We start from the raw sequence: 51,452 nt of genomic DNA on the forward strand, positions 1-51,452 counted from the left end.
ACAGCACTCCATACCTCTTCCACTTATATACCACATCCTTACACACCTATGCTAAATTAATTATATTTTTCTAGCAAAATATTCTCTAGAAATAATTTATACGACAAAACAACGTTTGTCGGGTCAGCTAGTATTGTTATAATTTTTCATTTGTTTGATATAAAAAAGAAAATAATAATAATATAAGTCAGTGGCGTACATTCAATCTTGCTCTGGGGGATTTAATAAAAATAATCGTTATCTTTTTTTTTTTGTTATACAGTTAAATAACTGCTATAAATATATATTATTTTATACAATTTTTTTTACCAATTTACAATTTATTTTTATATTACATTTAATTAATAGCTATTGGAATATAAAAACAGCATAGTTAACAAAACTTTTCAAACAATTATCAATATAATTATTTAATTATTATAATATTTGTATAGTTGTATATTTTAAGTTTAAAGTATAATAATGAAACTACAAATATATTACACGTCATCAATAATTTTCTTTTTCTTTTTTTGACCCGGGTGGGGGAGTTGAACCCGGAAACCACCTTCGTATGTACGCCACTGATTTAAGTGCTGTATAACTTTGCGGGCTCAACAGTGTTAAATTTACTGTTTTGCTTCCATAATAGATACGTAATAGATAAGTATGTGAAATATCGGATAAAATAAATTTACACCGATACATCAAAATAAATGCAATGTAACAAACGCAATTAAATAACATAAATGAAAATATAAAACTATCCAAGACGTGTTCTTACTTCATATCGTATAAATCACGGACTAGAAATAACTACTGTGATCTTGGTCCATGGTGCGTCCTGAGTTCGCAATAATAGAATTGCGTCATTCACTTAAATTTAATTTATTTCTATCATTCAATTACGAAGGAATTATATTTATATGGTATTATTATATAATATACCTATTTCATACCATACACATATTTTCTGAAAATCAAAAAATATCGAATCAATAATATTGTATCACTGCATTATTATACTTTAAAATTGTGTTATACTTTTCTTAAAATACTTGTCGAGACATAAAAAAATATCTAAAAGTTATTATACTTTAGAATTTTCTTATAGTAGTTTCAAAAACATACTCGATTTAAACATACTTAAGAATAAGTCGAAAATTATTATATTTTAAATTTAATCCGTGGTTTTAAAATTTAAAATAATTACAATGCAACAATTATAACTTGGGTCGATGTGAAAAAGTTACCCTGTACTGCAACACAGTCATTATTTATTCTATCTGTATATATTTATACTTAAAACTATATATTTTAGTTTTTATTCATATCCGTGTAAAAATAACCGAATCCAAAGCATTACTTAACTAATAATACCCACTGGTAGTTGTTGATTTGTGATTGTTTTCTTAAAAATAATCAATACTTCTCAATCGAGGAAATCACTATCGTTGCAGGAATGGTTCGAATATTATCAAGGCCGTGTTTGAGTTGAGGCCATGAGAGGGAGGGGGGCAAACTAATTTTTCTTCAATACAAACTTAAAAATAATTTACAGTTTATTACCTACAGCTCATGTTCCTGTTGTAATGAATAACATATTATAATGATAGACTAGTAATTTATATTCTTAATTATTTATGCATTAAATTTTTTAAATAAATTAATGTATTATAGTAGTATGATTTGGACAGGTAGGATAATATGTTGGTATAATAAAAATTTTAGCGATGTATGAATTAGTCGTATGGAATTATTTATTTAAAAAATTAGATTATTCTATGTTGGCCCGGTTTTTCAATCATTAAGTTAATCCCTAGATACTAAACCGTCGGAAAACTTATCTGATGAATAATCTTTCGAATAGGTTTATCGGTTTAATTTTGTTTTCTACATAGCTATCTGACGAATAAAGTTGTCGGCGGAAAAAATTATACTAATAGAAGGTAGTAGCCATTCATTATAGTATAAATTACACAGATCTATTTGATTATGATTGGTCAGTGATAAAATCAATCGGTGATTATATATAATAATTTTGTAATTATTTGTGTTGTGTGTTATCACCTCTCTTACTGTTACAATTTTATTTAAATTACTCTTTTTTATTATTTTTTACTATTCCATTTCAAAAAAATGTATATAAAAAACCTAAGTCAACGAATTCCACATTTAATGAAAAAAAACTAATAAAATCCATAATGAAATAAGATTGTATTATAAAATTATAGAATGAACAGTTGACGATGGAACAATAATTATGAATTATTAACGATTACGCTTTGTAAATAAATATATAAAATAATACGATAATAATACGTGTGATGAATTATGATAACGAACCATACTTCTATAATCAGCTGTAAATTATCCTTAAGTAAAAAAAATTAAGACAACAGATAATATAAAAGTATAATACCATTTGGACCTTATTTTTTTAAAAAAAAATGAGTCCCCTCCTGGACCCTCGATAGTATTATATTAATTATCCGTATACAAAATGTGATATTAAAATATAATGGCAAAACACCAATCATTTACTTTAAGAATATCCGAATTTGAATGGATTGAGCACAATTAACTAAAAATATTTATTGATTAAAATATAATAATAATAAATTCAGTAGACCCCCGCCCCTCCTCCGGGCCTCTTGATACCCAGTTTGTCCCTGCCGATACTATAATAATATAGGATTGAGTAATGTAAGTGAAAAAAAAAGTTATAAAACAATGCAGTTACGTTCTATGTATGTACACACATAAATAAAATGTTCTGAATATTTTTGAATACGATTAATTAGCAATGTGTATTAATTAAAGTTCACGTCAGCTATAACGTGCAGTAGTTGGAACAAAACAATAAAGTGGCCTATTTCAATATGTATATATAATGGATTTCTTGCATGCGATACGAATACGTCTAAAATTCACAAGCAAAATATTCAGTAGATTCGAATTTTTATTTCAGGAACTTTACATTTTTCAAATGTTTTTCATTAAAATATTAATTTCCTTGACACCATTTCACATATTTTACTAAAAAAAAGTTATTATTTCCGGATAATTATTTCATGATAAATAAGAGTTGTACTGTGTATTTGTATACCGAGGTGCCAGCGAACAATAACCGACCAGTATGATGGCGAGCACCCGCTGAGCAACCGACCGACTAATGTTGTTTGTCGGCAGTAAACGTTCGATCGTTAATAATTATCATACATCTAACCTAATTTCAAATGTTGTTGCAATGTTCCTAAATATAGTTGTAACGTGTGAAACATTTACACTTAAGTGCTAAGTCATAAGTCATAACTAAGGCTTTGCACCCGAATAATTTTTTCGGGTTTCGGGTGTTAAATATATTCGGGTGTTCAAACACCGCAATACAATATTTAAACAAACGTTTGGGTGTTAATAACCGTTATTATTTGGGTTAATATTGGTTAATACGGGTGTTAAGTAGTTAGGAAAAATATTATTTTTCATTGGTGGAGGTGGAGGGTGGTGAGCCCCACTCTACTAATGAAATATTTATATTTTTTGTTACTTGCCTATGTAATAAAATAGCAATTTCTTATACAACTGTGTAACAGTTTTTTAGACAAAACTATCATGTTAATTTCAAGCAATCGTGTAACTACGATTTATTTTCGGGGAAGAGGGGGTTATTTTATATGTGTATGAAGCTTATAAATTATAATATCTATTAAGATTAAAAATACTAACACTATGTCCTACTCCTAGTTAATGCGGGCATATTGCATGTGAAAAAAAACAAACTATTTTGTATTTGTGGCATAGGCGGAAATCGGGGAGGGGGTTTGAGGGGACTAAGTCTCCCAAGCATATAAAGTACAGGTCTTAGTCCCCCTAGCCCTAAAAAATTATTAAGTGACAAAAATACAATAACTATTATAATTGTAGAATGCATTTTTTTTAATAACTGAATTAAAAAAAAATATTTTGTGATAAAAATTAAATCAAATTTGTAAGATTTTACAAACTTCTTGTCATGACTTGGAACGATCGCAATTAATGTAATATTAATAATATGTAATAATACCCGTATAGGTTGTTTAATTTAATTAATTAATAATATCTGTTTAGAATACCTACTCCAAAAATATTTAAGATAAGGCACCTAATTGTTTTTTTGTTTAAATTGTTGATTAAAAATGTCAAACTGTTAAACTTCGTAAATTGCTTTGTTGAAATAAATAATTGCGCACAGTGGTATCTATAGATATAAAAAGAAAATAATGTTCAGCCCCCACAAATTTCACCAAATTTCCGTTTATGGTTTTTGGTGCGTGCACAGTGTGCACTGAACACACTAAAAACGCACTAGCTAGGACATAGCGTAATACAAAAATAATAATAATTTGTACTTATGAATGATACGATGAAATTATTACACCAACAAAAATTGACAATTCACATCACAACATAGGCATGTGTACTACACGCCATACACTGAACAAATACGAATACCGCGAACAACAATTTAGGTAATCGTAATCATACGGGAGACATCAGTTCTATTTCAGATTTACAGCATTGCAATAAATAACGACTCGGTGATTCGTAGAAGACCTATTACCTATTAAATTATAATAATACGACGTATTCGCTTGGGATAATTTTAAAAATAGTATTCCAGTTATTTACACTTGAACATTCAATATACCATGCACAACTGTCAATATAATGTATTGCTATTGTCTTTATTTAGATAAATTTAGATTAATTAAAAATGTATATTATTTGTGAAATTATTCCTGTGAATAATAATTTTACTATTAAACAACTAATGACAAAACTGAAATAACCACAAAAATACTTACAAAATGATATATAACATAAAGATTGTAAAATAAAAAATTATTCGGGTTTTGGTTAATTCGGGTGTTTAAAAAAAAAATCATTCGGGTTATATGGATTTTGGGTATTTGATTTTTTAAGGGTTTTTAGGGGTGTTACGGGTTCGGGTTAATTCGCATGCAAAGCCCTGGTCATAACCGTTGACAGTTGACCGCAGTATAATATTATACTAAATTCAATTAATTCTATTTAATTACCTACAGGCTACAAGTTACAATTATTTGAAGTTTCTAAACGTTAGTTACTGTTTCTTTTTACTATGGGTCGACCTAATAATGTTTAATATTATTGATCTTACATTCTTATTACATTCAAGCAATTATATATTTAACAATTATGTAAACACCATAACTTTTTTGTAAAATACTGTATTATACACATATAATACTCGTATTATACAATTATAAAATAAAATACGGTATTTTTACATCACTGCTATTAAGTTAAGACGGTGGTCGACCGCAACTTATAGTTTCTAGAATTCATGTTTTTATTGTAAGTATCCATTTCTGTATGTTATTTTTTTATTTTTTTTTATATTGTTATTTTGTTTGCATTTTATACAGAAATAAGAATGAAAATCGCAAAGCTGTAATATAAATTAATATAAACAAAAATAGTTCACGATTATTGTGGTAGTTGTGTATAATCGGTTGTACAAAATATTACGAGTATCTACTAGTGATGGGAATTATTCGACTATTAAATTATTCAAATATATGTTACATCCCTATTATCTATTTTACTTTGTTCACTGTTATGTTAATGGTTACTTGATGTCGTTGATGTATCCTGTGCAGTAGTGCACCCAGGGGAGGAGTTTTGGTGATGAAGCTCCTCCCAAAAAAAATATCTTCTACATTAGATTACATATTACTATAGTATATTTTTTTTGTCACTAATAATTATTATTACTATGATGAATGATTATTTTTTTTCAAATTTGATAATTATATTAGAAATAAGTTCAGTATAAAAGTACATGATAACTCGTTTGTGTTTGTGGCGATCGACGATCAATTATTTCGTTGAAAATTATTTGTAGCTTTGTGGATACTAGCGTATATTACGTATTAGCGATTACTTTGTATAGTAGTAATATCATTGATTATAAATAGTAACTATTTATAATCAATGGCAATATTAATAAAAAAAATTAATGTTAATTGTTTACTTGTATATAGGGGAAATATGAAAAATGTGTGCGTCTCCTCCCAATGATAAACAAAAATTCTTGGTGCGCGCCTGATCCTATGTTTACGTATAGTTAAAGTATAGAAAAATGTCAATGGGGCCCTCTCCTATATGTAAAACACATATTCAAAGCCTTGTAGAATATAACGCGTTATCACGTGCGTGAAGGCGGTATTTTGAACGTTCAGATAATGGCGAAGGCAAAAGAGTACATATAATAAAATTATGAATATAAATAACTATAAAATAATCGAAAAATATACGGACTTGTGTTTGGATTATATTATATGGTAGTCATAGGCGTGCGCAGACTTTATTCGCAGGTTATGCAATAAGAAATATAGGGCCTCTCACAAATAAATTTTCTAATTTGCCCTTAATTTATTTGCATTTTATTTTAACGCATATAAGATTCAAGTCACAATCTAAGTTTTTACATATATACTACTTAGCTTCTTTACTTCCTTAGAATCTAAAATCACACATAGTTTTACAGTAGAATATTAAACAATGCACTGTAGAAATAAGTAGTTTGAAATTTGATTTATATTTATTAAAAAAAAATTTATTATTTATTTAAGATCAAGTATGTACTATAATGAATGCTTTTGAATAATTTTAACATATTTATAATGTTGTTATTTTATGGAGAGTACTTAAAATCTAAAGTTCAAGTCTTCTTTTTATCGGCACACATGCTTTGAATTCATCTATTACATCTTCAATATTGATTTCTGATGCCATCTTTTGTTCGATAAATATTAACATCTGTGAATCAAGATGTTCTTGTAACATAGTGTTTCTAAGTTTAGACTTCACAATAGACAATTTGGAAAAGTCCCTCTCACATGAGCAGCTTGTCACAGGTATTGTTGCAAATTGTGTTAAAGTTTTATTGAAGTTTGAAAATATTGTTTTCCGGTCGTTTTCTGATAACCAATTCAGCCATACTAAAATTGTTTTAGTTGATGACCCTCTAATAGAAGTTCTATCAGACATATTTGTAATGAGCTTAATTTCAGACTCAAATGTAGTATTCAAATTAAATTTTTCCTTCAACATTGAAATATCATTACTATCAAGCTTTAATTGATTTAAATTTCCTGTGGCGGTAATTAAATTTAAAGTTTTTTAACTTAATAATAAATATGGGCCCCTCGCATGAAGCCGCAGACTATGCAGCGGCATACCCTGCATACCCCATGCGCACGCCTATGATGGTGGTACTTACCAAAATTGTCTACTTTTTAAATTTTTTTATGAACAAATTTTTTTTTATTTTTTATTGACTTTCGGTTGTTGCATAAAAAAAGTTCTTCTTTCTCTGAACTACTGGACATGTTTTTAATATAATACCTTATAAACGTACGAATAATACTACTATATCAATTACAACGTACCTTTTATCATATGTCATAGTATGAAGCAACGCTTTCTGTGTGACGTATATAACGTCTGCGATAAAGTTAAGAACATGACGGTAATCATTTTGATTTATCAAATGAAATTACTTTAAAAAAATAAAATTTACCTTACTGGAACATATGTGTGGCCATACGTATATTTTGTACTTTACCAGTTTCAGTTGCTAGTGCTGAACGTTCCTTCATCGTACTTACAATAATAAAAAACTTTCATCGGTCCTCTTTTACACAAACAAGAGTTACAAAATGATTAACTTTTTGCTTAGAAATGGCGTTAATAAGGCACATTGATTTTAAGATAACTATTGATTCGTTTGCATTATAAAATTATAAAAAGCAAGGAAATTAAATTTTTTAATGACTTAATAATATATTACATAAATGTGTATTAAACGTAAAATTAATAAAATTAATTTAAGATAATAAAGTATTTAATTACTGTAAATATTTGTTTTAAACGTTTTTTTTTTTTTTTTGTAATGGTTATTTTTAAGTTATCTATTGTACACCATTTTTATATACCATGATTTTCTACTTTAAACAATTAATTGACAAAATGTATGATTGACAGTAAAAAATAGTGGGGCCCCCAAGGTATTAGTTCCCCAGGTCTGGCCTTCTCTGTCAACTGTCCTGGTTACATCAATTCTTTATATTGAATATAGTGTATAGATAATTGTAAAATAAAGCTTTTAAAATTTTATGTTTCATTACATTTGCGCGACTGCTTTATTTGCCGACGAATTAAATAATAGAACAATACCAATTTGTTTTTAATCATTTTTATCTTTCAGTCTTTTGCATTTTTGTGTATTTGTAATTGCTAGGACAAAATATTTTTCAACCTCTAAAAGAGATGCATTTTGTTCATAAATTGATGAATGAAATAGTGACAAGTATCAGTTTTATAATCTTTAAACAATTTCAAAAATACAAAACTCCAATTTCTAATTACCTATTATCTTTACATCTTATAAATATAAACGAATTTTAGTTTTTTATTTCAAAATGTATTTTTCGATCGTCGAGGAAAATTCTGCGTTGTTGCATATTAGTTATAGTATTTTAACACATCTATAATTAGGTGCGTATATTGTATTAGTCATTATCACTACACTGTTAGTGTAAAATCGTAGAGAGTAACTAATTTTTATGAAACTTTCTTTATTTTTATCGTAAACCAGTTATATGTAGGTAATTGGAGAGTATAATTGTGATTACTTAAACATAAAATTTATCTAAAATATTGACTACCGATGTTTCCGTATAATGGCATAGCACAAATAAATAATATTATTATTATTTTACATTACTTCTATAATCATTTTTAATTTATACATATTAAAAAAAGTAATTTTGATTACTTTTTGAAATAAATATTAATTTATTAGAATATATCGCTTGTTGGTAAAATACGTTCTACGGAATATACATACCCATTGCAATATTTCTGAGATAATTAAGATAATAAAATGTTGATTTTTTTTTTTATAAATTATAATTTATACAATTTAATTGTATATAAGGATAAAGACTACAAATATTCATAATTTAACTCAATTTTTTATTCTACTATAAAATTAAGTAAAAATAACAACATTTTAATTAAATTATAAATATTCATGCTCCTCACCCCCAAGAAAAAAAAGTTTGTTTATCTTCATTATGATCTCAGCTTTCAGGAGATATCACAATGAGTACATATTTATGGGACACTTTATAGATGGGCGGATGCTGGCCATTATACTAAATGTGTAACAGTGAGACCTAATCATTTTATGTCATAATGCAGTAAACTATTACATACGATAAAAGATAATTATAAACATGAAATATCACAAATGATGATGTTATAGTATAAATAACAAAAATATTTCTTGATAATTATTATAACTTCTGAGCTTTTATCATATATTTATTCACATTGGTGTTAGAGAAAATAGTTATAAAAATATAAACTGTTCATAATAATTTGAAAAATAGTTGGTTGCTGTGAAAACTGTAAATATTCATTAAAAACAAAGAAAAACCTTAAATCATCAAAATTGTGTTTACCAAATGTATTAAATATGTTGAAATGATTCTTACTACCGCCAACTACGAAAATGGGATACCATGATAAACGTTTTAAAAATACAAAAAAATTGAGTACATGCATTTATTTCTTACTCAATTAGAGTATATAATCTTCAATAATTATTTTAGAAATAAATAGAACAATATATTTCAACAATAACATGAAAATAAACACAAACTTGATCATACTAAAGTAAGACGTGAGGAACTTATAATAGCACATAAATACGATTATTAATACACAGTTGGCATTGTTAGAGGTATTGCAATGTTATAATTGATACATTTTATAAAAATAGACAAATAACAAGTACCGTTAACATTTAAACAGTAATTAAAACAAATAAAATACTTTAATTAACTATAATAATTATAACTAAGGACATTTTACGCGGAGATTTGGTGTAACTATCCATCACAGGCATGGAAATTTAGTTGTAATTCATTTCCTATTAAAGTGCCAATCGATTTGTTGATGCGATAATGATTTAAAAGTGTTTACGGTTTTATTAAATCATGAAGCTTTCTTCGGAACAACTTTCAAACGTTTTAAATTTTTTCCTCAGTCGCGACTTACCTTTCGTCGTTAACGGTTGCTTATCGCCCGTTAACCAATACGGAGTCTCGTTTATTATTCATATAATTAAATTAATCTAATTTTGTAGTTGAAGGTTAGCGGCAACGGCCGCCTTCTCGGGCAAAAACCTGCGCAAAACAAAATACGTTCTACACTTGCTTCATCTCACCACTTAGACACCGAATACCAAGAAGTCAAACACAGGAAGAGCCGTAAGTCTACCTCTGATACTTCAAATTTACATAATTTTCAAATCTCTACAAACTTACAACACATGATAATAAATCATCCTGTTCTTAATACGGACATCGATATTAAATTCACGTACGATAACGCCATGATTTCGGACGTTATAGCCCTATTGATAACAACGCAATTAACCTTTGACGAATACCCGCGAGCGATACTACGAACACTATCTCGTTCAACACGATTGTTCCCGATGTCACATATACGAAATATAACAATGATCAATACCTCAAACAACTCTATACCAATTTCATCGGTACGCCAGTAATTATCATCGAATTGACTGATTCAAATTTTTCTACCTGGCACCCGGCTAAACTCCTTAGCTCTAACTTTTTTGGCATTTCACTATCATACTAGTATTAATATCCCTAGAAACCCTTCTCCTAATGTTAGCTCTACATCAATGCCAATCTTGGAATTAAACCTAAACAAAGCGGATTGGAATTTATTCTCCGATCTTATAAACCGTAATTACGTCAATAGATAACATGTCTTGTCCGCTTGAAGCTTACAACCAGCTTACCCTAATTATCTCAGACTCCGCAAACTATTCATTCCAATTTAACACAAAATAAGCAAATTATATCCTCCCTTACCTCCTTGGTGGGACTACACTTGCACCGAAGCTGTTTAAAGTTGGAAAAAGTTATTCCAAACATATCGCCGCTCTGGTTCCATTCATAATTTTTATTGATACAATAACGCTTGTTCCTTTACGACTCGTCTAATCAAATAAAAAAAATTATATGCCTGGAAAAATTCTATAATTACCTCAACCCTTTCTCTTCCATCATTTCACTTTGACAATCCACCAAACGTTTTCATAATTGCATTCTTCCTCCTACTCGCCTTCATAATGATGAGTGGTTTAACGATTTTTGCCTAAAAGTCGTACCCTGTTATACTTCTTCGGAAGCAGAAACTTACCCCAACCCCTCAACCACATACTCACAATTATCTCCTGCCCACTATTTAAGTCTACCTTTAACTCTGGGTGAACTAAATAACAGTATTTCCTCGCGTAAATCCGCTGCCTCCGGCATTGATTGTATACCTCTTTTAATGCTAAAACACCTACCCACCATCACCCTAGATCTTTTATTCAAAATACTTAATAATTTAATCAATTCTAATCTCATCCCCATTTCCTGGACCACATACAAAGTCATCTCGATACCTAAAGCCCATTCAAACAACTCTTTTCGTCCAATAGTTTTAGCTTCGCTCTGAAAAGTAGTCGAATACATTTTCAAGAATGACTTGATGGGTGGTTAGAGTCTAACTTGATCCAACCCGACAATCATTATGCTTTCAGACGTGAAAGGGGTACCACTGATTGTCTGGCCAACTTTATTAGCGATATTTATCAGTCCTTCAATAATAAAGAATATCTTATTGCCACCTTTATAGATATTCGGGGGGGCCTTTGATTTCGTGAACATCCCGTTTTTAATCTCTCATCTAAATGCATTAAATCTTTCATCATCTTTCATAAATTTTACTTCTCGACTCCTCTCTCACAGAATTATATATTTTATCTCCCCCTTTGGCTCTACCTAAATACGCTCTACAATAACCGGTCTGCCTCAAGGCAGTTGCTTGAGCTTAATTCTTTTCAACATTTAGATGTGTTTTATAGTCAAACGTTTGAACTCTTTTAATTTCAGATGCCTTGTATATGCAGATGATATGGTTATTTATTCTCACAACAATCAAATCGACTCTGTAATTACCTCTCAAAATGATGCACTGTGTTCGTTGCATTATGTTCTATCATCTTCATATTTTTCATTAGCTCCTGAAAAATGTAAATCCTTAATATTTATTGGACGACGCTACTTATTGGAATATACTATTGGAATACCCTCAGTGTATTTCTACTACAATCAATGATTATTCAATTCCTTACGTCTCTAACTACACATATTTAGGTCTAAACATAAACTCCTCACCTTCATGACCTAACCATTTTCGTCACCCGCTGGTCTAACTTTCTTAGATCCATCTCCAATTCATGGTGGGGATCTAACCCTCCTACTCTTTTACTTACTTATAAATCTGTCATACGCGCCAAATTTGATTATTGTTGTTTCTTCTCAGGCTCTTCTGCCCTCTCACACCTTAATAAAATCAATAAACTACAAAATTCTTGTCTAAAGTCTATAATTGGAGCCTTGAAATCCAGCCCGTCTACTGCCATTGAGGTCGAAACGTCATGTCAACCACTTCACATAAGAGTTAAATGGCTCACCAGTAAATTCTTACTAAAACATTTATCCAAAAAAGACTCCTACATTTTTAATTCTTTCCTTGAGGTTTACTATTCTTGGCGTTATGTTCAAAAGTCTCTGCCAGTCCTCGCTCTAACAGCACATTATCTTACAGTTATGCATAATTACATTATCCAAACTAACAAACTTCCATTATACCTAACCAATTTTCAATCTTTACTGCTTACTTCTATCACTCACACCAATAAAAATTCCCTACAATTTTCACGAACTTCTTTAAATTCCTTACCTTCCAACTTTGTGAACAACATCTTTCTTGACTTTAACCATATTAATTTCCCGCTTTTCATTCTTATCTTCACTGATGGCTCTGTGTCTCCCCTGCGGCTGACTACTCATTTTACATCCCTGAGATTGATATTTCTTTCTCCAATAACCTCCCATCCATAGCATCTTCATTCACAGCAGAATGTTTTGCTATAATTGAAGCACTCAATATAATCTCAACTTTACCAATGAATAAATTCCTTATCGTCACTGATTCACTTTCATGTCTTCAAGCTCTCTCTTCTATTGCTTTCAAATCCCAAATTTCTCCCCTCATAATCACTATCAGACGAATTTTATATTGTTTAACTGAATCTGATATTGATATTCAGTTCCTATGGGTACACTGGTATCGCCGGTAACGAATTCGCCAACAAATTAGCCAAGCCCTCGGCATTTCTCAGATGCCACCCAAGCGCACAAATTCCATGGTCAGATTTTACCCCCATGCTTAGGTCTTGTACATCCGTCCTTTGGCTTACACACTGGGGATTACTCCCACTCCATTTCGCCACTTGGTATAGAAATATATCTTCATCAATCTTACCACTACTCTGGTTTCACAACCTTAATCTCTCCAGGAAAAGTATATCTTCATTCTCCCATCTTCGTTTTGGTCACACACTACTCCTTTCCCATTCTTTCAAACTAGCTCTGAATGATTCTTCTCTTTGCACGCTCCACAATGACCCTATGGTTTGTGATATTAGCCACCTAATCTTCTCCTGTCCCAGTCTATCAACTCAACGGGTCCAACTTATTTCCCGTTTAAACCTTTCCAACATTCCTTTCGTTACCAAAAATATTTTTTCGGTTCAACAAAAATATATTGTACTGTACATTTTATCCTTTTTAAACCATACAGGATTTTTAATCTAATCAAATATTATATTGTCTTTCTTATTTATAAGTAATTTAATTATTATCTTGTATTTCATCACTTAACTTTTGAAACTAATAGTAACACAAAGTTTTAATAAAAAATAAAAAAATAAAAATTTTTCCTAACAAAATTATTTCAAAGTTATTTTATTAATTTTTTGGAAATTTAAAGGAAAAAAATGAAAATGCGCAAAAGTAAATCTTGGACAGATTTGGCTTTAAGTAGAATTAAATTAAATTTTTAAAATATTTTAACCACAATACTATAATACATATACATTTTATACTCATTAGTTATACCATTGATTATAAATACTATAATTTTATAATCAATGGTAATACTCAATGAGTACATTGAAAATAAAATAGATCTAAATTACTACATGTTATCCGTGATTAGACAGAGGCACCAAATCAGTAACCATAGATTCCGATGATAATATGTTTTAAAACAATATAATTTATAAACATATACGTATAAATATAATCATATATACCATTTATTATGATATTACGGTAGGTAAAGTAAATAAAATATCTTAAATAATTGAGTAATATCATTGATAATATAATAGTTTATTCTATAATCAGTGGTAATAGTATACGAATTTTTTATATTACCATCATAGTGAAACTTATTTTGTATTAAAGCTGAAATCAATTCCAGCCTGGCTGTTATACGTTGTTTGATCTTAGTCCACTGGAAGATATTTTGGTTTCTGGAACCACTTTCCTATGTATAGATTTTATGTAATTAATTTCAGTGCTTAATATTTATTAGTACCTTTGCTATTATTATTATTTTATTTCTATTAATTTCTTTTAATAATTAATATTTTTCAATTTTCAACTAAATATTTATTGGCTTTAAATAAAAATATTTAATACTAACCAAATAAATACAATTAAAAGTATGGTGAACATCACGAACGGAGAAAAAGAATATTCTTTGATCATGTTGTTTATGAAAGGAAATGTTAGTCCAACCAAAAAATTTCCAGTCCAATTAGAAACAGCCATAGCAGACATTATAATAGGTCTCGGTCCAACATCTGTTAATTCTGAAACATATAAATAACGAAGTTGGTGTTGTGTTCATAAGTGTTAAATATAATTGTCGTTATGACTAACCTGATCCAATAAAGAATGGTATGGGTCCTAATCCAAATCCGTAAAACAAAACGTAACCAAAAATGAATATTATCAACAAATAGGATACCCAAGTTATCGAATTCTAAATTGAATAATGTCAACACATTAATATCTATCGTAATATTCTATCATATGATAAATCGTATGATGTGTCAAAATTCTTACATGAGTCAGTACAACTATTGAAGTCAATATCGCCGATAGCATGACCACAGAAACAGTGACACTGAATAACAATAATGATTTACGTCCAAACCTATCGATAAACAGAGCCGACATCACTGTGACAATGAAACCTACAGATCCTGCGCCTAAGTTTGCATACTGCGCCCAGTACACACTTAATCCAGATTTTATTAATATTTCCGTGGAATAATAAAACACCTAGAAATATTTTTATTCACAATAAACAAATATATAACTGGAAAAAATGAACTGTAACATTTTTATAATAATAAAACATTACAACGTTAATTCCAGATAGTTGTTGTCCCAACATTAACGTGCACGTAATAATTAGGGCTTTAAAGCTTGCAGGCTCAAGTAATATTCTTTTTAATGTCCATACTTCAGGGGAAGCGAATAAATCTTCTAATTCCCAACTTACGTCAGATATTGGCTTACCTCTCAACCGACTTAATTCTGAAAATAAAATTTGACTCATTAAAACAAATATTTAAAAAATTACTTAGGGGCATTGTCATGAAAATTTTTTTTTAATTCCATGTCCGAATAACTGATTAACCATAAATCAATGTATATACAAATCAATATGTAAAGAAACTTTTGTATATATAACCAGGGCCGTCCTTAGGATTAAAATTATGGGGCCCCTCGATCATCACAATAGTATACTAGCGTGAAAAAAATACTCACCGAGTTTGCAAAATGTCGGTAAATATATTTTTCCAAACTTTAACCTATCAAAGTCATTTAAATGCATCGATACAATGAATTACATTTATAATAACTTCTCCACAATGCATTATCAATTATCACATTTAATTAAAAATCGAATTTATTCCCAGATAATTTATAAACAGCTATAAAAAATAAGAACTTGGATGCTGTCGCGTCAGTACTTGTGATAAAGAATTTCTATGTAAATTTGAATAAAATTATATCATTCTTCATACTCCAGAAATAAGTATAATAAATTACAGTGATAATTATTTAGAAATTAGAATAACTGAAAATGTATAACTTGTTATAACGCTTAAATATAAATTAAAAATTAATATATTAAATATAATAAATAAATTAAATTTTAATTTAATTAATTAGATTAAATTAAAATTAATTTAATTAATTAATTAAAATTAAGATAATTTTATTTAATTCGATTTATTAATATTTTATAAACAAAAATAGTATGGAAATAACATATCAGTATAAATAGTTACTAATGGGAAACGCGAAGTATTTTTAATTAATCTCTTTTTTTTTTTTTTTTAAATAATTTAGCTTTATTTGAAAAATTACGATCTATACAGTAAGTACAATAAGTAATATAAATAATTTACAACAGTTGACCATGAATAGAAACATGAGGAGGAAATCACACATTTGTGACACTTCTTACATTTATAAGCTTTAACTTAAGTTATCAAATCACGGCACCATTTCAATCAGTCTTTTTTCTAGATTTTTTTTAGACTGTGGCCTTGGGGAAAATGGTTCCGTTCCCCCCTTCCCCAGATGACGGCCCTGTTTATAGCCCAATAATTTGACGACAAATTATTTTTATATACGATTAAATATTTGTACCAGATAATGCTTTGCTGCGTTCATTGCGTATAGTATACAAGTACTTAGGGCTTTCAGGAATAAACGACAAGGTAGGAAATACCAACAATACTAGACTAGCATAAAAACTGAATAAGAATGGCCACAATGATTCACTTCCTAAATAAATAACACACACGTATTTCAATTAAAATTTTCAGTAATATATTTGAATAATTTGATAATAAAGAAGTAGCTGAATTGGTTCCTATTTGTGTTAAGATTAAATAGTTTCAATTTTCATTTCTAAGCATTATTTTGCGATATGAAATCTTATGTATATATAATTGGTACAAAATATAAATCAGGTAGATAGTATAAAATAGAAAGGTACCTATACTCTATAACTAATAATGTAGTAATACATTTTTATATCACTGAAATTTTTTACTCACTCACACATTTTATATCCCCGATCGATAAAGATAACGATTGTATAACTGAATACGTTAATGGGAAACTTACACTTAGAATATTTGAAAAAAGATCGTTTCAAATTAACAAGGTTTGTTTAAGCTTAACAATCTTAAATTTTAAATTATTTTATTTTATATACTAAATGATAACGGGTTAACTTCCAATTCAACGATCGCTAACGTACATTTTTAACCAAACCTACTTTAAAGTTGATAGCCCTAAGCCTATAAAATTGGGAAGGATAATCTGCATAAATAAAAAGTGAAAACTAACTAAATAAATTTAAACGGGAACCAGTTCTATAGAAATATACTTAATAAAATACTTTTGTTTAGTTTGGGACTCGGGAACCAATTCAGTACCAGCCGATAATAATTTATTATCGATAAATATTATAATATTTTATTATTATTGAATTTGTCGTAAAAACATTTAACGAACCCAAAATACTTTCCAAGCCTAAGAGCTGTGAAAATAACAAACCAAAGTTCAGACCAACTGTAAACATGACACCAAAAATACCTTTCTTATCTGAAGGAGACAACTCTAATAAATACATTGGTACCGTTGTCATCGTGAGTCCTAAAATAAATATTATAATAAGTTAAATTTAAAATTAGAAATAATTTTAAAAATGTATATTTCTAGAGATAAGGGTAAATGTAACAAATGGAACTCACCAGCCGATAGACCAGATAATAAACGAGCAATAAAAAATAATTCTACCATGGCTAATGTTTTACAACTAATAAATAGGACGCCAGACACTAAGTAAATCAGGTATATAAGTTTCAAAGTCCCTTTCCTGAAAAAAATAAAATGAAATCATATTTATAACATAGATCTTACATATTTGATTGTACGTTGTGAAATTATACAAAAATTTTAATGAATAAAATTGTTATTTGTTATATTATTTTAACACAAGTTGTAGAAGAGGCATTAAAAATGCGATGGAAAAAAAATATTTGTTTACAATAAAAATAATGGTACATACCATCTTAATTTATAATTTATATATTGTATGTTGTAACTAAAGCAACGTTAAAAAAGTTAAACAATTTTCAATTTTAATGAATCACACGTATCTTGAATTATGGTAGTATTATGGAACTTTATTTTGGTTTATTTATAACGTGTTATGCCAATATTTATGTTTTCTCTCAAAATACTGTGTGCAATTCATCGGACATCTGCAGGTTGTATGAATTAAACGGGCATTACATTCAATGGCCGAATAAAAAAGTGGAAGCAGACTATACATACAATAAACATTTTATACCGAAAAATATCGTTTTTACCCGGGCTCAAATTTGCGGCAATCAAGTGTTCTTCGTTTCACCACGTTACAAGTAAATCCATTTATTGTATATTATACTCATATTGTAATATACGAAGTACCTAAATCGAATATGTCATAATTCAAAATGAAGCCAACGGAATGCGAACATCAATATTATTGATATAGAGATATGTTTCAGAGAAGGCGTCCCGTTCACGTTGGGCCATATGTTACTCAACGGTAAAGATAAGAGTCACAATTATGTTCGACCGTTTCCTACGCTGGAGAAGAACGTCGTAGACGACCACAAAGCAATTGTAAACGCAGTAGATATATACATGGGCCAGAACGGTATACTTTGGGTGTTGGACATAGGAGTGGTGAATACCTTAGAAGAGAAACCAAAAAAAGAGTGCGAAGCAAAAGTATTAGGAATCGATTATGGCAATGGACGCGTAAGTATCAACAACATATTATCTACGTTTAAAACAACATGGGTTTCTTTTATCTTTTATCGAATATAATGTATGTATAATATAATCTTCTGTTGCATTTATCGAAGGAATTCATCGATGCATTTTCTTATTATTTAATTGAATAAGATGCATAATGTTGTTCATTTAAATTTCTACAACTGTTAGAGTATAGTCGTCATTAAAATGCGCTAACGTTAGAACTTGTTACTGCATTGATTATCCGAATATTTATGGCTCAAAACGATTGTTATTATTTCAGATAATACACACGATAACACTTAGGTCGTTGATATGTCGCGTACGTAGTCGATTACAATTCTTAGTAGTCGAATACATCACCGATGACAAACCCATTATTTACATCGGAGACGGAGGCACTCGGTCGATAATCGTATGGAACGTCCAAGGTAAAGAAGGGCATAAAGTGAAATTGCCAAGTACTTCGGCAATCACTTGTACAGATTCTACTGCGGAGGACGTGTTCTATCTAGTCTTGGTTGAAAAGTCGAATTCGAGTTACATATATTTTACTTATTTGTCAAGTGCGGAATTGTTCAAGGTGCGCACTAAAGACTTGCGGAAACGAATCAATCCCAGATGCATAGTGAGTGTCGGTCGGAAACCCTGCAAAATGGTTATTCTAGGATCGGCTTACGGGTCGGTGATATATTTCCGCATCAAAGGGTTGAAACATTTGTACAGCTGGGACGCGAGGGACGGATTTCTGGAAGAAAACATGATGTTGGTAAATTCACGTTTAGCGTATGATTATCATCAATGGTATCTATTGTACGATAGGTTTCAGTAAAAACATACGTTCTAGGTGAAAAAGAGTATTGACTGTCGTACAATTACGCACATAGACGTAGATAATGATGGCGTGTTATGGGAGTTGGAAAGCAACATTGAAGACTTTGTAGCCAACGCAGTAGGATGCTTTGGCGCCAGCGTATTACTATCACCTATCTTCGAACAACCGGTACCTTTAGAGCTGGACCAAGAATAATGATTCGTGATCGTAAGACACAATATCACGTCTAAAATTTGTGACGAGTCACGAATTTCAAATCAGTTCAACATACCTTCCCAATATATCAGCCAGTTTCCCACCAGCTATACCACCAGCAATACCTCCCAACAAAAATATGGAAACCAGTATCGACCATAGGCCATCGAGCTGAGTAGGAGTAAAGTGTACACCATAACGGTTCACGATCGTTTCATTACACCATTGTTTCATAACCTAAAGGTTAATTATTATTGTCAATATTTTGTTGTTTTTTTTTTCAATATTTATATAATTTCAAATTAAAATTATCGAATAAAGATCATTAATTAAGGTAACTGGAATATACTTACCAACGCAGGTGCATTGACTACTCCGGTGTTATAACCGGTAGGAATTGAACATCCTAAGCTAATAGTTATCGTTGTAAAGATAAGAATCCGTGATACTTTAGATTCCTAAAAAAAAAAAACTTTTACTTAATAATATGATTCATTCACAATCAATATAAATTTATTACTTTGATTTGGCATTCACTTTTATCGAGTAAATAATTTGAATCTGGTGTTTTTATTTCATTTTCAGTATTTTTAAATTCCATTTCATCATCCAAATCAGACGCTTCTGAAAAATACCATATTGAAGTTCATATTGTTTTAACAGTACACATTTTAATCGATTTTAAATTTGCATACAATTATCAACACAATTGAACACTCGTATTTGATTCTTTTTAATTAATAATTTACATTCGGAGTCTACGATTTACACATTTGCTTTAATGCTTTTTAAATAATTAAAATGTCAAAATGTTTTCGGTTCAAATACAAATTTTATATACTATTAAATTATTGATATTTATACTTACTATTTTCAAAACGATTTTTTTGAATTTTGATGGAGGACATGGTTTAAAAAATAATATCAAGACCAATAATAATGCAATCCTACCAATAAAACGAAATTATATTAAAACTGATTTACAAATAATTATATTATATTTATTACGCTTTATGACTATATAAGCGAATGTAGATGTAGTGTATATTTTTTGAATTCTATTTCAACTTCGGCTGAAATACCATTGAAAAAAGAAGACTTGTAATAATACCAAAATCAAGTATTATGAACAAATTCCGTTTACACATGCATCACTATTTTAAATAGAGAACACCACTCATCAATAATTTTATTATGCAGTATATGTTTGCTTGTTTATAAAATACTCGTTTATCTTATCGTTTTTGTATTACTATATATCTTAAGTTAAGACCGTTGCCGATTCAGGTATTAATTGTTCAATATTTATGTTTTTACTAAATATTTATGAATTGTCAATAATTACAATAAACAAATAATTGCTTCACCGAAATAGCCGTTATGAATACAAACTAGGTGTACAGCAAATCATTAAATATTTAAATTCATTTGACGTCCAACACAGAAAAATTTATGAACGAAAAAAAACACCGGATTTTATAAATTATCATTGAAATTAAATATATCTATTTGATATGGAACACTACAGAATGGCAAAGTTTATAAAATTAACGTTTTCGTAGAACCATAAATGTAAAGTTATGCATTTTGTTGGTGGGTGTACACAATCACATACGAACGCATCGAGTATCTATTAATTTTGTTATTTATTGGATATTTATTGCTGTACATTGTACAACCATAGGCGTACACAGAGGGTTTGCAAGGTATGCAACTGCATACCTTTAACATAGAGCCTCCTTTCTAAAATTACAAAAAATAAATAAAAACTATGACATATTTGGTCTTGTGTATATTATGTGATTTTGTATTACATTATGATTTTTATTATATTTTTATATTCAGTCCCAGATAGTTTAATTTATTTTTGAATCACAAATCATATACTATAATAACGATTTAATGTGTTAATGAAATTAAGAAGTAAAATAATTCAAGCGAGATTAAATAGTTATCAACTACAGAACAAGAAATAGCTATAAATTAAAATCCCGAAAACATTATCGGTGATTTAATAACTTAATTGTACGCAGAATCGTTTTATGATTAATTTTGATTATTTATCAAATTTAGTTTGTTTTTCATTTAAGTATATAATTACGTTTTTATTAATTTACTCTATTTAAACGTATTACTCAAACCATTTCAAGTGTTATGTATTTAGATTTTTTTTTTTGTAATTTATTTTAAGTTTTAATTATGAAGATATTTATAACGATTAAGAAATGGTTATTCAGTCACTTTTTTCGGGGAAAAAAAAATTAAAATTTTAAATTAAATAGTTATTAAGACCAGAATTTCGAACGCTTAAATTAACTTTCAGTTTAAGGGGGGGGGGGAGGTAGGCAGTGGCAGCCTTTGGCATATCCTGAAAAAGAGGTCTGCGCACGCCTATGTATACAACTGTCATAATAATCAATTAAATAGTTAACCGCCCTTGTGTATAGAATATAATAATACAATAAATTATAGTATTAAAATGCATCACGCAACTATGAAAACTTAAAAATACGGTTAAATGTATTTATAAAACCACGAATGACATTATGACCAGAATTTATTAGTTTATAAGTATTGACACTACAATAATATGTATTAATTTATACTTATTATGACATAATAAGACTGTTAAAATGTGCTTAGAGTATTTTTCTATAATTGTGTTGAACGTTAAAAGTTTAATATATCTAAGTGTCACTTAACATAAACATCGACTATTAGGTAGTTATGCAGCTATTTACCTAATTATCGTCAAAGATGTTTTCAACCGTTGAAATTATTCAAAGTCGATCGCGATACTTATTCCTGTGGAAACATGTTGATCTCAACTCTTTTTATACTGTGGTCAGAGTTAAGAGTAAAATAAAGGAACCTAAATGTTGCTATTAAGATGAAACGGTAATGGAAACAAATCAGTGAAGCCAATTATAAAAAATAATTTACTGTAGATGACATGTCATACAATAATTATTGTGCTTGATTTATTTCATATGTTTTCAAAAATATTACTGTGAGTACTTTTATAATTATAATAATAATTATAATGAAATGATAATAATAGTAATGTGATAAATATGAAAATCATTATTTGAAAGAAAACATGTATATTCAAATTATTGAGTAACATTAGCATCTTATAGTTTTTTTTGTTAAAAAAAGTCACAAAAAATAAATTGTTATTTTTTTTTGTTATTGTTACTCTCGTTTATTTTGTCAAAATGGTAATGGGCCACACTAAACACATATAAACACAAAATTCATAATTAGAGGTCAGTTATGGGAAATATGTTTTTCTTTATTTTATTTCTATTACACTATAATATGATTGAACTTTTCTATAAACTTTATGGATCAGACCAATCATAATACAAAAATAATTTTAAGCCAGTTAAACATAAAACTATCTTTATTATGTCAATCATAGTTTAGCTTAAAAAAATAAAAATAAATAACTGCAAGACTAATGCATTGAAAATACTTCATTCCTAAAATATAACAAATTTTGAGAAAACTTAATAAAAACTAAAAATTCACAAATTTTAAAGTTTTTCGACAATTATAAAAAACACAAATTAAAAATTCGTAGATGTCTCCTACAAATACAGAATACATAACGTTCAGAGATAAATTTACATGCAGTGCCTATACCAACGGTACTGAAAAATTCTAAATAAAACACTTTGTGTCATTTTATTTAAAGTTTGCAATTTTCTCATGCATCGTCTTAAATTGCAAAATTATAATTTATAGTATTTTTTTATTTTTTTTTTTATAAAATTACAAAGTATTAATTTTTGCATTCAAATTCTTTTTTAACAATATAGTTCAAACATCAGTGTAAACAATTATTTAAAAAGCGATCTACGTATAGCAACAGTTCCCAATCTATGCGCTGCAAGAGAGGAGTGAACATTAACCGGGAACCTCGGTTAGCGGTGTGGAGTAAAAATTCTAAAAATTTATTTTTATACAACCTTCTCGTATCAGTATAAATATTTTAATATTTAAATAATAAATAGTTAAATGATTATTGTAAACTTATAACATAGGTCATATTTTGTTTATTTATTCGTGGGTGGTGCGATAATTTATTTTTAACTGTACGTAGGCTTAAATCAAAAAAGTTTGGCAACCACTGATCTTTAGTATATTTTTAATAACTTATTTGAAATTAAAGCAATAAACAATTATTAAACTTTAAAGAATTAATAATCATTACTAACCTCTATTGCAGCTAACAAAAACGAATTTTCTTATAGGTTTATTTTAAATTATCAGACTTTTACTTATTATCTAGGCTGGGGATTAACGAGTTATAAGTTAAAATTAAGTTAAAACGTTAAGTTAATTTTAATTAAGTTAATTAACTCGTCACTGTTTTTACAAATTATAATATTATAATAACTTAATAAGTTACTTTTTGTTAAGATTAACGTGTTAACTTTAAGTTAATTTTATTTAAAAGTATCTAAATTAAGTTAATTTTAGTGCAAAGAATAATGAAAATTATTAAATAAGTTTTTAGAATATTTATAATTTACTATTTTAATATGAATTTCCTGTAGACGAAAATAATATGAAAAATAACTTAAATAGTCATTATATGGACTATATTTTATTATTATATTTTTATAACATTATTATTGTATAAACGCTATAAACCCATGGAAATCCTAAAAATATTCTGTGAAAATAGTAAGTACCATAAGATCGAGTGTTGATGGGGATTAATAAAACAACTGTGGTATAATTTCCAATTTAATTTCATTATTAAAATTGTAAATTGATTTGAGTATGAGTTCAGGACTAAGATTTATTTTAGTACAGTAGGTTTTTTTGATAGCTAGTTAATACTTTTATGTATCATTTTAAATTTTCCCAGTAATTTTCTTGAGCGTTAAAAAATTAATATTATGTGTGCAATTTTTTATTTTTGCAAATTAGGAAATTTTAACTTTAAACTAAGTTAAGTTACTTTTTTTTCAAAGCTAACTTTTAACTTAACGAGTTAACGAAAAATATATAAGTAACTTTTAATTTAATTTAACTTAATTATTTTAAAATAAAAAAATTAAAAAATAAAAAAATAAAAACTTAAAGAGTTAAAAAAAACTAGCCCAGCCTTGCATATAATATATATATATATATATATGCGTATTGTCAATTATATTCACCATTAGCGTTCTCAAAGAAGAGGAAGAGGTTAACTAATCGGACCAAGAAAATGTTATTATCATTAATATTTTACATTATTATTTGTAATAGTTATGATTTATTAAATCGCATTCACACTCTTGTCACACCACGACTATCAACGTACTATATAACCTACTGTATGTCTGTATCAGCATAATAGTGTGGTATAATAGCTGTTAATGTCTAGATAGAATATTATGTAAATGTTTCAATCACAGCCGTCTGTATATTGCATAGAAATAGAAAAGGTAGATTGATAGTGCTTATACTTTTCTTAGATAGTCTTTTAACACAACTTAATGACAAATTTTTACAACACAAAAATATATAAAAAAAACTGTAGTGTGTCTTCTACCAAAGACACTAAGTTCAAAGGTTTTAAATTATAAAGAAAATTAAATAATAAACTTAGGACATATAATGTTGATTTTAACATTACTGAATTTGAAGTTGAGTTAAAGTTATGAATAAAATATTTTATAAATCTCAAAACAGAAAATTCAAATGAAACATTTCTTCAGTGTGATGAAAAAGTTTTCCTGATAGTTCATTAACTATTAAAATACCTTATTACCGTCCCTGTAACTACAGTATCAGCATAAAGATCGTTTTCTACTTTAAAATGTTTAAAAAATTACTATAAGAATACAATAATAAAGGAATAAAAATATTGGAGAGTAAATTAAATAGTTAGGCTCTTCTGATAAACATCAAGAAATTTAAGTTATGCCTGACAACTTGTTATCATCTAAAACCAGAAAATTGAATTTGAGACCCGATTGTTTTTCTTTATTTTATATATAATATAATATAATATTATAATAACCGAGTCTAAATTTTTCGTAATCATCATATAATCATAATATAACTCTGTGATGTATAATCAAAATGGTCACATTTTTTTTATATCAATATCAATTAAATTTATAATGCATATTGTTTTCACAACTTCACTATTATACTTGTGTAGTGATTTATTAGTAACTTATTAGTGTCTAATACCTACTCGCACTGCTTCTTAATGCTCTTTTTTGCTAATTAATTATTAGGGCCCTATAGTTATCCGTTTCTCATACTTTTTGACCCCCCCCCCCCTTCATTTCATAATTCTGAAAACGCCACTGGTGCCCACGAATATGCGACTAAAAAGTCAGCAGTAAAAATACTGATATAAAATCAACATAAAATACCAGCAATTTTTATTCTCGTTGAATAACGAATCATTTGAGAATGTTAAGTAATGCAAATTAAATAATATCACAAATAATAGTATAGTTTTAACATCATTTAATGTCGCTACATTATATTTTTTGGCCGAGGACTTAATGTATTAAATGTACTACCCATCCATTATTGATGTATTGGTATTTTATTTATTTATTCATAATAGATTTATGTTATTTTGCACTTCTTAAATGTGAACCTATATTGAATTATACGCTTTTTGTCATCAACTAACGAAAATACTAATTGTTGTCATGGGTGATTATATTATGATATAGGAATTGGAAAATAATTGATTTATTTGATTTGTGGTACGATTACCTAAGTATTTTACATGTTTTTAAGGTTATGTAATTACGCATGCATATTCATTTTATGTAGAACCGTTGATCTTTTATGTCATCAAATTGTATGAATCTTTTCTTCGGATCAAACTGTTTAGTTACGAGTATATCAAACTGTTTAGTTATACTCGTATATAAAAGAAATGAATACAAAGTCTATACTTAATGTAAATACGTGTTAAATAAGTCTGGTTATTTATAAACATCCGTAAATTAATTTGATACAAAACCACTATTTTACTAAGTAATAATACATAGTATTATAAAACACATATATTAAACTAAATATGTGTAGTTTATTAGTCAGTGGCGTAGGAAGACTTGCTAGTACCCTTGGTGAACTTTGAAGAAACCGACTTTTAACCGATAAAAAATTTGGTGTGACGATATTTTTTTTTAACCTTTAATTTCACTAATTTTTATTTTAAATGCAATTTATATTTTTACGTTATGATTACAGTGTAAATTTTAAGCTTTGAAAATTTTCTGTTCTCGCTTTAAGACTGGCGTGTTCGTCGATAATTTCTTCATATAAAGTTTTTTATATGAATTCCCTTGTGCTATTTCCATGATTTCATCATTCGATTCACACGTAGTATGTTCAATTAGACAAAATCAACATTTATCAAAAAATGTACCTAATGCAAAATTGTAATTTTGGAGGGTAACATGAAAATACGACTTAAGCACAATTTTGCGCCCCATAACAATTCGTGCCTCTGGCGTAGGTGCGGTTCGCCATACTCTTGCTACGCCACTGCTTATAGTTTTAAAATATCTCATAGGTTTCGAAATTGGTTTTTTGTTTCACAATCATCTCCTTCTCACTTCATCTGGCCCATAAATTTCTTCCCTTCCCATCCATTTAACCTTTCACTAAATTCCTTTCTCTTCCGATAATTTCACCTCTGTAACATCCATCACATAAAATTCACCTGCTCCATCAGTTATGATTTTTGTACAATCCTTACACCTAAATTATCTTCTTTACATTATCATTTTAATATCCTTTTCAATTACCGTTATTTCACTCATAACTATTTGATTAGCTTGCCAATTGAGTTTACAGCAATGTAATAACAACTTTTTAATATTGTAATCTCTTAGTTAAATATCGTAAACATAAAAAAAACAACAAAAACAAGTTCTTAATAATTTAGATAATAAAACGTACGGTGAAAGGATGATGTAAATAAAATGGTGTAGTTATTTCCTATCTTTGATAAAGACATTTTGAGTAATTATTTTATGGCATTTAGTTCGGAAATTTTGCGTCACGAGCACTAAGAAGGTCTATTTTGTTTTTGTTATTATAACCATAGATAATAGTATTATGAATTATAAATTACCATACAAATATACGATATTTCATGTAAAATAATAAATTATTTTCGTTTGTCTATGAATTAAATAGTTAACAAATTACTAAATTCAGCCAACATTTTATTGTCGGTTGTTCAATTATAAATCCTAAAGGTAATATTAATTTTATATAAATTAACATACAGTTGAAGTAAGTATACTTGACAGAAGTTACTTAAATGTTTAATGTCAGTTTTATTTATTGAAAACCAATAAATAATATATTTTAGTTATACTATTTTCATTTCTGAAGTTTTATGGATAGTCTTAATTAATAGCACAAACAGGATTTTTTTTTTTTTTGCAGGATTGTGCATATAATATTTTCCCAGAGAGGGAAATTTTGTAAAATTATATGCAGAAGCTAAACATTTCAGGGGGAAGGATTGAGATTCCTTAAACTCCTCTATATGCCTTAATGGCCTTAAGCTTTTAGATAAACATATGAATCAATTTATACAAAAAATTTACCACAAAAGAAATGTATTTACCTAAATTTGAATTTCATTTTATTTCAATAATTTTAGCTATATTTTAAAAATGTCATTATAGTTTGAATCGTTATGCCATGAAACAAATGTTGTGCTTACTTAGCATATCATAACAATCAGAATAAATAGACAAATGCATACAAATCCGCGCTCTATAATAACTAATTACATAGTATTACTATATGATATCACAATATATTATTATGATTAATCATTTTTTTTTTTTTTTTACACTTTTCTATAGTAACTGAGCAAAAATATTAAATAATAAATATATTTAAACATTTATAATTTAATAGAGGCCAATATAATGTAAGTAATAATAGACTTTTTTAGCGCTTCAGGTGGACAATAGCGCTAACTAAACGCCGTCAAATTTCGTTTAGCTTTTCAGCGCGAGTGACTACACCATTTTATTTACGATTACATCGTAAATACGTAAATACGTGGGTGGAAGACATAAGCACCGAAATGAAATAAAAAAAAAAAAAAAAAAATGCCAAAATCCTTGGTACCTTTGTGCCAAGGTTAATAGATATTAAATGTAGAACTATATCGTTCAAAAACTCCCAACGTTTAATCTTAATCGACAAATCGATAATCAATTGTCACATGGACAGTGTGTGGGCACACTTTTGTTTTATAACAAATTGTTAATATCTACTTCGTAACCATTCATAAGTGTCAATTGTTTATTTGTACGCATATTTTAATTTTGGCGCAAATTATACGTCACTTTCGCACCTTTAAAGCTTATGTCATATATTGGGTATAAAAATTATATAATATCAGATTGGCGCTTATGTTCTACAAATGTTGACGCAATTGATATGTAATTGTTGTACCTTTAACGCTTATATCATATGGCCAAAACGTACAATCACATAACATAAAAATAATTCAAAACCAGGAGCGTACCCAGGAATTTTTTATGAGTGTGGTCCAAAATTTTTATTTTATCTGTTCTCTAATTATAATTATAGTTTAACTCAATACCAACAAATTACTGTTGATATACTATAGTATGGTTTAAACATTATAGGTATATTATATAATCTATAAACTTTGTATATTGAAAATAATGGGAAATTAAAATATACTATTTACTATTATTATACTCTTTCCTATTAAATCGTTGAGTATGTAGAAATTTCAATGGGGGGGTCCGGATCCGAACCCCCTCCTAGGATACGCCCTTGATTTAAACAAAATATAAACTATTTTATTCCGATTAATTATTGCTGTTTAATGAGTATTGATATAGTTATACATAATTCGTTTTAATTCACTGATTTATTTAATAAAAATCTCAAATTTAAAATGAAAATTATAGATGTTATGTTATTTATATAATGGAGATTGATAATCATAGTAACAAAGAGGTACACAATATTATAAGACTTTGGTATGTAAAATATATTAATTTTATTTCTTGTAAGCTAGTTAGTACATATTATAATATTTATTTAAGTAATTAATTTTAATTTCCGAGATTCTCCGGGATGCACATAAATATCGTAGGTATCTAAATATTTATTTACGTAAAATTTTTCGTGAAATCTTGATATTTATTGCAGTAAATAAAGTTTATTACACAATTTAAATGATGATACTCGTGAATTAATATACATAAAAATACAATGCATCTTATTTATTTACCTTATAAATTAATAATTAGTCAATTAGTCATATTATATTAATAAATCTTAGCCAGAATATTTACCATATAATATTTATTTGCAACATAAATAAAAAGTATTGAATGCACAAAATTATGTAAAAACATATGTATAATATTATTTTTTCATAATAAAAGAATAGCTAATCATTATTAGTTCAAAAGAACATGGCAATATGCTACACAAAAAAAACACAGACCAAAACATTTCACAACTCCACAAATCTTGAAGGAAATAAAACAGCATCATGGTAGCTACACCGTGGCAAATCATAGCTGCAATGGTATAAGTTAGGAAAAATGAAATAAAATACTTCCATAATTTTTCATACAATTATGCATTCGTGGTTGATAAATATATATTATTTTACATTTTATAAAAACAAAAGGATACATATAAACCCGTTCGTTGGGGAAAACATCGTTATACCGCTCATAAATCCAAACATTTCGATACCAATAAAACCAATTGAAAGAGTATAACCGATCATCAATCTACAATATTAAAGCGAAACCAAGAACAAATATATAGAATATTGTTTATTAATGTGTAGGTTTTTTTTAATTACATTTTAAATACTGCATTGGTGACTTGTCTAAACGTGCGGATTTTAATAAGACTCGTGAGCTATTGCAAAATGAATTATATTTTTGTGGATTTTAGTCCGCTGCTGTGCAGTTTTTTAAGTATTCGTGAACCTATTTAAAATGTTTAAAAGCAGCACTTAATCCTTTCAGACCCAGTGTCCTCTTTAGAGGACACAACAATATTTAATATTTAATTAATAAATATTAAACAATTATTAATAATAATTATTAATTAATTATTTATTAATTATTATATTTAATATTTAAGAAATTAATTTGGGTCTCAAAGGAAAATAAAAAATAAAATATTAATATTATTATTTGTTTTGTTTAAAATCAAAATTAATAAATATAAATCAAATAATTAGATTTGCGAAATTAGCTTTTTTATGCAGTAATTATTGGAGATTTGTACTGTAGTGTGTATTAGAAGATATAAATACTTTTCTTTGCTATCAAATGATTTTAAATTAATATAACTACCTACTTAGCTATTAATAGGATATCATATATATCATATAATTGTATAGGATTCAAGGATTGACAAGTAATTTTTATTGAAATTAAGAAAATTAAAATAATAAATAATCGAAATTACAAAAAAAAAAAAAAAAAAAATATTAAATTAAAAGAGAATAATAATTTAAGTAAAATTAAACAAAAATAAAAATGATTTAAAAAATTAAATTGATGAATTTAAGTGATTCATATATTGATGGTCCACTTATCTGTATTCTGTGATCCGCTAGTTTTTTAAATTTTTACTTTAGATATTTTTACGCCTAACAGCAATTTACAAAGAAAAATACGTTTACAATAGTTTTTGACTGTTGGTAAATATATATTATAAATAAATTTAATTTTAATTTTAATGAGTGTCGAAACTATTTGGAATTACTATAAAACTCGATATAGTAATATATTTTTCATTTCAATATTTGAATTAATTATTTAAATAAGCACAAGTTATTTACGTGCATAAAATTAAAAATTGAATTATTTTATCTTATATTAACTCTTATGTTATCTTTGATGTTATAATCATTTTTTATTATGTATAGTACTATATATACTCAGAATTAAAAGGAAAATATATCGAATGGTCAGTTCTAATTATTTAGGACTTAATGAACTGTTATCATGAAAATAATACTACTCACATTGTACAGTAAGTTTTACTCATGTTTAGTTAACTTAATCAGAATTTATTACATAAAAAGTAATTTTTTTTCAATTTATCAACTATACAATCAATGTTGAACTAGTTGACCGTTCAAATAAGTTAAATGATTTTTTTATTACGCACCTATTTTTATCACTGGATTAACTTGCAAGTGTTGTGTGCAGTTTGGGTTTAATACGCTTCACGGAAAAATTATTTCTACTAATTATGTAAAATAGTTTAGTACTTAGAATAAAATAATTGCCAAGCGTACTAATCTACGTATATAACTACTCGGATATAAAAATATAGTAACTAATAAGTAAAATAACAATCTTCTACGTTTAACTATATTTTTATTGATATAAATGGTTTGAATAGTTTACCTTTTGTCTTGTTCCAGATAAAGATCTTTGTCATAATCGTTTGGAAGACAAGCTTTTACGTTTTGTTCCTAAGTATATAAAATTGTTGATAAGATTTTATTAAATATTAAAAATTAGTTTTGTGTAGTCATCATCAAATTTCACATAAATAACGTTGTTAGAGTAATTGAATAGGTAACACGATCTAGGTTATATTATATAAGGGATACTTATAGAGTAATACTGAAATAAGGAAAATGGACGATTTTCAAAGTTTTTAATTATAAATAAAATAAAAAGATCTCCAGAAATGTGACATATAATATAGGGATATACATATTGCAGTATTTAACAGCGACTATGCGTCCGGTATGCTTACATAACGTATTAACATCAGTATATATATATTTCAAATATATACTGTTATAATGATTAGAATTATTAGTAAACACAATAATCGAATAACTTTGAGTTTTCAAAAAAATGTTGAAGGCAATTTTCATATCGAACTAATAGTACGTTTATACGACGTCATAGATAGGATTTTTTGTAGAGGACAAAGACAATTATTGATTCATATATCAATACGCATTGATGTAGCATTGAGTAGCACTCATGATTAAATTATTAATTATTACTCTTTTTAGTTACTTTTTAAAGTTAGACCATTTTTACCCTCTTAGCAAACCTCTCATAGACCTATAATATTATAGCTTAATAAAATTGTATTCAACATGAAATTTAACCATATAATAGCTTATTATATGATTATTATTTACTAATTACTAAATTTGTATGTATAAATACATAGGTATATACAACAGCCGACGACACGAATGACATAAATTATATAATTTATCGAATCAGAATCCAAAGGTCACATCGAAAAACCTACAGTTTTATTTAAAATTTATATCGAAAAGGTAGGTAAGTAGAACTCCGTGTAACTGTTAATCAAATTGAATTTGGCGGAATTCTAAAATCTAAATGATATTCCAATAACGCTACCAAACTTAGAAGAATGAACCTTGACAAACGGTCAACCTGCAAAAATCTCATTATTTGATTCACATATACTTGAGTACTAAATTATTTGTACTATCTAAATCACCGATGTTCAAAAGTTTTTACGTCCTATTGAAATTATAAGTAATTGTATTGCGTTGGGGTAGGGTTGCTGTATGTCACGAAATTATCAAGACACTACCGGGTTTGTGACTTAAGTTCTAGTTTATAAAGGTTAATTTCATACTCCACTAAAGTATAAAATAAAATTAAAAGTAATTTCAACATTTCCCGATAATTGAGAATTTTCAAAATCAGGAAAACTACCTTAGGAGGGAAATTATGTCAAAATTGCATTAGTTTATTATTTAAGAGTAATAAAACTTCTCTATATTTTAGCTAATATAGACAAGCTTTTTCCAGTAACTTATAAAAAACAATTTTTCAAACTCTTACCCGGTAATTTAATGCCATGACAAGCATGATAAAATGAGCAATGAGACATAAAAATCTTGCTGGAATTAGGCTATCGGCACAAAACGTTGACATTTCGTTTTAATATTTTATTGTTCAATTTTGTCCAAAATATTTTGCCCTAAAATGAAATGGTCAACAATTCAACATGTTAATAAACAGAGTTTATAGCGTATCTAATAAATATATTAGTAATGCAATAACTACAAAATACTAACTATAGCAGTGACTACTAAGTAATACATTTGCATACAAATTCATAATTAAAATAAATAGGTACAATGGCAATAATTAATATAAAGTAAATGTTCAATATAAAGATATTCGGCTTATTTGTTTCCTAAGAGTCTATGTACAGTAACGTTTAAATAGGTATTTAAAAACCGGTCTAGGTATACATACGAAACTAAAACGTGTAGTGTTTGTTAAACTGTCAAATTAAAAAACCGCACGGTAATAATCATGAAGTGACTATCTTCTTTTCGATGTTCGGCTTTAAGATGAACGGCAAATACAAGGAATAATATTTTAGTCAAGGCTACCATCAAAAATATGAAATAACGATATCCTATGTTTCGTATATTATATGACTTTATTACTTTTATTAAATTCTTATCCTAAGCTTTTATATAGTAGAAACCAGTTATTAGAAACACTTTTGGACCAAGGTAAAATGTGTCAATTAACCGATTGTTTCTAATAAGCGATTGGTTTTATTTATAATGAAAAAAATGTATAATTTGAAAAAAATATTTACTGTGAAAAAAAATGTATATGCTAAGAAAAATACATGTTTATCGTTGTCTATTGTTTTGCGTCGAATAACTTGATGATCATGGTTTCGTAAAAAAAATGTTGCCCAAAGCCTTTTTCATCCATACGGTGCGTGACTGTTCTTCTGAGGACACTTAGAACTTCTATAATATCTTTACTTCATGGGGATTCCTTGCTGTTTTCTTCTTCTTCATCTATGACAGCATGTAATAAATTGTTCGAGTATTTATAACCCCATACAGATATCTTCTTCTGTTGGAACCTCTGAAAAATCGAGGTGAGAGTCTACATCAATCCAATCTTCGTAAACTTTTTCCGAGAGTTCGACTGATTTCGATAGTAACGACATCAGATAAAATACATTGTAATTACAATACATAGGTTATCGCCAAATAACCGGGATTTTTCGACGACCTTATTGTTTCAAATGACCGATATGTTATTTCAATAACGCGATTGTATCAATTATCCGTGTTCTTAATAAGCGGCTTCTACTATGATATATTATGAAAACTCATTAAAAGTGAATTCATAGTCGTTAATTAATAATCACTATTTAAGTTATGATAACCTTGTTATAAGAACTATTTAGATATACTCTCAATACAAGATATTCGAAAAATGCTTGGTAATTGTTTGAATAGATTAAAACGTATTATTGTTGGTCACAATCAGTGTTTATTTTAGAGGAGTGATTATGAGGGAGGTATTATCCCCGAAGAAAAATGTATTCTCGTCCTCCATAAAATGTTCAATTATTTATTAATTGTTAACTCCTATGATGGCATACCACATACCCTCGAAAATGTACGATACCTTCCTCCGGAAAGAAGGTCCGAAATGTTGATCTCAAAAATATTTTTTATTGACATAATAACAACAAAATAACATTTAAGAAAACTAATTGATATATTGGGTATTAAATGTAAATCTTATTTTTTAATATTTCTTTAAATTTAGAACGTATAATATTATGTAATGTATAAATTGGATACATACAAAAATTTGATATTGGACTTTTTTTGATGTATAAAGAGTAGGTAATTGAATGGAAATTTTTTTTTTGAATATATATTTTTTTATCGTTCATCAAGAGTGAGTTACTAGAGTGTTTGATTAATTTTACTAGAAGAATTGAATAGTTTGTTATTTGTAAATTAGCAAATTGGATGGACGCAGTATTAAAACTAAAAACATTTTGCGTAACGTAGTTTTGATAAAACTACTCGTCCATCGTTCTAAACTGTAAAATATTGTAAAGGCGAACTATATATTATTTATGTCTTTTAACAAAATATTTTTCGCATTTATAATATTTTGGAATTTTGAATGACGGATTAAGTAGAGTTCTACCGAAACTACGTTCGTAAACATGTTGTAAGTTTTAATGCTGTGACTAGTATTATCTAGTTAAAAGTAGATACGATAACCGATAAAAGAGTACGCATACATATAATGTGTGATTATAGTAGTGACGACCACCGATCGGACAACGACTAATAATAATTATTATTCGGGTTATGAACAATTTACATTTTTTTGAATTCAAATAAAATAAAACTCAATTTCAGTAATATCTGTACATTTACACCGTTAACATTGACCTTGTACTGAGCTTAGATATTAAGTGGTACCTTGAAAAACATGAATTACCTATGACATTGTAAAATTCTTCATAACTAGTTTCTGTAAGCAATACATTTTTTAGATTTCTTGATTAGAGACTTAATTATATTTAAAGAATTTACGAGATGTTTACGTCTACCACTACTGGCTGAAGGGTAATTTTTATTGGAAGACTACACGGACAGTAAATGATAATGCAAGTGTCGTTTTTAATGAATATGTTATAACACACGAAGTTTAATTTACGGTAAATTTAGTATATCAATACACGGACAAAATAATAATAATAGTAGTTAAATCGTACACGTATTCTACAGAATTAAAAGTATATTTATTTTCAAAAATTAAATTTGAATAATGTCAATAAGCAGGGGTGGACGCAGAAAAAAATTTCGGGGGAGGGGGTTGAAAAATAAGAATAATTACCGTCAGGCCACTATTTAAAAATTTGGCACTCCCGGGCATATTATTTTATTAGTCCCCCCCCCAAAAAAAATAAATAATAATAATATAACACATATTATTTCATCTATAATAGAAATTCTTTAATATTAAAATATAACTTATAAATGAAAATCATTTAATACTTTTTTTCATTAGGTACATCATTGTTAAAATTAATTTTGCTAAAATATTTTGCCGCCTCCGGACATATGCCTACCCGTGCCCCCACTAAATACGGGCCTGATTATCTTTATTTTGAAATAATTGACTATTGACTATAGATTGACTACTGTCGATCGTTATCACATGACCTTACCTGTACTATTGTAAATAATATTATATCCATTTTGTATTTTTACTTACTGATAATAAGCGACTTACAAACACGCATTATTTTTATGAAGTATTGCCATCATAGAATTTCAAAAATTTGAGTTCTAAGTACCAATACCTTTTAGAACGTTTGGAAAATTACAAATGATTACAAATTACTTTTTTTAACAAAACATTTTTTTCTAGCTTATTTTAATCCTATTTTGAACAATTCATTTTTTTAAGGTACATAAGGTAGGATATCTACGTTTGAAATTAATCATCCATTAATTTCAGGGGGGGGGGTTGAAACCCCAAAACCTCTCCCTGCGTCCGCCACTGGCAATTAGTATCGTATTATAGTACCATTAAACCCGAATTTAAAGCTATTATCTTAAATACCAAAGTAGGATCAAGAACTTAGTTTAATAAATCGCTATGTTAAATGTACCTATGTAATGATAAAGGATGTTTATTACATTAATAGTTTTAATTCATTTTTTTTTGCAGGATTCTCTGTTCTATGTCTAAAAGCTAAAGCTATTTGTTACAAAATTAATTCAAATAAATTATCAATATATTTATATTTTAATTTAATGTTGAACTATTTAAATAAAAAATTAACAAACAGGTCAAATTTTAATTATATTTTGTGAAACTCAATTTTGAAAATTTAATATACATTGTATTTGTTCATGATATTTTAGAGTAATAAATGATAAAATATGGCAGTTTCTATTCAATAATAACTGGACAACATATTGAAATCAAAAAATTTATTTAATATTTATGAAAAAATTTGTATTTTAAATTATTTTATGTTAATGTTAATAACTATAATAAAAACCTGAAGAATAAATTATTATCACCTTTTAATTAGACTCATAATTTAATTCATATATATATATATATATAATAAAACATATTGAAATATTTACATATATCATACTTAAACTTATATTCCTATATATATATATATATTTATATCAAGTGTACATTGAAAAAAAACAATATCCATTTATATATAATATATATAAATGGATATTGTTATATATATTATATATTTTATTATTATATATTATTATATTATTGTTGTATATATTATATATATATAGGCCTTAATAGCATATATTTTTTTGTTTTACATATGAAAACTTCATTCTCATACTTATAAATACATATATATATATATATGCTGAGCAGTTCTTTTACAAATTATAAAATATAGAAATAATTCTAAACTCAGTCTTTCTTGTCTGTTTTAGTAATTTGTTTTTATATATAAGCTATCTTTGTATTAGTAGTATTTGTATGGCCAAAGACCATGGACAGCAAGCCTTGCAAGTGCCCAAATTTTATGGAGCCTTATTTAGTAAAAGTATATTGGTCATTGATTAAATGTTATGTTCAAATTGTGTCTACCATCAGTTTAACATATTTTAAAATCTATACACCTTATATTAAACGATAGCTAAATATTAAATATTTTTAGATTTTTGGTTTTAATAAAATCATTGTTAACATTTTAAGTACCAAACTAGAAGTGCACTGCTGTGTAATCAGCAACTGTGACTATGAGGTTAGCTTTGATGCAGTACAAAACCAAGACCACAGAAGAAACAACAGTCAAAGCAACAAAACTACAAATAGCCAGTGTAAGCAGGAAATAAGAAAAAACTAAAGAAGCAACAACAGCAGTATGATATAAACATAATCTAAATGAGAGATAGAGATTGCATGGACTACAACAATAATTGGGAAAAATGATTAGGACATTAAGAATACAGGTAGTCCCCTGACATAAATGTAATACAAAAATCAGAACTATAAATTTGACAATATTACCCAATGGTAGAGAAGGTTTACATCGATAAGTAATAAAACAAATTGATTACAATAGAAGTGAAAATGATTCAAATTTATTTGTGAAAAAGTTTACTAATATTTATTACACTAAAATTATACCACGTTCTATGGGATGTGATGGACATATACTTGAAGAAAAAATTATAATATATATTAATTAAACATATAATTATTAAAATAATATACTCATCCTCTATTCAAATAAAACTCATATTATTTTTAAAAAATATACAGAAAAAATTCATATAAAATTATAAATATATGAAGAGCTTTATCGAAATAATGAATTGTTACATTACCTAATAAGATTATCCGTTGGTCGTCAGTGTTCATGGTATGGGTTGCCAATGTTGTCATGGTAACTCATTAAATATTAGTAAGAAAATTATGTTAGCTATTACAATAATACAATGTTACAATGAAATTCATGCGATAGTGCACCCGATCAACACTTGAATAAGCGAACAAAGTTCAATAAATTTGTACAATTTTTTATTTTATTTAAAATTACAATTATTAGTTTATTGTTTATACTCTCTCTCTCATACACATTTTTCTCGATTTTAGTTAGTCGGTTGCTACGAACGAGAGTAGGTATTAGAATAATGTACCGTGTGGATAATTAACATTGGTCGAACATTAACGACCGGATTGGCGGAATATTATTTACTAAAAAATATTTAAATCTGTTGGTTGTCGGGTCTCGTTCGCACACCGATAATTAAATGTCTTCAATGTGACGTAGATAAGCCACTAGCCGTCACAGAGCTTCAGACAACAAAATTAATTTTAGTATGTAATAATGATAATAATGGTAATAATAAATCCAGTCAGATACAATTTTTAAAATAAAAACATTTTATTTAATCTATGATAAAAGATAGTAATGTCACAGATTATATAAATAATACTACAATATTATATTCATATAGTCTGTGGTAATGTCAACAATGTACAGTTGTTGGAGATAACGAAGTGTTTACCGATGACAGCGCTCGGAAGTAAACGCGGACGAACCGCGAACTGCTGGAAACATTTGAAATTTGAGGTTAACAAAAAAAAAAAATTGCATTGAAAAGGAAAAGAAAAATAACAAAACAAAACAAAACGAAAAAAAAATCATAACGATTACGTACTGTAGTTCATTCTTACGGATTTATGACTTTCTATCCACCACTACGAATACATTGATACTTTTACGGTCATCTGTACGGTGTTAAAAACTGTCCCAGTTTCGTTGCTCTGCCCTAGTATTTTGCTGTTTGTTCCCTTTCCCTTAAAAACAAGTTTTGACGATCATGAACGCCGCTCAGTCACCAGGTAAGATATCTAGTTGTTACTAGTTTTCTTGCTGGCCACATCAGTGTCCCATTCGCCCGTTTTTTGTGCGTTTGTATTATGAAGTAATTATTAAACTGTGTTACTTGTTTTCATGTCGGCTGCAGTTCTGTTGCACAATGGCCTGTCAGAGGATAAATCGAGAAAACTTCAAATGCAGTTGATGATGGAGAAGTTGCGCAGCAAAGCACTTCAATCCCAGTACAAACCCCTAACAGACTCTATAAAAAATGTCAAATTGGCTTTACTGGTGAATGAATTACAGTCAAATAATAGACTATATGATTTTTACATTTATGGGCTACATAATGGTATTTTTTTGATTATATTTTTTAACCCAATTCATTTAATCTATATTTCGCAATACATTTGTAAAACTTAAGTATACTAAATAGTCTTGGGTTGTTATTTGTGTATCTAAAGGAGCAATAAAAAAAATTATTGTGATCTTGGCCTATACATGTAGATTATAATATAGTAATGTTTAAAAATTATCCATAGTTAACAATTTCATTACAGAATTTATGATTGTGAAATGTTTCGACTAAGATCGTTTCATAAAGACCATATAGTTCTGAATAATTTATAACACCGATTGAAAACAAGTATTAGTTCCTTATTGAATTTATATTTCCGGTACAATTCATTAAACAGTACTGAATTTCAAGATAACATATTTAATTTTCAAAATAGTATAATCCAATGATTTTGTCTATCATTATGTGATTCGGTTGCTATTATTTATGGAAAGATTTTAATGTCTCAGGGTAATTACTGGATTTTAATTCTCAAATTTAAAATTTATTTGTTTTCATTGATTGCAGATGCTGTTAATTAATGTTTATTATAATATAATTATTATAATTATTAAAAATCAATAAGTTTTGTTTTAATAAAAATTTGTAGTAAATTAATTATATTTTATATTTAGGAAAAACGTATTAATATTGATCCAAATGAAAAATGCCTTGTTCAAAAATCTCTAGATTTATTACAACAAAATATCAAAGTGACAACATTACAAACGATGATCGAACGTTTAGACAGCGTCAGCAGACATTTAGGGTAATTAGTTTTTCGTTTATTTATATATCTACTGCAGTGATTTTCAACCTTTTTCAAATTGCGACCCTTAATTTCTATTTTTTTTTTTTTAAACCCCTACAGTAAATAAATAATATATAAATGTATAATTACAAGTATCTTGTTTTAATGAGATACTTGTGCTTGAATTATTGTAACTATAGTTTCCATATTAGGTTTTATATTATAAACTGCTAATCTTAAATCTAGTTTTAATTTTTTATTAAATAATATATTTGTGGCTAAAATTATTGAAATACATGTATATGATACAAATGTATAAATAAGAATGCCATAAGATTGGTGACCATAATTGCTTATAGTTAATAATCCATCGTCAAATAAGATTACGTTACACAGTTGTTTATTCAATATTTTAATGTACATTCGTAACAATTATATTAAATTAATACATTTGATATGAAGAACCATTTGTTCATTATTTTTTAATTATCTTTTGCGACACTCAGGTTGAAAACCACTGATCTTCTGTGATAATTTATTATATTTTTCAACAAATATTTATACATTTTTACATTTTTTTTAGATTAAAGTTTACTGTAGGACCTTCTGGAAAAGATATATTTGTATCATCAGATATGTTTTATTTGGAAATTATATTAGAAGATAATGGAGGAGTAAAAGATGTGAAAATTCATCATGATGGAAAATCAGAACCACAAGTATAATTATGATGATTTATATTACCATAATTTATATATATATATTCATAAATATATACAAAAAATATGTTTTGAAATTACACATGTACTATAATATTATTAAATTTGTTATAGAGCTGTGCTGATCTTATTAAAAGTCTTGCTAACTGTGACTTTGCTGATTTTACATCTCAACTTGAGGGATTAGCATCTATTTATCAATTAAATGCAGATAAAATTATTAAATGTCGAGCATTTAATGCTCTTCAAACTTTAGAAGCCGATCTAGAAACTTTTGCCCAAGTTCATTACACTTATCATAAAGATTTAATATCATCAGTGCATAAAACTCCATTAGGAGTTGTTAAACCTAGAAGAGGAGGTATACAAAATAATGACAATACCTAATTAAATTTATAACAACATGATATATATTTTTTTTAATAAATATTATTTTTAGGTCATCCTATGAAATTGATTTTCTTTGTTTCTCCATATGATTTATTGGACGTTGAAAATAGTACTATGATGAATTTAGATAGAGAAAGTCTTGATGTTGGTTGTTTTGCCACAGTGTGTATAGAAGCTGCTTCTACAACTAATGTTCAATCAACTTCATTACTAAGTGCTACCAGAAGTGCAACTGGAATGAAGTAATTTTGTATTTATAAGCATGTTCAGTTTATTAAGTTAATAATTAAATTAAATATATTTTTAGTACACCAATGTTTGTGCCGTTTACTGTTCAAAATAGTATTACTTTACCGGCAGTATTTGTATTGAGATTGAATGAACCTATGCCAATATGTCTTCAACTTGCAGAGAATATTAAATCTGTGATTGAAATGGATTTAGAAATGTCACCGCCTAGATCATTATTAAGGATGATAATTGAACCAAGTTCACAGCCTCTTAGTGTTGTAAGTTAAAAGAAATGATTGCAGTATAATTGGTTTCATTAAAAATATTTCATGTAATTATTTATCGTATTGACAAAAATAGCAAATTATTTTAAGTAAATTTGTATTATTATTTGTATTTAAAAAAATTCTTACTATGTTAAACTATAAAAGACAGAAGTTCAATATTGAAAAATTAAAAATAATAAATATCCAATTTTATAAATACTTTATTGAGTGTAAAAGAAGTTAATAAACATTTTTTATGATTATGTTTACAACTATATATATATATATATATATTTATATTGTATGTATATAGTAATTCTAAGGCTGTCATACAATATGCTATTTACTACTAAATTGAAACTTCTGAAAATATATACTAATTCAGTATATATGTAACTACTGCTATATCTTTATTACTAATTACATAACTGAAATAAATCATTGTAATTATTACACACATAAAACAAATGTATTAAAAATATTTTGCCATGAAATCAATTTCAATTAGACTTCAAAGAAAACAAAAATCTTTGATGTGTTGATAAATAAGTCAGTACCAATTACTATATTACATGGATGATTCTTATTGTGGTTTGTTCTTAATAATTATTTTAGTGTTTGAATTATATAATTTTTTAATTTGTTGAACTCATTCATTAATGTTATTTATAACAGATGCACATATATGGAATATTGACTAATATCATACATTTAATAAAGTTTAATATATAATTAGAGATGCTTCTTGAGATGATAGCAGTGTATGGTTTATTGAATGTCATTTCTAATAGTTAATCAAATATAATAAAATGGAATTAGAGTTGTCTTATATATTTTTTAGTGTAATTATAACAAATAATATTAAACAATATTTAAAAGTTATATTTACTATTATAAAATTTGTACTATCATATAATTAACAAATTTAACAGATTACTAATTATACATCATGTTGTATAAACTCTTTAAACTTAACTATTTTTGATGGATAGTAAATGGTAGAGAAGAAATGGAAGTTACATTTTTTGTAGTTAATCTTTTTTTTTTTTTTTTTGCCAGACTTTACCAGATCAACAGCATTGTTATTTTTTGACTGATTCGAATCTAAAAGGTGTTTTTATTCAAAACATAAAATTTACTCACCCATCTCAAGTCACTAGAGTTATAGCATATCTTCGACAACAAGCTTTATTCAACTGTTTGATTCGTTCTTGTGTGCGTCCTGAATGCCAACAAGGTAAGTTGGAAAATTATTTAAAAGCAGTAGTATTTAATAACATATTAAATGTATGCTGATTTTCAGAAATCTTCAATACTACTGTATTTGAAATTGCTGCATATGAAGAAATGTCTTGGCAACATTTAGTTGTGTCATTTGAACATCCAATTGAAGAAAGTTTAGCTACAGCTGAATTTGATTTGTCTGATATATCTAGATTGCAGTGTCAAGTCTATACATCATCATCAGAAACGAACGGAGAATCTGTTTTGACATCCCCTGAGTTCGCTAGCAGAGTATTGCAAAGGTAAGTACATATTACATTTTATAAAAATTAATTTTAAAAATTAAATTTGTTTAGGTGTTTTTCGATTCCAATTACAATGCGAAGTCTTATTCAAACCTGGGAACGAAAAAACCAACAAGGCCTTGAAATTAACATAAAAAATAACTTATCTGGAACTGGAGGATCATCCAATTTAGGAGATGGCTCAGATCTTAATCCACATTTCGCTGATCCTTCAGCTGGTCCAGATTTTTCATCTGATCTAGATGTTAAACTAGAACCTATTGATGGAGCTAGTTCTCTTGATTGTTTTCCAGCATCAATGATTCAAAGAGATATTGATCAGTATATTTCAGATCCTTCATTTTTACCTGATATAGATTTTAATCAATTTCCAATGGATGTTGATCAAGAAGAACAAAAAGAGCAGTCGTCTTTTAGGGATGCCAGCCTTCAAGAAGATCCCCCTGATCTGAAAAATTCACCAACTAAGACTGAAGAACTGCTAAGCATATTAGCAGATGATAATGGAAAAGGTGAAGATGAAAAGCCTCCTCCAGATACAGGCCAAGTAATCATAGAAACATCTAGTGATGATTCGGTTGAAAAAAGTAGTTCAATAGTTTCTGGTGAATTTGATGCTATCAATGAAGACGTAGAACAATCTAATCAATCATTATTTGAAATTGATGATGATGGTCCAGATCTCCATGATCTTAATGATGTTAAAGAGTTTATTAAAATGACTTCAAAAGATGTTGCATTAGTATCAATGAAGGACGAAGATAAAAAAGATAACTCATCAGATAAAATGCATCAGTCTCCTTCTGTCAGCATAACAGCTGTAGATTTAAGTTCTATTCCTTCTCCACAAATATTACCACAGGTGACAGTTGATAGAAGGCCAAATATAGAAGTTATTCCCATACCAAATGTACCTAGTTCTATAACAATAACACCGATATCTGCAAAAACAATAGCTGAAGAGAAGTCTAAAAAAAGCAAAAAGGATGTTGATGGTAAACTAGAAAAAAAGAGAAAAAGGAAATTAGATACTGAGCCCACAAGTATACCTGAAAAAATTAAAAAACATTCTGGGTCTCTTAAAATGTCAGATTCCAGTCGGTCATCATCACCAAGTGATTATGCTTCAAATCAATTACCTTCAAGTACTATGATGATGAAATTAGGAAACGCCCAAAAATTAAAACAAAGTACGTCCCCTACCCTATCTATAAGTAGTGTATCATTGCCTAATTCTAATAAATATACAGTAACTTCTCCTAAATCAAATTCTGGAAAACCAAGTTTATCTGCTTTAAAAATGTCAGTCCACAGTCCAAAAAGTGAATCTAAACAAAAAAATAAAGAATTTTCTAAGGACAAGGAAAAACGAAGTTATGCTTCAAGTAATTCTTCGTTGAGTCAAAGTCCTAAAAGCTCAAAATCAAGTTCTAAAAAAAGTGATATTGATGACATTGGAACTCCTGTTCCTCCAGATTCGAATAAGGCACAAATGAAGTGCCGAAAACTAAATGCTGTGATAGACCATTTAACGAAGGCCAAAACTGCTCAACATTACTCTGTGGATTCTGAAGTACCGAAAAGTAAAGAATCAACACCGAAAGCATTTGATAAAGGAATAGTATTAAATACAAATGTTAATATAAAAAATCCTGAATCTTATCAAGTAAAACACAGTTCAGATGGTATGAAAATTACAATAAATAAAACAAGAACAAAAGAATCAAAACAAAAAAATTCTCTCACTGCTTCTCCTAAATTGGGTCTAAAATCTGGAAGTTCCAGTGGTTTGACGAATAAAAAAACTGTTTATTCAATCCCAAAAGCTGGTCCAAGTTCTCAATCAAAACAACCATTTAGTGTACCAAAAACTAAATCAAATTTAACAGTGACCAAAGTGAAATCAGGTAAAATACGTGGCGAGAACAAATCTATTTTTGGTAGGGCGGAAATGAGAAAATCTAGTCCAACTTCAAAAGATGAAGAACCTATGAAAGTAGTCAACCCCGTTGAAAGTATTATTAAACATAAATTAGATACAAGTAAGTTTCAAATTCCAAAACTATCTGCCAGAGCAAATGCTGACGAAAAAAGATGTGCTGAAACAAAGGCTGAAATTTCAAAACCCATGGATTTGGCTAAAAAAATTGATGTGGATAAGAAGTATAATCAGGGTGATTATATTTGTCAGAAAAAAAGTACTACGGAGCGGTTGAATTCATTACCTGGTATTACAGTTACAACAGTAGAAGAAAGATTAAAACCTAAGGAATCTGCTCTAAGTAGCTTAAAAATCGATTTACCTTTAATTTCGTTTCACACTCCAAAAGCCGACACAACTGTTGAGATGTCTGAGTGTAAAGACTATTCTCAGAAAAAAGAAGAAATATCAAATAATTCTGCTTATCAACAAAAGCCTGTCACTCCTGTAACGACATATGCAACAACACCCTCTGTATCAGTACACATTCTCAAATCTCCTGTACCATCTCCTTTACTAGTACCATCTCCACACTCCGCATCACCTTCCATTACAGATGAAGAACTTATTGATGATGCATTTGTTCGTGTTGGTAAATGATCATTAGTTATACAAAAGCCAGTTGTTAAAATTGGCTTTTGTATTCAACAACTCAATAGATTTACAATTTGTTAATTAATTTAATATTATGTATTTATTTAACTGACTACTTTTTATTAAAATCAACTTGATTTTATAACTATGAGAAATGTGTTATTATTTATCATATTGTTTTATACGTTTGTTTTTATTTTGATAATGATTACCTTTTTCTTTTTTCTTAATGTATATTTGTATTAAAATATTAGTTCTTTCGCACTAATATAAAAATAATTCACTGGTTTTTAATGTAAGACCAAAATTTAAATTTATATAATAAAAAAAAATTGTGATACTTATATTATAATTTCATATTAGAGAAATAAATTATTATATTTGTTTTGTAATATGAGCTAATAAATAATACTTCTTGAGAAAAATTTAATTTACATATAGTTTAATAACTGTATTTTTTTGCTTATTGCTTGTTTCATCGAATTGTTTCCATTGCGTGTTCTGTATTGATTATATAATCAACATACAAATATTATGTTTATATTTTTGAAGATAGTATTATACTCAGTAATATAACTAAAATAATTATTAATATATTATGTGTATACTAATGTTTTAATTATTATTTTATCATGGGCGAGCCCAGGGGGGTGTTGAATCCAACTCTCCCCCCTCGAAATTTTAACGAATTTAGAAAAAAAGAATTGCTCAATATTTTTATACAATTTAAGTTTAATAATATAAACATTTGCCAAGCTTATTTATACAATCCATTATAGATTTAGCTAGTACTGTAAAATTAATTATCAAGAGAAATAATTACCCACATTTGAAATACGTGTTAGTAATAATATTGATCCCCCCTAGAAAAAAATTTCTACGCACGCCTCTGAGTTTTATTAAAACTAGTAAACTACTTTACGTGCTCGTTAAGACGTAGTATTTATGATTTAATCTCATCTCCCATTAGTAATCTAACCATAGGTCCATGTATAAACGAGCAGTAGACGAAACATTTAATGGTAGCAAGAAGAAGATTAAACATGGACCATATGACAGTAAATGATTATAGTTTCACGAAAGTAGAAGTATTTAAATACCAAAGCGTTTAGATAAATAGCAACAACGACACGGAGAAATCAACGATCGAATAGCACACGGTAATCGATGTGAGTTTAGCATAATGAAACTATTGTCACGTAACTCAGATACTATAATACCACAGCTATATACGACTCATACTTACCGTAAACGTGGTCGTAGACCAAAAGATATAGTAAACGTTTAACTACCTTTAAAAGGAAGGTTATATATGGCTTAAAATATAATGTATAGTTGTAAAATAAACAAAAAACTACATTAAGAAGACCAAGGACCCGATGGATAGATGTTACAGCTTAAGATATTAAAAATGTAAAAGAAGACTCGGCTTTTGACGATGCATATGAAAGAGAGACATGGTAAAAGAGGATTTGTCATGACAGTGATGGCTTATAGGAAATTTATTTTACAAAAAAACGTACAGTAAAAACTAAAACTGTTTGGTAAGAAAGACGACCACAGAAATATAAACAAGGGGAGGTCAGAGTCAAAAACTTTTGTGAAGGTAAGTTATGACTATTAAGCCGGGTTTACACGACGCGAATCTGATGCGTGAGTCAAGATTCGACATGTTTCGTCCCGTCTGAACTTACCTTGGGTAATAAGCGAGTCAAGTGAGGATGCCTCGTGGTGAGCGGAAGGTTTGTCGGTATTTGGACGCGCGTCAAAGGAGATTCACACATTTGTTTCGCGTCATGTGAAGTGCCTCTTTGAGCGTCTTGCCACGCCATGGATCAAAATCAATGTATTGTTGCCTTGCATAAACTGTGGTTTGCCCTGAATCACATTGATTCGCGCATAGATGCGTATCGTGTAAACATGTAGGTGAACAGATGCCTCGCGAATCTTGCTTCGCGCATCAGATTCACGTCGTGTAAGCGCGGCTTTATACGTAAGAATACAAATTTATTAAAAATAAAAAAAATTGTATAATGACACTGAAATATTTCAAAATTTTAAATTTCATGACATTTTCAAACACTAATTTAACTATTCTTTTATTGAACGATATATAGTGCATGATATTTACCATGGAATATTTATTTATACGTTCAATTTCTGCAAAAATAATAAATTTACTAATATTGCAATGGAAACATGTATACAATTACATACTACTAATATTTCTTATTTAAAATAAGTAAAAAATAAAAAAAGGTAATTTCAGTACGTTCCGATTTGGTGCTTTCTAAATGAGGCGACTCTACATAAGGGTAGTCCATAATTTTTCGTAAATATTCATAATTAGTTTTCACCGATTACCGATTAAGCGACACAAATGCTAACCTGCTTTTTGTTTCATTCGTTGTTTTCCCATAACTCTTATTTGTTACTTGTTCAAGCCGAAATGTCTTCTACGCGTCTTTCGTACACTAACTCGCAATAGTCGGCAAAACAGAGCAAACTATATCGATAGTACAATTTATATTTTTGGTGAATAGCAGTTAAATTCTCCAAATTTTCACATACATCTTAGGCGCAACTAGAGTTCTATTTTGGGAAGGTTTATTTATTTTTTTTGTATCGCTTTGGTAAATTGCTCCTACTTTTTTATCTGTGTTTGTACTTATTATGTGAAGGATGGACAAATATTTGAGAGAATAAGTCCCCCTAGCCTCAAACTAATTGCGCCTATAACGAACATGTTAATAATGTCATAACATTTTAGTAAAAATAGATAACAAATAGAAAACTCTAATGAATCCAACCAGAAATGGGCTATAATCTCATTTTTAATGAATATTGTAAACTTTTAAAAGTCTGTACGAAACGATTTGTTAAGTCACCCAACGACACTAATATTGTACACAGGAACATTAATATTAAAATATGACGTACTGCCAGCGTTGCGAATCGTCCAACTACGTAAACGGATACAACGGAAATAAAACCGCAAATACCGGATTTGTGTATATTATACAGATACCGTGTTGAATATTTATGTCATGTACAAATGATAATTTACACAAGTAAAAATCGCACAGTTTACTTCGATTTATGCTGTAGTTACGAATTTATGTTGTATAAAATCATCACTTTACCCGTAAATGTTCATAATAGTTCTTATGTATTAATAGTACCGTCATCGGACTAAATAGCAGTAGATAAATCAACAATGTATTATTTAGAGTTAAGTAAAATTCAGCTGTCGAAATGTAAGCCAATTACAAATATGTTAATTTGCCCTTATGAACAACAACGTCATTGGGACAAATCTTGTGAATTAACATTATTTAGAAAAAAACAATGCATATTGCCTGAATCTTGTAAGATAAGGAATATCAACTTTGATTTTAATATCTAGTATAGACAAGAAGATACAAATTCATGAATTTATGTCACCACTAAAGAAAATATTATTATTAAATGTAAAAATGTTTCCGGGATAATAGTATTAAAAATAGACGGCATAGGTATTTTAGAATTAAGCAGCGAACGTGAGGCTATACCGACGATGGAACGCTTCTAGTTACAAAAAAGAAAATAGCAACGAAAATATCTACAGAATTTGATCCTCAATTAAACGAGTCACTAGATAAACTAACGCAATTATATATCAAGGACATTATTTTGAATAAAACAGTGATTGTAGATATGGCAAATCCAAAGATAAAATACAATTTATACAAATTATTAATATATTCAAACTCTTATAATATCTAAAAGATAACACAACAGAATAAATGATAGATTAAATGCAGATAAAAGAATGGTGGACGAAGCAGCAAGTTTCCAGATTTCCAATGATCGTGACAAGTGGAGAGGTTTAGTAAAAGCTGCAAAAGGCCTTAATGGCCCATAAAGCAAAAAAAAAAAAACACAACAGCAACCATAACATAAATATAAAAAATAATTATTTTTATATTTTCATTATTGTATCCATCGGTAGCGGTTTAGCAGTTTTATTAACGTTATTATTATAGGTATTATCAGTGGCGTAATTGTGGAGGGGCAAGAGGGGGTAAGTCCCCCTCTGACAAGTTTTTGAGAGTTAAATATATAATCCCCCCCCCCCCCCCCAGATAATCCAACAGTAGGTACAAATAGCACATTTTTATAATGAACTCTTATGGGTATTATTTAACGATATTGGTACCTAGTACCTGCTACCTACAATTTATGTTAGTCTAAACCAGGGATTTCCAACCGCTGTGCCACGGCACACAAGTGTGCCGCGAAATTATTCAGGTGTGTCGTATAATTTTTGTAATTTTATAATTTTTTAAGCATAACTAAATATAATAGTCAAAATTATTATTTATATTTATGATAGCATTGACTTCAAAATTCCCTTGAAAATAAAAAATGATAAAACAGCTATAATATTATATGGGATCCTATACTTTCCGATACGGTTGAACGCAACTGATAGCAGTTGCGTTGACTTTTATCACATACTA

At 28.0% G+C, this 51,452-nt stretch overlaps 3 protein-coding genes across 6 annotated transcripts; 2 read left to right on the plus strand and 1 right to left on the minus strand.

Annotated features, from left to right (window-relative positions):
• Positions 1-14,373: 14,373 nt before the first annotated feature.
• Positions 14,374-39,705, minus strand: LOC112683719 (solute carrier family 2, facilitated glucose transporter member 1-like). 4 transcript variants are annotated; one of them, XM_025554869.1, is made up of 13 exons: positions 33,816-33,904; positions 32,376-32,443; positions 20,465-20,568; positions 20,298-20,402; positions 20,021-20,181; positions 17,861-17,985; positions 17,622-17,762; positions 16,746-16,883; positions 15,445-15,620; positions 15,144-15,362; positions 14,958-15,060; positions 14,719-14,887; positions 14,374-14,559 (listed from the first exon to the last, which is right to left on the minus strand). In XM_025554869.1, the coding sequence occupies exons 2-13, from the start codon at positions 32,407-32,409 to the stop codon at positions 14,502-14,504; spliced, it is 1,533 nt and encodes a 510-aa protein (XP_025410654.1). In that variant the 5' UTR covers positions 32,410-32,443; positions 33,816-33,904; the 3' UTR covers positions 14,374-14,501. The 4 variants fall into 4 exon arrangements, with proteins under 4 accessions (XP_025410654.1, XP_025410652.1, XP_025410653.1 ...); XM_025554867.1 differs by lacking the exons at positions 32,376-32,443; positions 33,816-33,904 and adding an exon at positions 39,155-39,705; XM_025554868.1 differs by lacking the exon at positions 32,376-32,443 and having other exon boundaries at positions 33,816-33,954.
• On the plus strand, positions 18,224-19,851 carry LOC112683721. The gene is made up of 4 exons (XM_025554871.1): positions 18,224-18,532; positions 18,662-18,917; positions 19,198-19,679; positions 19,762-19,851. The coding sequence occupies exons 1-4, from the start codon at positions 18,288-18,290 to the stop codon at positions 19,763-19,765; spliced, it is 987 nt and encodes a 328-aa protein (XP_025410656.1). The 5' UTR covers positions 18,224-18,287; the 3' UTR covers positions 19,766-19,851.
• Positions 39,706-39,905: 200 nt separating the features above from the next.
• Positions 39,906-47,085, plus strand: LOC112683718 (mediator of RNA polymerase II transcription subunit 1). The gene is made up of 10 exons (XM_025554866.1): positions 39,906-40,175; positions 40,301-40,443; positions 41,125-41,258; positions 41,824-41,959; positions 42,074-42,320; positions 42,399-42,591; positions 42,657-42,858; positions 43,906-44,083; positions 44,150-44,372; positions 44,427-47,085. Exons 1-10 carry the CDS (start codon positions 40,154-40,156, stop codon positions 46,954-46,956), a joined length of 4,008 nt encoding a protein of 1,335 aa, XP_025410651.1. The 5' UTR covers positions 39,906-40,153; the 3' UTR covers positions 46,957-47,085.
• Positions 47,086-51,452: the final 4,367 nt, after the last annotated feature.

The sequence above is a fragment of the Sipha flava genome, unplaced genomic scaffold (genome assembly GCF_003268045.1).
Source record: "Sipha flava isolate LNK unplaced genomic scaffold, YSA_version1 233_pilon_pilon, whole genome shotgun sequence".
NCBI lineage: Eukaryota > Metazoa > Arthropoda > Insecta > Hemiptera > Aphididae > Sipha > Sipha flava.

Excerpts from the sequence above, each read along its gene's own strand:
- LOC112683721 (XM_025554871.1), top strand. The coding sequence starts at position 18,288 with ATGGAACTTTATTTTGGTTTATTTATAACGTGTTATGCCAATATTTAT. Across the intron at positions 18,533-18,661 it reads TTCGTTTCACCACGTTACAA|AGAAGGCGTCCCGTTCACGT; the intron begins GTAAATCCATTT and ends GATATGTTTCAG. Across the intron at positions 18,918-19,197 it reads TCGATTATGGCAATGGACGC|ATAATACACACGATAACACT; the intron begins GTAAGTATCAAC and ends TTATTATTTCAG.
- LOC112683719 (XM_025554867.1), bottom strand. The coding sequence starts at position 39,212 with ATGACAACATTGGCAACCCATACCATGAACACTGACGACCAACGGATA. Across the intron at positions 20,403-20,464 it reads AAAGTGAATGCCAAATCAAA|GAATCTAAAGTATCACGGAT; the intron begins GTAATAAATTTA and ends TTTTTTTTTTAG. Across the intron at positions 15,621-16,745 it reads ACGCAGCAAAGCATTATCTG|AATTAAGTCGGTTGAGAGGT; the intron begins GTACAAATATTT and ends TTTTATTTTCAG.
- LOC112683718 (XM_025554866.1), top strand. The coding sequence starts at position 40,154 with ATGAACGCCGCTCAGTCACCAG. Across the intron at positions 40,444-41,124 it reads ATGTCAAATTGGCTTTACTG|GAAAAACGTATTAATATTGA; the intron begins GTGAATGAATTA and ends TTTTATATTTAG. Across the intron at positions 42,859-43,905 it reads GTTCACAGCCTCTTAGTGTT|ACTTTACCAGATCAACAGCA; the intron begins GTAAGTTAAAAG and ends TTTTTTTGCCAG.